This window comes from Bubalus kerabau, chromosome 20 (assembly GCF_029407905.1).
Source record: "Bubalus kerabau isolate K-KA32 ecotype Philippines breed swamp buffalo chromosome 20, PCC_UOA_SB_1v2, whole genome shotgun sequence".
Lineage (NCBI taxonomy): Eukaryota > Metazoa > Chordata > Mammalia > Artiodactyla > Bovidae > Bubalus > Bubalus kerabau.
This window is the reverse complement of record NC_073643.1, coordinates 32,536,542-32,608,630: the sequence shown is the minus strand read 5'-3', so window position 1 is coordinate 32,608,630 and position 72,089 is coordinate 32,536,542. Positions and strand designations below refer to the sequence as shown.

At 39.0% G+C, this 72,089-nt stretch overlaps 1 non-coding gene across 1 annotated transcript; it reads right to left on the bottom strand.

The window, feature by feature from the left end:
- Positions 1 to 45,932: 45,932 nt before the first annotated feature.
- On the bottom strand, positions 45,933 to 46,005 carry TRNAW-CCA (transfer RNA tryptophan (anticodon CCA)). Its single transcript has one exon. It is a non-coding gene; the product is annotated as a tRNA-Trp (tRNA).
- Positions 46,006 to 72,089: the final 26,084 nt, after the last annotated feature.

Below are 72,089 nucleotides of genomic sequence, written 5' to 3'. Positions count from 1 at the left end.
GCAATGCAGGAGACCTGAGTTTGATCCCTGGGTTGCAAAGATCCCCTGGAGAAGGAAATGGCAACCCACTCCAGTATTCATGCCTGGAGAATCCCATGGATGGAGGAGCCTGGTAGGCTATAGTCCATGGGGTTGCAAAAAGTCAGATACAGCTGAGCGACTTCACTTTCACTTTCACTTTCCTATAGAAATATAATATATTAGTGGTGGTTTAGTTGCTAAGCTGTGTCCAACTCTTGGACCCCATGGACTATAGCCCTCCAGGCTTCTCTGTACCTGGGATTTCCCAGGCAAGAATACCTTCTGTAGGGGATCTTCTCAACCCAGGGATTGAACCCATGTTCCCTGTATTGCAAGTAGATTCTTTACTGCTGAGCCAAATCCAGTATTTTCAAAACTTCAAGCAAGCCAAGGTCAAGATTTTTGTTATATTTGCACACTGCTTGTACTATCTTACTTTGTTTTTCTTTGAATCAGTCATTATTTAGGGGCTGGAAGGAAGCAAAACCTACCACCCAGCACCAACAGTAGAAATCTGAGCACTTTTGCCCACTGCATCTGGGTATCAGAGTCAGCAAGGAAAACGCCACATAGTTGAGCAAGGGATGGAACAGTGCTTGACTCACATAGACAAGAGACAGAGGAAGATCAGTTTCAGTCCTCGGCATTCATCTGTCAAGGCCAATGAGAGCCTGCTGGCAGCTGTCACAGGGCAGTCAGCCTTCACAAACCCCTCTCATGCCATTGCGTGAAGGACCCCATCCTCTTCCTGAAGGACCCCATCCTCTCCCTGAAGGAGATAGAGTGGTGAAGCTGGCCAGGTACCAAATGATGTACACACTTAAGCAGAACCAAGGAACACACACTGAGTGTGAAACAGATAACAGGGCTGGCACAGGCTGTGGGGACTCTGTCTTCTCAGTAAGGAATTATTCCAGACCCAAGGCCCATTCTAACATGGCTGTGTGGGGGTCAAAAGACTGCATTCACAAGGTTACCTTTTTCAGCAATTCCCGTTCAAAAACGCTTTTTAAAGTATTATTGTAAATATGAAACTGGCATCAATTGTCATAAACGGTAAGAAGAAATAAATACTATAAAGAATAAAAACGTACCAAATTCTCATCACCACCTGTCAAAGGATTGAGGCTTGTTTTTCCTCTCAAATTACAGGGAGTTGTCAAGTCATCCTAACACTAAACAAAGATGTTCTCTTTGACTTAATGAAAAGATTTGGATGAATTTTACAATGGGAACTTCATTTTCAGATTGAGATTCAAATTTATATCCAGCATTGTGGCCTGTCACCAAGTTACATTGTCTTGATTTTAATACCAGTGTTTTGCAAGCCTGTTGTTTGAGAATCACGGATTTTGTTGGCCGTCTTCTTTTAATGGTGGGGAGACAGATACCTGACAAGGAAAGGACCTTCTGAAGTTGTACCACTAACAATAGTTAATCTATATTGAGTTTCTGACGCTGAATGCTACCAAGTGCTTCGGACATGTCACTTGTTTAAACCCTCACAGTGGTTCCTGTAACATTGCCTCATCATTCTGCAGACAAGGCTCGGAGACATTAAAATTCTGGCCTAAGCACACACATTTAGTAAAGGATACCATTAGACCAACCAGAACTTCCAGAGTCAGCAACCAGTATATTTATATATGATGCCTACAGCCTCTAGCCTTTCATGTTCCTGGGCTTGACTAGACGTGAATGCTTTTCTTTCCAATGGTAAAGCTTTATATTAGGTTCCCTGTGTATTTTAGTGTGTATTTTTATCCACTCTTAGAAAAAAATCAAAATAATCACTGAGTTTGTATGTAGAAACATGGCTGATGAAATTTTAATCAGTACAATGTTAATTTGAATAAACATGTAGTAAACCTAAATGAACTGTATTTTTATTGTTATTTAGCTTACTCATTTTTAATCCTTTTTTAAAAAGGATATCTATTAATAAATCTGATCTAATATTATACTATAAGTAAAACGTTTACAAGTGTAATCTTTCTAAAATAGCAGTGAGTGGAAAAGCATGGGAGGACAGATAAATAAAAGCCATCTTTCTTCTGAGCAGAGAAACTTTGCTTTTCTTTCCACTCAGCTGCTTACTTCTGTATAGTAACAGACTGAAGAAGATCATGTTGCAAAATTTGGCATCTCCAGAGTTTATATTTTTCAGAATATTTAATAAAAGGCCACCAAATGTTAAAATAATTATCCATTTCCTGTATGTGTGCAAATTTTTCCTACTGCTAAAAATTCTTAATTAAAAAAAATTAATTAAACATGTTCTTCTGACTAAGAAGCAATTGTAGACCTTGCACCCAACAATGAAAAACTTTTATTTCCTTCCTGGTTGTCTTAATTGCCCTCCCATGAAGGGGAATTCTGGTAGATACATGAAGACCTTTCTCTCCTGCAATTGCTACCATGGATTCTTCTTTTTTTTTTTAACCCAATTTATTTTCTTACAATGGAATCATGTTAGTATACTAATATAGTGTAGTATCTTGTAAACACTTTATCCATTTAAATTTAAAAGATTTTGTTTCATAAATAGAGGAAGGTCAACAAGATGAAGCAAAGTATTAAACACAAAACAAAAAGTCAGGATTTTACTTACTGTCTGCTCTGTATGCGTCTATCCTAACATGAGTATTAGATGATAAACATGAATCTGTGGTTCCATTTGAGGCTTTCAGTTCTTGGGTGCTTTTTATAGGATCATCATCTCCCTACAATGAGGGTTATCATTTTATTATTTATATTTTAACAACATGTACTATATAAATGACTTGAGATTCTATTTCTTATGTAAGATAAGCTTCTTATGTAAGGCTTTCCAGGTGGCTCAGTGGGTAAAGAGTCTGCCTGCAGCGTAGGAGACACAGGAGATGTGGGTTTCATCCCAGGGTCGGAAAGATCCCCTGGCGGAGGGCATGGGAACCCACTCCAGTATTCTTGCCTGGAGAATCCCATGAACAGAGGAGCCTGGCAGGCTACATAGGGTTGCAAAGAGTCAGATGTAGCTAAAGCAACCGATTATTTTCCCATATAGATCATTTAGAGTACTGAGTAGTGTTTCCTGTGCTATACAATAGGTCCGTATTAGTTGTCTATCTTATATGAGTGATGGGTTTAGGTGCAAATATTTGAGTCCTAGGCCACATGGGGTACCCAAATAGATGTTCCCAGGAGGAAGTTTATTCACTTCTGTCTTCAAATGGCATTTTTCTTGTAGTTTGTCTGTGCTAGGCACTGTGCTAAGATGCTAGAAATACATAAATGAATAAAATGAAACCTATCTTTGAGGGGGTTACACTCTACTGCTAAGTCGCTTCAGTCGTGTCCGACTCTGTGCAACCCCATAGATGACAGCCCACCAGTCTCCCCTGTCCCTGGGATTCTCCAGGCAAGAACACTGGAGTGGGTTGCCATTTCCTTCTCCGATGCATGAAAGTGAAAAGTGAAAGTGAAGTCAACTCAGTCGTGCCTGACTCTTAGCAACCCCATATAGTGGGTAGCCTTGTAGGCTCCTCCATCCATGGGATTTTCCAGGCAAGAGTACTGGAGTGGGGTGCCATTGCCTTCTCCGTACACTCTACTAGGAGGATGTAAGTATTTAGTCTATTAGTCCTTCAAAGAACCACTGTGTTGATACTCTCTATCTTGCTTTGAGCTCACAGCAGTGAGAAAAAATAGTCAAGTTTCCTACTCTTATTGGATTAACAATCTAGTATGGAAAAATAGACAACAATTTAAAAATATAGTAGTCAAGATAGTGGCATTAAGAGAATAGTACAGAGTGACTTGAAGGGGAATTATTTTTCAGTTTTGAGATAGATAGGCCTCAGCTAAAGAGGTGACATAGAAGCTGAGATGTCCATAGCAAAGATCAGTCCTTTGGATGAATGAGAGCAAAAGCATTACAGACCAAGAGAAGTGTAAGTGGAAAGAGTGAAAGACAAGATGGAATTTGGTGTTTTTGAGGGACAGAGAGAAGCCCTCTCTGGGGGCAAAGTAGAATAAATGAAGGGGAGAGTGAGATGAGTGTGAGTCAGTGAGAACCAGAGTGGTCAGTTACCACTGACTGTGTTCCTCATTAAGCTGAGGTTAAATTATGCCCCATCTCAAAACACAAAGATGAGGTGAATTCATATAATAGCCTTGCAATGCTTAAAACAATGGTTCATGTCAGCGTTTCTCAAATTGTCTGTGAAGGAGGAAACTATTTTTTTAGTATTTTAGGCTTATGTGTTCATAAAGTACAGTAAACATGAAATCGAAATTGAAATGGTAGGACACACAAGCTCATTTTTATATGATGACATTCCAGTCATTGTCTGATTGCTAGAACTGCTTCTGCATTATGAGCCTCAATTTCTGTATTTATTTTGTTGTGGATTGACCGTGGACTGGCACCAGATCTTAGAATACAATCTGAGTAGCACTGGACTATGCAACTGATAAAGCTTGTATCTTAAAAACTGGTCATTATTTACAGACCCCACAGGCATGGTTTCCTTTCATGTTGTTTAATAATATTTGATTAGAAAAATTATGTAATTTAATCTCATATCCTGATGTTAATGGGGTGAGTGTGTGTGTACATGTGTGTCTGTGATCCTATCAAGAATTTATTAGGCCCTTGATTTCTTAAAAGTACAGTAGTATATGAGCCCAGTGTTCCCAATGTGCTTTTGGCATTATTTATGAAAAACAGTCTTTAATTACCAAGCTTAACACATTATCCTTGGTGGAGACTCAAATCTCTTTTCCAACTTTAAACTGAGCAAAAGCTTTCATCTGGCAAGGTACTGAAGCCCACTATGAAAATTTTGTGCATAGAATTATCACCAAGAGCTATTTGGCAGCTTCTCCATCTCAATGAAAAGGACTCTGTATTTTATCTTCGCACAAATAACTCTCACCACCATATAAATTATTTTCTCAATTATCTTTCAACCTTTTTGCAATAAGGTTTCCTGAATAAGAACTGGAAATATCTACATCACATTCCATGTCACATTTCTTGATCCAAATTCTTTTAATTAGTTACTTAGCCCAAATCTATTTCAAGCACAACAATTTCCTGTATATCTGGAAGAGTGGTGGGAAATTTTTACCTCATCTAACCCAATCACGGACCATAACCCCATATTAATCTGGGAGACAGCCAATGCTTTTCTCTGGAGTGGTATTACTTCTCATTTAGCCTGCAAAATATTTTTGCATTGAAAGTGAAATTTTGTAATTGTGTAAGAGATTCTTAGCACACTTTTTCCAGTTGATCCCAAGTGAAGCGTAAGCCATAGGAGTATCTGACGGCATCCCATCCAATCAGAGCACCGCCGCTTTCGTTTTTAAAGCGCAGATTTTATGCTCTTGGTAGGGAGCCAGGAGAAGTGCTGGATCAGCACACTCAATTCCAAAGGAGCATCTAATTTTATTGTCTCCCCCTCTGAATTTCAGAGAACAACGGGCTAGCCATAAGTCTAAAGCGTGGCTCAGAGTGTTAAGTCATTTTCAAATCAATTGCACTCTTGAACCAGCTTCTCTTTTCGCATTCTTGGTAGCAAGCATTCTCTGTGAAGCACTTGAAAACAACTGAGGGCTCTGCATGACCACCTGTACCAACAGATACCACTTAGACTTGGGCAGTCTCATGAGACATTGATTGTTGTTGACTGTGGTCTGGAGTTTTCATGCAAAAGCTTGTGTGAAAAAGGTGCATTGCTGAGCTTTGCTGGAGAGTCTTCCTTTGTCGCCCCAGCAGTAGCTTCAAATGGAACCATTTCTAATACACTACATGTGAGTTGGAATGAAAGGCTTAAAATGTAGTTATCTGAAAACCTAAGGAAACATTTGATTCTATCTGAAAGAATCATATGTTAACTGCTTATCAAACTATCGATTTTCACTTCACAAAATGACTGATACCTCTGTAATTCTGAGGAGAAACACTATAATTTATTTCAAGGGTAAATCTTTTTACTACGGTAGATACGGACAGTGGATATAGGCAGAATCCGCTCTCATTAATTGCTCACTAATTTTCTCAGGTGAAGTGTCATATTGTTTACATACAAAACACTTTCGTTCAGGGGATAAATGACCGCCTTTGTTTGCAAAATCTGCTCTTTGTTTTCATGAAAAACACAGACTTATTCATGGTTTAGAAAAAAAAAATCTGCTAAATGTGATTCCAAAACAAACTGGTACTACTGATGTGTCTCAAGTGACCCCCGCAAAAAAAAAAAAAAAAAATGTGCCTTGGATTAACACAAGCCAGTTTTGAATTTCTAGGAGTCCATGATCAGTTCTTCTCAAAGGTAACCTTTTGGGAGGGCCAGGGAGGTCTTGAAAAATACAACAAAAACACACTAAAAATCTTGACTGTGTTTAACAGAAACTCAAAGGGGAGAGAGAAATAGTAGCCTGAGGTAAAACAGAAGGGGGAAAAATTCTTTAAATTGCTAAGCAGGAACTTTCTCAGTCTTGGTTCCTTTTTCTTGTCCAGTGAAGCACAGCTGTATCAAGGAACAGCTTCCACATGTCTGATGGGCATGGATAAGCTACCTCTTGAGGTTTCTATAGGCAGCCAAGCAAACATCCTGGCCACAGCCAAGCAGGTACCACATGTTTAGAGATGCTGAAATCAGTCCACCCACCTTTACTGTTCTCTCCAATTTTAAAAGCAGTCATAAAAATGCAAGAGACTTTCTTCCTCCAGGCAGTCCCTTTCTGTGTTTCTTTTGTTGTTCTGGCTTTTCTGACTGATTCCTGTTCTCAATCAACATCCACTTCACTTTCAATGTACTTGAACAGCTGGGCTGTTTTTTTGTTGTTGTTGTTTTTTTTTTTTTTTCCTTCCTTTTCCTTCCTGCCTTCCCTTTGCATCCTTCTCTTGGCACAAAGACTTCCATTGCTGGCCTTCTTCTCCTCATGCTCAGGTCTTCCTAACAGACTCCTGGCTTCTTTCCCTCCCTACCTCTTTGCTCCATCAAGCCCTCTACCTGCTCAGTGCCAGCACCACGCGCCCTCATCCCGCATCCCCCTGCTGCTAGCTCCTTCTCCTCATCTGCTTCCTACGTGTCAAGCAGGCTCCACTCCACAATTTCATCAGGTGGCCTGGGGGTGAGGGTGAGCATGCTGTCACTTAAACTCCCTCCATCCCCGCCAGCCTGAAATGGAAAGTGTGATAAATGGAACCGTACCAGGCTCAATTTCGTCTGGAAATTTCAAACTTATGATGTTCAAATAGGTTCATAAATTCCCCCAGAACGCCTCTCTGCTCTCCCTAATACCCAATTGCAGGTTTCAACTGAGCAGGCCCCTCTACCTGCTTTTACAGCCCACGATACTCAGATCTTGGCATGCATCTCATGCCTTGGCTCTGGCGTGCTTTTAATCTAGTGCCCAGTCTGGGGATGCAGCCACCGCATATATATTCGCTGATTCTTTTCCAGGGGAGGAATGTTGACAGTGGACGACAACAGGTAGTCTTCAAAGGCATTTCACTTCAGGGCCGCTTTTATTTTTCTCTGTTTCTAAAAGCCAGCCATGGCTTTGTTGTTGGCAAATATGTTTCTACATGTCCCATCCTGGACAAAAATCGTCAAGTGGAGAATATTCAAAACGTGCTCTTGTTTTCTTGTGAAGAGAATAGCTTCCCCCTCCCCCCATTTTCTCTCTGATTTATGCCCCTTATCTTCAGGAAATAGGTCTTAAAATAATATGAGTATGCATATCCAAATGACAAGCAGAGAAAGATCAGCTGTGCCTTTCTATTAGGAGCAAAGACTAGTAATATGAGTTGTTTAATAAAATTTGAGCTACAGTTAAAATTTGAGTCCAGTTAAAAATGTAAAAGGCTAAACAGGAATTTAAATAACATTTTATTTTTTCATTAATGTGTAGTTACAGAATCAATACAAGAATTATTTCTGCATCTCCCTTGACTGTCTTTTCCAATTCATATACCTCACCAGATGTAACTATTGCTTTTTTCATACTATATTGATTTATTACATTTAGATCATATGTCTGTAGCGATATATAAGTTTCATGTTCTTTTTAAACGAATGGGATCATTTTGTATGTTTTGTTCTACAACTCAAAATGTATCTTACAGCTTTGTTCTTATTACAGACTATTGTCTTCATTTCATCTTAGTTCACATCTGTATCAAGTTTTAAAAAGTATTCCTCTAGTAACATTTAAATAGTACATTTTTTTCTATGTTTTTCACTATGACAAAATTTCAGTGAATATTTCTGAATAGATTCCCTAATGTACATAATTTGATTTATTTTTTTTTCTACAATAGATAGCAAGAAATAGAATTACTGGACCAAAGAAAATGTCCATTTTTAGTTTTCATGGTGCTGCTACTGCTAAGTCACTTCAGTCGTGTCCGACTCTGTGCGACCCCATAGACGGCAGCCCACCAGGCACCCCCGTCCCTGGGATTCTCCAGGCAAGAACACTGGAGTGGGTTGCCATTTCCTTCTCCAATGCATGAAAGTGAAAGTGAAGTCGCTCGGTCGTGTCTGACCCTCAGTGACCCCATGGACTGCAGCCTACCAGGCTCCTCCGTCCATGGGATTTTCCAGGCAAGAGTACTGGAGTGGGGTGCCCAAGTATTGCCAATTTGCCCTCAAAGTTGGCTTCAGCAAATGGGTATGCCTTCTTGTGGCTGTTTTTTTTCCTGTCATGCCATCTCTAACCCCTCCCAAACAGATAGTTAGCAGCCTAAAACCAGAAACAAATGAAAAAGAATTTTATAAATTTAACATTTTCTTCCCACTTTGACCAGGTTTATTACTTACGCTTTTCTGCCTATCTTAATTTCTATAATGTTAAAAGAGAACATGTTTTCTCAGTGCAAGTGCTTAATTTAGAATAAAAGAGAACAAAAGGACTAAGAATATTTTCCTATGCTAAGTTGTTGATGTAAAAGAAGTTTCAAAAGGTACACAAATTTTTTCATATTGAAAAGCATTTATTTAAAAAATATTCTTTCTAATTTGAAAACAAAAGCTAACTTTTAGTATGTTCTATTAATTACATGAATTTTATGTATAGCCCCTAATGTGGATGACATGCCCACCCAGACATTGTAACAGGGTAGTGATTTAAAATTAGTAGAAAAAGCAACTTATATTAAAAAATTCAGGTATTTGAGTTAAATCTGTGTGAATTTCAAAACTTGGTATTTCCAAGTTATTGACCACATTCAGTATTTTGCTTTGTGTGTAGTTGCAGTCTTCAGGTTTTTAATTTAGTCTTCAAATAAGTCCAGCCATATCTTTAAAAATATCATATTCTTTGGAGCAGGAGATTTATATCATTCTTTAAACACAAATGCTCTTGGTAAAGTAAGTTTGGGAAATGCAACACACCTCCACCTCTCTCTTAGATGTTCACAATCACGTGGGCAGGTCAGAGGCTCCGGAAGTCTTGTAATACCAAAACCTGTCCACCATTCATTCCCAAACCCTGTTTGGGGTTTATAATCTATTTTATATAATCTATATAATCTATAATCTATATAGATTATATAGATAGATTATATATAGAATATATATATAGAATATATATATATATAGAATATATATATATTCTATATATATAGAATAGAATATATAGAACTATACAATCTATAGAATATATAGAACTATATAGAATATATAGATAGATTATATAATCTATATAATCTATAATCTATATAATCTATAATCTATTTTTCACATAAAATTTTTAACATCCTCTGGAACTGCTCCTACAGGCAATGAACTTTGAGAAACACTGTGTAAGTGCAAATTGTAAGTAGAGTGAAAAATATGAAACCAATGAGCTTCAAAGGGAATGAAAGCAAGCTACATTAAGCTAAACAGGAAAGTGATTCTAGATCCTGAGGAAGGAAGCTGATGACAAAGGCATAGTATGGACTGGAGAAACCCGCAGCTAGGTGATATAACTGCATTCCACAAATATTTATGGAGTGCCTATTCATACCAGGCCCTGTTCTCTGTGTTGTGGATAAAGCAGTTATGAAAATAAATTTAAAAACCTCTACCTCTGGTAAAACGTTTCAAAGTGTTATTTACTGAGAAACTCAAGTTCCTAAAGTCAATAAATGGATATGTTAAATTAAGCATTTCTATATATCAAAAGAGAACATGAATAAAAAAGTTTTTAAGACGTACATGGGGAGAATATAAAGAACACCTACAAATCAATAAGAAAATAAAAAATAACCCAATTAAAAAATGGGCAAGAGACATCAATGGAGGAAGAAATCAAAATAGACAATAAATATGTATGATTCTCAACCTCATAAATAATTAATTAAATGCAAAATCATACCATGAATAGAAATGATTTCACAGCTAAAATAGCAAAAGTGAGAGTATAACAATATCCCATAGAAGCAAGAATGTGGGGTAGTTCCTCACATCTCTCATGGGAGACTAAATTGGTTGAACTACACTGGGAATTGTTTGGGCCAGCCGTGTCTAAAGAAAATAAAATATGAGCCACAAATATAAGCAGTGCTTTCTAGTGGCCACATTTTAAAATGGTAAATGAAAACAGGTCAAGTTAATTTTAATCATGTATTTTATTTAGACCAGTATATCCAGAATATTATCATTTCAGCATATAATCAATCTAAAATTCTATTAGTGATATTTTATGTTCTTTCTTTCATGCTGTTGCTGAAACCAGTGTGTTATTTTACACTTGTAGGACATCGCAACTCAGACTAGATACATTCCAAATGTTCAATAGCTACAAGGGCTCAATAAGCAGCTACCATATTAGCCAGTGAGCACAAGTCCACATCTAGTCAAATCCATATAGTATTTAAGAAAACCCCTGCAAATTTGTACCAAGAGTTTAAAGAATATTCATTGTAACCTTATTACAGTTTTTAAAATGGAAACAATGCATATGTCCATCAAAGAAAGAATGTGTTTCTGAATTGCAGTGCATTCATATCATACGCAATGACAGAGCATGAAAATAAACAGGGTAGAGCCATACTTCATGTAAAAGTATACTCTGCAATAAAGACAAACTGCAGAAAAATACTTGGAGTTTGTTACCATTGTGTAAAGTTCTCATACCTCCAAAACAATACAGCTTATTCCTTCAGTATACATCCATATATAATAATAGCTTAAAGGCATATAAGGAAACAATATAAACCCCGCATGATATTGTTTACCAAGGTGGGGGGGGGGAGGCGAAGATCTAAGAGTAGGACACCAAGAATTGAAACTATTAATGCTGTTTTATTTCCTAATTTAGGTGGTATATATGCTTGTATATGTCACATTGCTCTATATACTGTGTCTCTGAAGTATTTTAGAATGTTTGCCAAATGTGTCCAGTTTTCTAATTAGTGGGATTAAGAATAAGACTTATGTTCATGGAGATGTGGTTGATTTCCTGGTGTGTGTGTGTGTAGTGAGTAGACATTCACATTGTTTTCAGAAGGAATATGCACTCTGTCTCCACTTCTCCTACAGTCAGTGCCTCTTTGGCCATAAAGTTTGGTTCATGCCTGTTTAAATGAGAGATGAAGTTACTTAATAGCAGCAATGTCCAGCCCAAACCTAGATGCAAGAAAGAGAGCAGAGAGCACATGAACTGGAGTTCTCGCAAGGGGAGAGGCAACGTTGTGTTGCCGTGGGTGTGTGTGCAGATAGGACTTGTTGGTGGAAGACAAGCAAGATACTCAGGGCTGCTTGCCTCAGCTGATGTCTCTGAAAATGATTCTCTGACCAGAAATGGTTCTGTTCTGGTTCTTCTAGCTTGGCCTGAGCAGTGAGCACACGGATCTCTAACATCCTGTCAACGTAATTGCAGGGTCACAGCCATCAGATGGAAATGTACCCCAAAGCAGGGGTAAGTGGATGTTTCTTCGGTAGTCAGCATTTTGAGAAATGTGTACCACATTGACACCAAAACATGTTTTAAAAACTCACCAGATGTCAAACTGCCACCTTCGTTACTGCTCTGAAAAGTTTATAAAGCTTCAAAGACATGCCCACCAAAAGCCAGTTAAAAGGAAGCCATTATTCTTTTTTAAAGGTGGTTGTGGGTGGGGGTGGGGGGTTAGTTCTCTATGGTATGTATATTCTTTGAATAATATAAAGTTTTATTGTATTTGATGGATAACAAGCTATGATCTGTTATGCGCCTTACTAAAGAACACTACACTCCAAACGTAACATACTACTTGTAGAGTCTACATTTGAACTATATTTTGACAATTTACCTGATTATAAATTCACCTGGGATGATAGAGAACACTTTCCTTACCATCCCTTCCCAGTGCCTACAGAATTATAATCTCATTGGCCAGGTTCCATTCTTATGAGAGCAAGTCTCTAAGTGTGCTCCCAGCAGCATCAGCACCACCTAGGAACTGTTCAAAATGCAAATTAGCATATTCCACTCTAGACTTATTGAATCAGAAACCCTTGGACATGGAACTTGGCAATCTGTGTTTTGAAAAGCCCTTCAGGTGATTCTGAAATCAGTACGGTTTGAGAACCACTGGCCTTGAGCCTAGTCATTCAAAGTATTCTGGGAGGATCCCCAACAACGGCATCACTAGGGAGCTCATCAGGAGTGCAGAATCACAGGCCCCACTCTACTGGGACAGAGTCTGCAACTTGAACTGCATCTCCAGGGGATCTGTTTGCTCACTAAAGCTGGAGAACCACTGTTCTGTGAATAGGATTTGGCATCACCCTCTCTGGGTTTGAAGCCCAGCTCTCTTTCTCATCAGGCTTATGACTTTAGGCAAGGTATTTGATCTCTCTCATCTTCTGTGTTGTCTCCTGCCAAATGAGACTGATGATAATGGCTCTGGCAAACCCTAAAAGATGGTCCTGAAACTGACATGAGGCAATGCATATGAAGAGCTTAGCATGATGCCTGGCACATAGCAAATGCTCATTTAGTAATGGCTCTGATTATTGTCTACTCATCTTTTAAAAAGGATCTCCTTCTCTAACATTGAGCAGATCTCTACAAAGATCTATATGGTTTCACGATATATAACTAGACAATTTAAACCACAGACACAGGAGTCTGAAATACTGATATGCTTGAGATTAAAATTCTCAGCATAAATATTCTAGCTTTTGAAGCCTAAAACAAAATTAGAGAATGGCTAGAAGAAGAAGAAGAAAATTTAGAGAGTAGCACACCTATCATGAATGGGCTTTTCTCCATAAGTTAAGAGCCATAGGAGGCCTTGCTGGACTAAATGAAGGTGAATAACAATGAAGTACATAGAAAAATTTTGGTCTGAAACTTACTTTTTTAAATAGGAAGATAAGTGAAATTCTAGGTTTTTTCCAACCTTTAAATTTCCCTGACTGGGGTATGAAAATGATTTGTCTCTTACTTTAGTACTCTCTGTCCTTTTATGTTAAGCTTGCAGCTCTCATAGGGACAAAAACAATTAAGAGAATGAATGGAAAAATCAATTATTCCATTAATATGTTTTCTCACCAACTTCAATGGTTAGGAGAACTATTTTTTATAAATTTTTTATACATTAAAAAAACATCTGACCTGATATGTTGGGGGCATTCAGAGACATCTTTAGTTCTGAAATGGCTCTGCTGTGTTACCAAGCATCTTCTGCTTTCTGAGTTATTTGCAAGAAATGAAATCAGAATGACTTTCTGTTTAAAGGGAGCATGAAGTTGAGTTAATGACACATCTTGTTCTCGCTGCAGCTGCAGCAGCGCCCAGCAATGGCGTGGGACCTCTGAAATGGAATTTATGAATTAACTGCTACTGAGAATCCAACAGAGGGAGTACAGACCATTGTTGTGTGTGTGTGTGTGTGTGTGTGTGTGTGTGTGTGTGAAAGAGATAGACGAAGAGATGGGTATTAAACATAAACTCTCCTGGCATCATGGCATAAGATTTTTTAAAAACTAAACCCACAGAGCTAGATTTTACAAGTCACCAGGTTAAAGCTATTAAAAGGAGTCTCGTTTTCTTATTTACAGTTCTGTCAGAAACAGTCATGATTTAGGAAAATATTTTGATACTGGGGAGAAGTGAGCTGACCTGATGATTGTTCTTAGCTTCTCTCCTTGTACTTATGAAGTTATGTTAAGAGAAAAAATTCCCATCTCTCCTTCTGATGTCTTTTCTTGGTCATTCCTTCCTTACAGTCCATAATGAAGGGTAGCATATTTCCACATATGTGGGAGGAGAGCCGTTGTATATCCTTCTTCCTTAAAAATTTAGGTCTTCAATCTGAGATTTCTCTTTCTCCGTTGAAAGAATCTTACTTTTCTCATACACATAGCTTTCTGTTGTAGGAAACACTGAGAGACTTCTCAGTGATTTTGCCATAAGCATTTTCTATAATTTGGCTTCTTCTCAAATGAGAACTTCAAAGTAAATGTTCTTACATTTAATGTAGCTTGTCATGAGGCCACTGGTTTACCAGTTCACCTTGATTTTACAAAAAAAAAAATTTGATATTTGAGTGCATACGAATATCAGCACATGCTACCAACATATTAACAATTTTTGGATATTTGGTTACTTAAAATATGGACAACTCTCTGCATATCTCCCTTCCAGCAGTTATTCTACAAAGATACCTGTCAATAATGATTTTCCTCTCATAAAACACCTTTGCTTTTCTCGATGGAAATCTTTAGGTTTGAATACTTTTAAGACTGAGTACTAGAAATGTATTTGTGTGGATTAAATAATCATTGGTGAATATTGTAAGGAGTACAGAATTGTGCTACCACCAAAAAAAAGAAAAAAGGTTTAACACCCTGGCTTTATCTCTTTGTTACAGTTTTGATAGTATCAAGATTACTAGCTATTCAGATATAATTTAAACCAAACTGCCAGCTGCTGTAGTCATACAAAAAAACCCTGTACCTAACCAGCTGTACCTTATAAAGCAAATTGTTGCCTTTCCCTGACCACTATGTTTTAAAATTTTATCAGCAAGCTGTGGTTGGTTGTTTTTCCCCCATCCAAACATACCTGGCTACGTTGGAGTTTTATTTGTTGGGTAACTTCTAGATGAAATTTTATGTATGTCCTAACATAAAACATCAACTCCAGCAGCTTCCCCTCCTGCTTGGTTTGGGGGCATGAAGGGGCAAGGCATATTTTATAACATATAAAATTTTGTGAATGTTGCTATTAGAAGTTCCTCAGGAGGAATGCAACTATTTGGAATTAGGTTGCTGGGCTGCGCTAACAAAGATAACCTTTTAAACTGACTGGTCGGACACTACATCTTATTTTTTTTCTTACCATCTTCAATATAATCTTGTGTTTGACGCCCCCCCGCAACCCGCTATCAACATTAAAGCTACCCCCATACATATGGCCACCAGAATGCAACAAAGGGAAATGGTTAAGTGATTTAAATTCTTTACCCCTGAAAGCTTTCAGTTCATTGATGTTCAAAAATAAGTTGAAGAATCTAGCACAGACTGCTCAGAAACTAACAAATCAACGTGCCATTCACCAAACACACAAGGCCAATTTTCAGCTACACCACCTTCAGACTATTCATAGAGGGGTCCGTTTAACAGAAAACCAGCCTGGGGTCTCCTCTTCATGGTCTTCAGGTCCGCCATTCAATTAATGAAAAGAAGTGACAACAGAAGTTAATAACTATTCCTGATCATTGAAGCATTGGAAAGGGAGGGCTGGGAGGCAAAAGAGCTGGGAGATATTCAACCTGCTGGGTGGAGCCATATAAGCATCCTCTGTGCTCCCTTCCCATCCCCTTTCCACCAGGCAGCACCATGGCATCTGCTCCCAAACTGTTCCCATCCTGTTCAGAAACTGACCTGCATATATATTGGGCTTAATGACCAAATGTTTAAAAATTCATTGCACAAGAACAGCTGAAAGCAGTTGATTGGTTTGAACTTTATTGTATGCACCTTGCTTCCCAGACCGCAGTAAAGAGGAAGGTCAGCTGGTAAACATTTGGGCATTTAAAGAATGAGAGGCCCTGGATTCCCAGCGTCCCTGTCTGTCCTCCTTACTCACAGCATTAGGCCCTACTGAGCTGAGTGCTGACCTGGTGCTTTGTTTGGTTTCATCCGACCATCCTCATTCAGGTGGGTCAGGAAAGATCTGCCAAAGCGGTTACCTGCCAGCTCCCGTCAGACCTCTATCCTGAGAAATTATTTCTGGAAGCATTTTGCTCATTGACTGGGGTGCCATTTCAGTGACAGTAAAGCGGGTGGTTTTGTTTTTCCCTCAAGTATTGTTTGTAAGTGGTTGTCACCTAGAGAAAGATCTCCCCATTCCAGGCCACACTGCAATACCGTGTTCTAGGTAGGCTCGTCCCTGGCTTGGACTTCAGAAGTTTGCCCTCTGTGCAACGCATCCAAGCAAGCACAGACCTCCTGGAGATTTCACAGTTCATCCAGAAACTTAGTCTCAAACGGTGGCGTTCACTTGCAGTAATTTATTGGGAAGAGGGGTTATTTGTTACAGCAATGACTGCTTAGTGTGAGAAAGCGGCCTAATTAGTTGAAACCCCAGTTTACAGCGGGCCTCCTCAGTAGGTAAAGCCCTAACTCGGGACAAGCCAGTGCAACTTTTAAGTTCCATTCCTTATTAGCAACACTCTGCTCCATGCCTTCTCTTCCTTCTTGTCAGCTCTACTTAGCTCAGGTTTGAGCAGTCTAACTCTAGTCATTATTGATATGAACAAACTACAAAGAAAATAAGGCAGCGATGCATCTGTTAGAAGGAAGATGTTGGACAAATGCGTTTCTGCTTGGAGAAAGAGGGATTAAGGACCTGTGGAGGAGACGGTGTGCATTTTCTTCCCGCAGTTTGAAGCTGTTTCCTCTTGCGATCTCATGGTGTGGACCATGCTTTCCACCCCTGCCATAATTTCTGTGATAAAAATCACGTCCTTTTGTTTTAATGGGGGGGTTCTTGGGCATAGGAGCATATGTGTATTTTAAACTCACTCTCCTCTTTAACTGATTTATTTCTTTCTTCTTTATAAATTTCCCCTTCACAGTGTGTAGCCCTTTGTCATTAGAATGATAATCATAATAATAGCGGGAATGTAATTTCCCATAATGCTAATAGTAGCTGTGTGCTCATACACACCCAGTTTATTCTCAGATTCATTTACGCTCTGACTTCTTCATCTCATATTTAAATACAGCAGGTGTTTATCTTCATCAAGGCATGTTTGTTGAGCTCCTCCAGGGAGCATGGGGCTGTCCCTAGGTGCCATGGCTTATACAGGGCAGATTCAAAGATGTGGAAATGTTTACTTCCCCTAAGATCCAGGAGTGCACATTTTATTTCATTTCTTCAGATGTTGTAAGTGGAAGAACCTTTACAGTACTTCTGCTTACTTGAAATTCCCTCCGCTGCATGTGCAAGGACAGACAGACCAAAGCATATTATCTTGCGTCATTGAATGTGTCCTGCTTTTAATGTGGTACTCTGCCTCAAAAGTGTAATTGAGAGGAATTCTCTTTTTAAAGCCATTAGATGGAAAGAATAGATGGTGATTATATAAGTACTGTGGAGGTTTTTTTTCCCTGAAGCTCTTCAGCAGTCTAAGAACATGACAGTAATCTTCACAGCGCCTTTATGATACAGGTGGAATTCAGTTGTACAAGGAAGTTAAGTAGATTTCCTCAAAATGAATTATGTAGAGTAATCATAATAACATCCTATTTCTTAAATCATGATTTTGATTTTGAAAAGTGGTTCCTACTAGCCTTCTTTTTTTAGCGACATATTCTGATGTATTTAAGAAGAATGGAATAATGGGAAACTGTTGGTAATTTATTTAAAAGGATTCATCAAAAATAACAATGCAAATGTGCAAAATATATACGGTTGTTAAATCTCAAAAGAAGAAGAAAACAAAAGCAAAAAGCACTTTATCTTGTTGGGGCTTCACAAGAAACCTCGTGAAGTTACAACACAAACAGGGAGGCCCCTATTATGCAGACGAGGATAATGGGGATCATTCATGATCATATGGCTAACGGCTGATTTGGTCAGGACCTGAGTTTGAATTTCCCAATTCCATCTAGTGCTTTTTCTTTTTCTTTTTCCTATTCAATAGTAGGTTGCTCTCTGATAACTACTGTTAGACTCACAATTTAACATTGAAATTATGGACCTAATCGTCTAATATCTGAAATGACTTTCATATAGAATCTCTGAACTAATCAGACAAATTATGGTAAAACTTAAGCTATGTCCCCATTTTCCAACAAAAACTTAAAATATGTTAATGTTTTCTGTCTATTAAGTATCTTAAATTTGGTTGGATAACAGGGTGTTAAGGGCTGAACTTCTGGAGTAAGTCAGATGATCAGGGTGAGCCTGGGTAAGTTGTTTATACTCTCAAACCCCCAAGAGCCCATTGCCATAATGTAGGTAATAGAAACCTCTACCTCAGAAGGTTGTTGTATTAAATATTATGATACTGTATATAAAGTGCTCAGCACAGTGTCTGTTCTGGACTAAAAGCTCAGTAAATAATGTTGATTAAATACAGTTTTTAATGGTGGGCTACCAAATTTCTATTTTGAGTACCTTTAAAATTCACAATGGCTATGAACGTTTAATATTGCTACCTAAAAATGAAAATATTACAGAGAATTTAGGCTATATGGGAAATAGTTAAAATAGGTATACCTTGGTCACTTGGTGTATACAATTTGAGTACATCCACCATGACTCCAAATAGCAGGACCTAAAAGAAAATAGACTCAGGCTGTTCGCCTTATGTGGAGTCAATAGCAATGGGGATAAAACATGAAAATAACTGAAGATAGTGTGATACTAGTTTATTGGTATCCAAAAAAAAAAAAAAAAAGCCATGGTTTCAAGAAATGACTGGACAGTTCAAAAAGACCATATCTTTATCATCAGTAACTGTGAAAAAATGCTCCAGATCATGAGTGTTCAGAAGTAATAGTGAGATACTCTTACTACCTAACAGATGGTCAAAGACATTATTTAAAGTAATAGTGCAATCGCTTGTAAGGATGCACTGAAAATAGCAACCTCATACATTTTAGGTGGAAATGAAATTCTAATAACATTCATGAAAAATAAATTTTGTACATGGTTCAAACCAACAAACCCATATCTGGTGATCTGTCTTACCTATAAATACAAAGACATATATTTCAGTGTTATTTATAGAAGCCAAAAGCTAGAACCAAATAAGGGGTAATAATATTTATGGTAGGACTTTGCTGGTGGCTCAGATGGTAAAGCATCTGCCTACAGTGTGGGCGACCCGGGTTCGATCCCTGGGTCAGGAAGAGCCTCTGGAGAAGGAAATGGCAAGCTACTCCAGTACTCTTGCCTGGAAAATCCCACGGACGGAGGAGCATGGTAGGCTACAGTCTATGGGGTCGCACATCCACATCACGAAATGTGTCTTTATTAAAAATTGATTAGTCCTCTTCCAGTTGACTTGGAGTTTCCAAGAAAGCTTTGAGATGAAAGAATAAGATGCAGAGACAGGTGTGCCTTATGATCCCATTTTAGTAACGCTAACAACATACATAGAAGTTTGTATGTTTCACACTCAGATATATGAGCATTAAGGAAATTAAAGAAGAATGCACATGAGTGTCAAGGTAACTTATGATGTGCAAGGGGTAAGCAAAAAAAAAAAAAAAAAAAGTACACCAAAAAGAAAATATAGACACATTCACACACCACAGTGTGTATTACATATCCCTCTTATTTAAGACTATGGCATATGTGTACTGTGTATAGGTTTTTTATATGTATGAAGAAATTAGAGGAAAAAGAAATTCTATTTGACTCTATTAACTTATTGGATGTTAATAGAGTATAGAGTAAAACAAATCACAGTCTTTGTATGGTTTGATGGTATATATTTAAAGGCAAATTAACAGATTAAACATGTGTGTGTATGTGTGCACATAAATATTCAATCATAGGGCAGTAGGGTAGGCCTTTTAGGCCACATCCAAATGGTTGTCTACTTTTGTAAAGTTTGGAGGGATGCAGCCATGTCTCTTCAGGAGCTGTCTATAGCTGCTTTCTCATGACAAGGGCGAATTTGAGAAGTTGTTATAAAGACCATATTACCAGCAATGACTAAACTATCTATTCTGTAGAATTTTATAGAGAAACTTGTACCTCTAGTATGTATGACTGTATATATTCACATTAGCAAAAAGGAAGGTGAAGATGTACACCACACTATTGGTTATATCAGGGAGCAGGACTTCATGGGGATGGGAAAACAATAATTAGCTTTTGTTTCACTTCCTACCATAGGCATGTATTAGTTTTATAAGTTGAAAACCAGTCAAGAGTACCTGAAATTTAACAGTTTCAGTTCAGTTCAGTCGCTCAGTTGTGTCTGACTCTGTGACCCATGGACCGCAGCACACCAGGCCTCCCTGTCCATCACCACCTCCCAGAGTTTACTCAAACCCATGTCCATTGAGTCGGTGATGCCATCCAGCCATCTCATCCTCTGTTGTCCCCTTCTCCTCCTGCCTTCAATCTTTCCCAGCATCAGGGTCTTTTCACATGACTCAGTTCTTCGCATCAGGTGGCCAAAATATTGGCGCTTCAGCTTCAACATCAGTCCTTCCAATGAACACCCAGGACTGATCTCTTTTAGGATGGACTGGTTGGGTCTCCTTGCAGTCCAAGGGACTCTCAAGAGTCTTCTCCAACACCACAGTTCAAAAGCATCAATTCTTTGGCGGTCAGCTTTCTTTATAGTTTGATTCTTACATACATACATGACTACTGGAAAAACCATAGCCTTGAGTATCTGGACCTTTGTTGGCAAAGTAATGTCTCTGCTTTAACAATTTAAATAAAAACAAAGGAAAATAGCCTTAGAAAATTTATATATTATTTAGAGATAGAGATTATTTATACATCAAAAAAATGCTAATCCCTATGTGTTAAATACAAGGGATATATATGTGTGTGTGTGTGTGTACACACACACACACACACATATATATATGTAAGTAAGACAGCAGGAATTTGGGCCATGCAAGAGACCAATATAAGATAGTATAAGAATGCTATAATGAAGATACATAAAATGTGCAGAGCAGCAACCAGTTCATTGAGGGATTTGGGAAATGCTTCACGTGGGAGGCAGTGTTTGAACGGTGTCTCAAAAGACAAGTTTGTGTTTGTCAGGTGTGGAAGGGAGTTGCCCATGCAGAACTGAACAGGAAATACAGCAGCTCAATGGCAGAAATGAATGCGAGCCCCTGGCTCATCCATACAGCAAGTATATAGGCATGACCCAAGAGTAAGTGTGCAGGGAGATGGGAGGGAGTAAGCTTCAGGAGCCCACCGTAGGTTCAAAATTACAGGTTGGCCTCACCTTTGAGAAAGTGATGTAGGTTACTTCGGGCTATGTTGCATCAACAATGGGGAGTCACTTCAGTGCTTTAAAGAAATGAATATCGTGAGATTTACGCTTCAGAAAAATGTCTCTAGCATTTGTGTGTTTTATCAAGTGCTAGATGGGCACATGAGCAAAGCTACATGGAACTTTTCACATAGACAAAGCCTTTCAGTAAACAATAAACCAAAGTAATGATAGCAGCAAGCAATGAGTGACGATTATGTATCAGATGTTCTTTGAAGCACTCTACTTATATGAACTCATCCATTCCTCACATTTCATAGATCAGGGATCTATAAGCAGATCTATAAACAGAGAAACAGCGAGGTTAAGTAACCTGCCCACAGTCACAGAATAAGTGGGTGGCAGATCTGGGATTTGAACCCAGACAGTTGGGCACCAGCCAGCACTCCCAACTACTGTGGCCTTCCATTTGAGGCAAGTCAAGAGTAGTCTTATCTTTAAGACATTTCTTTACCTCCCACCAGGTTCCAGGTAGTGTGCAAAGTGCTAGGGGTACAGACCTGCTAAGAGCTTACTCCTAGTCTAATACCATGCTGGCAGATGGATTGATTGCAAGTGGTGCATTGAGAAAGACTATGACTTTCCATTCAGACTCCAGAGAGAGTTTGGTGGTTGATAGACATGTTCGCTGTGGCTGAGGGAAGTGGTATAGACTGCACAAGATAAGCTGACCTCATTATCACTTATGTGGATCCCGTAAGTGGCACAAGAGTCAGAGTAGGCTCATCCTGTTTAGAATGGTTGCCTGAGGGAATTTGGGTGACATGGGTGTATTTCCATGTGAACTTTTATCAGATTCTGCCCCTCCCCACAATACCCACCACCCACTGTACTCATCCAATTGCCCTGTTCATTAAGTCAATTCTGTAAGACTCTAGGTCACTGCTTAGAAATGCAGACTCCAGGATTTATTATTGCTGTCTCCCAGTGAATACATGAAATTCACTTTAGTTGAAACCACCCAAGCATGACAACTCTAATAATGATGTTTTAATAGTGTCTGCTGTGTTAAAGTTTTTTGAAATCTGATATCTTACATGAGCTAATATAAGCAATATCACAGGCTCCCATTTTTTTTTTAATAAAACAGTTCCTTAAATGAGGGACTCAGTTGTACTGTACTGATAAAACCTAATGATTTCTAAAATGACGTTTTACTCCAATATTTATAATTTCATTGTTAACCAAGATTGTATTGTGGTCTTTCAGAATATAAGCAATAATGTGCCTCAGTCCAAGTACATTGAATTCACCTCAGAAAATTTAGGTAACTAATTATCCAAAACTACTGAGGCGGCGACTGTTTGCTTCCTGTATGATTACAGTCTAATGTAGGGTTTTTTTCTGTAATGGAACAAAAATAATCCAAATTCTTTACTCAGTATGCTAACTGGCTACTCTAGAAATTGCTGTTAGGTTACTTGCAAATTTTTGTATAATGAGTATTCAGGTTCAGCTTAAAAAGGTTGACATTGTTTGTGGGGGGAGGGTAACAGATGTGTGCTGACATAGTTTTAAGTGAAACCAAGCCCCGAAGAAGCTCAATAAACAAAGGACAATGTTTGGAAAAGAAAGAAGCTTGTTTCCTTTGATAGGGTGCATGGAATTTAACCAACCTGTGTTTATAATTACTGTCTGGTTTAGTTAGTGTGAAAGAATCTACTTGTTACTCACTTATAAATAAACAAAATAGATCTACTTGCCCATTCTGCAGCTGACTTGTTGGAGTTTATTTTTCTTTTTCTTTCTCTTTTTTATTGACTACAGACCACTTACTTTATGTCCAGATTATGTTTTTCCATTCTAAACATTCTTCTGGTTTGGGGTTTTTCTCCCCCTTAAGTATTGGACTGACTTACAAAGATGCCACCTTCTCCCAAATTTCAAGTCTTTCCTCCTGCCTCCATCAAAATTGTAAATTACTACCTTTAGTAATTTACATGTAGCTTGTTCTGCTCATGTGCCCACATGTGGATATTAGGTTGTATACCAGAGGCAGTATTTTTTTCTGGCAAGCTCGCACAGAGAGCAAGTTGCTACTACCCAGTTAATTGTAAAACAACATCAAATGAAGGCTGTCAACTTGGGGCCAAGTTGACAAGAGAATGTTGTGTAGCATATGAAGTCAATCATTTGGTCCTTCTAAACAGGGATGTATTTTTAGATGAGAAATTAGATCTCACCTTTTAAATACACAAAAGTGAGGCTGTATAATTTTGTGAAGAACTGGAAAGCCAGTAACTCTTTTGAAATTTTCCCTTTGAGATCTTGGCTATTGGTAAATTTACTATGTTCTATAAGTCTATTGTTAGTTCATTAGAGTAGGTATATTCAGTTAAACTTTTGAGTTGGCTTTGCACACTGCTTCTTTTATTTTTCCCTCAACTTAAGAATTAATTGTGCCCACATAAAGATAGGTCATAAGGAGCAAGATATTGCATTTTTATTTCCATGTACTAATAGAAAAAATATATGAAATCTAGTTAACCAAATGCTTTCTCAAAATCATCTTGCTCCTTAAAATTAACATTGGACTATTATTTATTATTGAAATCATTTTTCAGTGTTAAGACAGGTTTTTACTAGGGTGTGGGTTTACCTTTTATGAAGATTGCATTAATCCATCATGAAAATTTTAAAACTCAATAAATTCATTTTACCATAAAAGATGTATAAAGCCATAAGCATTTTCCAGATGTGGCTGTGGATATAAGTAAAGAAAACTCGTCTGTTCTGAGAGAGGAAAAACTGTTGACATTTCTTTGAAGTGTAATCTCTTTTGTTTATTTGGTTTTTAATAGCTTCCAGCAGTTAGCCACATATTTTTTAAGTGATGCTGCTCACATACTTTTTTAAGTTGTGAGTGGCATTAACTTACTGCCATAAATTTCAAAGCATAACCTGTAAAGGGAGGAGTCCTTCACTGAGATGGATAATTGAGTAATGACCACAAAGTGTGAGGCACCATTTTCCTTAGTAACTGTTCTAAGTGGGAAGTGACGGGCAGCAAGGGGCAGGGGGATCAGTGTACTATTGTTTTGATCTTTACTATTTATTTATAAATGGCAATCTGTAGCTGTTGCCTATTTAAATAGCAAAACATTTTATCCTTCTGTCTGTGTCCATTATTTGGCCATTCAGTGTGAGCCAAAGAAAAGAATCCAGAATTTTTCAGATTACCATGATGTATATCACCCATACCCCAGGGTACAAAATGTGTGCGTGTATGTGCGTAGGCTTACACAAATGTGCTGTAAATGAGGGGAAATTTTTAGAGTGATAAAAAAAAAATCGTTAAAATGGACTGAGTGGCTGAAAAGTCTGTGACACTGAAAAATGGAAACTATTTGGAAAGTAAGTGAAAACTTAAAAAATAGATGTGTACAAGCTTTTGACATTTCATAATGATTTATATAACAGGCTGCATGAGAATTAATTTGAAATCAGAGGTAATGCTAGCTGTAACCTACTGCAGAGAGCATTCAAGGTTGAGGAATTTATATATATATGTGTGTGTGTGTGTATGTGTGTGTGTGTGTGTGTGTATATATATATATATATGTTAAGTTTGAGGACCATTTCTCATTCTGTCCAATCAATGTTTTTTAACTATTACTTATAATAATGTGATTCTACAAATCTTAGTAAAGTGGCCGTTGTATATATGAGTGTATTTGTACATACTATTTCTATTTGTAAAAATTCTAATGAACAGTTGTATGCATGCCATATTTAAATACTGAGGTTCTCTTTGATTGGAATGTATTTTTACATATCCAAGCCAAAAAGTAGTCCTGAGGTTTCAAGAAAATGCTATTAAAAAGATATACTTTTATTGGTATAAATAAATAGAAATATGCCCTGTAATTTTGAAGGAAATCATAGGCAAGATCAACTTGCTTCATGTTTTTAGTGCAATTCTAAACAATGTGCTGAAAACACTGGTAATAAAATTATTTTAAGGGATGCTCCTTGACCAGCAACTTCAGCTACATATTAAAATTTGCTCTGTTTTTCATGTGTTTTCCATCAAGGAAGTCTGTGGTTACCTTCCTGATTCTGCTGGACTGGAAAAACATAGCTAATATGGTGTGATCTGGAGAAAGCTTTGATGCAGGGACTTTGCAAATAAACCTCCAGATGCCATATGGTTTACATTCATCTCTCAATTTATTTCCTATAAATGTCTATTGAATATTCCATTGAACCAACACATGTGAAACTAGAGCTGAAAAAGAGAACAGTATACAGAATACTTTGTGGCAGCAAGTGATTATCATATTTCTTTCCCGATATTGCTACCAGCCTTAAATGCATGGTAAATTAGTCAAATGCCAAAGTTCTCAGACTCAGAGCGAAAATAAAGAAAAACTATTTCAAGAGTTATCAAAACAAACACTCCATTTTTCTATTTGGGGTAATGTAGTGCACGCGCTGGAGTAGGAGTTATTTGTGGCAGTTCTAAGTCCTGTGTTTAAGTTGCTGCCATTTAAAGAGTAAAGTTCTTTATGCCTCCAATGTAGAAATGCATGCGATTTGCAGCAGCAGAAAAAAAAAAAAAAAAATTAGAAGGAGAATTTTATATGAAGCGATTGGGACATTGACACATTTTATATCATTCTCTTTGGTTCCATTCTGTTCTAGAATCCAGGTACTAACCCCTCTTTTCTATACCAAGGAGATAGCAAATAATTCTAAGAATTATTAAGTTTGCTTCCTAAAGTTGTCTCACTTTCCAAGGCCAGAATTTCCAAAGATTGATCTCTTGGATGACTAGAGAATATCCTGGAATTTTAGAGAATCTTTTTTTTTTTTCCCCTCAATCCATCCACTAAATTTTTTTCAGTGAAGAATTCCTTTTTTTTTTTTTTTTTTTTGGTCCAAATCAACAGCCCTATGAAAATTAAGCATGGGGCCTGGCAACACACTCATATTACTTCCAGTGCCTCCTATTTGGCTTTTAAATGGTGATGCCCGTACAGGCGAAATAAGCACTGGATACAGGTAGGGAAAAGGGACGGAGGCCAGTATTTTGTTGCTTTTCAGATTTCAGTCTTCCAAGACTTTCATTTAATGCTTTGGTTTTAAGGGTTTGATAACTTAATAAAGCAAGTCAGAAAAGCCCAACGGATCAAAGTGTGGCAGTTAAGTCTACAAGCGAAGAACTACCGAGGCCTTGAAGACAGGAAAACAGAACAGTATTTCCTCAGACTGTAGCCAGCCCACAATTCGCCCCCTGGGACTTCGAAACTTTGAGTTTTCTACACCATCAACTCAACACAAGATTAGGTTTATTTCCTAAACAAAAACCCATGGCATCAAACTGAAAATCATCTTTCTTTGGCCAGTGTTTTATACACATTAGATCAAAATTACATTACAAATTTATACTGCCACTTGTACCCAATACCAGAGAGGGGGAAAAGGGTAATAAGAAGAGGGAGAAATTACTTAAGATGACCAAACTTTTCTTTTGTGTGTCATTTTTCTTTTTTTTAACAATACCAAAGCTGGAGTTGAGAAACCCTAAATTAAATTGTAGGCCTTTGAATTTAAAAATAAGCATCTCATTCGAATTTTTTTTTTTTTAATGCATGAATAGCAAGAGAGAAATCCCATGTTGTTTGTTAACTGTGAAAAATACTTGAGATGTTTTTCTGTACTTTTCCATTGTTATTATTAGTGTTGTACAATGGATACAGCCACAGTTTCCTTTGAAAATAAGGGCCTTTGAATGACTGAATGGAGCAGCATGACAGTGAACAGAGAGATTCAGATCACATGGGGATAGTTTATTTGTAAATAGAGTATATTTCCAATCAAAAAATAAAATGCTTTGACCAAAGAATTTTATTATTTACAAAGAAGAAAATTCTAATATGTTCATTTCCCATCTACATAAGTAGGTTTACTGTTTTCTAATTTTGCCAGTTTTTTCTTCGTCTTCAAAAATACTCTCAGGTTAAAATTTCTTGGAGACTCACTTTACTGATAGTCATTTTCTTTTTTTCTAGTTTAGCATTTTTGTTTATATAAGTAAAAATGCTTCCAAAAGAAAGCAAGCTGCTTGAAGATCGGTGCATTTTATCTTGGGGCTACAGTGTGGGAAGGAAAAACAGCTTCAGACGTAACATTTCCCAAGTGTAGCTTGCTCTTATCTCATTTTTGAATCAAAATTCCAAAGACAAATTATGTGTGCCTCTTAAAAATAAATTTCCCGAATCTAATTCCATCTTAAAAGCTCAGTCACAAGCAGTAAATCACATCATCAAAACTGCTGCTTGTGATTGTGGGTCTCTCTGATTCCATGTGAGCCTACATTCCACAAGTATGGAGGATGATTAAAGTTAAGAATTTCTACATCTCCTTCCCTCTGGTTTCACTGTGAGCATGACTTTAGATTTACTAAAAAAGGAAAAAAATTAATGTTTGACTCCTCTGTTCCCTAGGCTTCTGAGGATACCAGTGTCTCCTACAAGGTGTAACTAACTTCAGAATCCAAAAATTGCCTCTTGCTCACCTCTCTGGTCCCCAGCACACCAGAGGATTCCAGTCTCTGTTCTGTCTGGGATATATGCCTTCCATTAATAATCTCAGAGTTAACCCCATGTCCCCAGGGCCTTCATCCTTGCCAACTGGTGGTCCTCTGCTCAAGCTCTCGCCAACTGCTCCTGTGTATGCCCCTTGGACAGGCCTTCCATCTGAACTCCACAAACTTGGCACTTCTGTTAACTCCCCTTAGAATCCTACTGCCAATCTAGATGCAAGATTCTGGAAATAAAAATCACCCAAAGATATTAATTTTGGGGGACTGGCTTTTCAACAACAAATACACAGACTTTAAGTTACTATGGTCCAGAACGGATATATCTGCTAAGGCAGGAAGGGACAAGACACAAAACCTGAGGGGCATTGCAGTTTACCAATCATAGTGACTTATATTTGATTATCAAGGTAGTCTGGCAAATTAAATAGTGTTGCTTTCTCACTATTAAAGAGAAGGCGTTAAAAATCACTCTAAGACCAAAATTTCTCTTAAACTTATTTTCTTGTAATGGATATAGATAAACCCAGGTGTTTTTAGGGGGAAATTATGATCAAAGTATTGGAGTTTGAAAAAGCAAGAGAGAGATCTCCAAGTTGTTTCCTCTTGGAAAGTATGTGTTTGTGTCCACGTGCGTGTGTTTTCTAGGTAAGAATGTTACGACCAGGATTCTTGGCCTTCCCCAATCAATAGCAACTGATCAGAGGTCAGACAAGAAATTCAGGCAGATTTTTATTGGGGCCCCGCTACAGCAGGGGAGGGGAGAGAAAACAAGCAGTCGGTAACCTTACCCCCTCCCCAAGGAGGTGGGGGATGAGCCGGTTCCCTGTGTGGAATCCAAGTAGGGATGTGTCCAAGGATTGGGCCAAAGAGGTGGCTTAGGTGGTTTGCTGACCCTCCTGATGGTGGTACATGCAGAAGACATGCATAGTATCCTGCTTTTGCTCCCAACACCCTGTTTTTGGCTCTTCAGAAGTGACAGTTGGCATTTCGGGTCTTTTTGCATATCTTGTCCATTGCATACTGTTCTTTACAGTCCCTTATAGTTTCTGTGTATTTTGTTGCTCGAGGAGATGTTTGTCAAGTATAAACACTACAGCAAAGGGTCTCAAATCCCAGTCTGTCTCAGGAAGAGTGAAGAAAAGTCAAAAGTTCTAGAGTAGAGAGAGTCTCTCCTACTCCCTTCTGGTTCATCCGATTGGAAACTCTAATTGGAGAAAATCTCTAACAGGACTTAGGTATTTCAGTTTTCCTTAAAGGACATCATGATCCGTGAAAATAACAACAACCAAAAGATATCTCTCTTTCAAGCATTTCCCCCTCCTTGGGAGTCATTCAGCTTGGACTTTTCTGGGAGAGAGGCATCATTTCCACTTTCCTAACACTAGAAATTAGACCCAAAGTGTAAAATCACACAGTGATCAGAGAGATGACACAGTATAAATCTGAAGCACACCTAGATCTCAAATAAAGTATAATACAAGCAATTTTTGGTTGATGATGGTCAAAATATAAAAATCTGAGAGTAATGTAAGTGCATTGTTGAAGCAGAGCAGAGATGTCTTCCTTACATGGAATATATACTTCTCAATCCCTTTCTCTCCAATAGGCACGGGTAGGAAACAAGCTCCTCCCCTGGGAACTTCTAAACCTGAGCCAGTCTTCTCTCTGCAGAAACGATACATGCATGAGGGGCATTATTTGTTAAGATTCTTGCATTGCCACCAACAGAAACACACTCTAACTTAAGCAGAAAAGGAATAGACAAACGGTTACGATGTGTCTCTATGGAATTGAAAGAAAAAGAAGGAAATACAGGCTCAGAAGAGGCAGCTCCCAGTGCAGCTGTGGGGCTGGAGAGCAGTTCTGCCCGTGTTCATCCACTGCTGGATTAATGCTTCTGGTTCTCTTTTTGTCGTAACAGCCACTATCCTCTTCAATCCCATGGGTCAGGTTGAAAAGCAACCTGCACAAGTGAGCTTGCCATCAAATGAGGAAGCAAATACAAACATCCTTATAGATGACACGAAAGAATTAAATGGTAAAAATACCCAGAGCTGTTTGGGTCCAGCCTTACAGAGCTCAGATTACAAACAAATCAAGATTGCTGGAGAAATATCAATAACCTCAGAAATGCAGATGACACCACCCTTATGGCAGAAAGTGAAGAAGAACTAAAGAGCCACTTGATGAAAGTGAAAGAAGAGAGTGAAAAAGTTGGCTTAAAAGTTGGCTTAAACATTCAGAAAACTAAGATCATGGCATCCAGTCCCATCACTTCATGGCAAATGGATGGGGAAACAATGGAAACAGTGAGAGACTTTATTTTGGGGGGCTCCAAAATCACTGCATATGGTGAATGCAGCCATGAAGTTAAAAGACGCTTACTCTTTGGAAGAAAAGCTATGACCAACCTAGACAGCATATTAAAAAGTAGGGATATTACTTTGCCAACAAAGGTCTGTCTAGTCAAGGCTATAGTTTTTCCAATAGTCATGTATGTATGTGAGAGTTGGACTATAAAGAAAGCTGAGCGCCAAAGAATTGATGCTTTTGAACTGTGGTGTTGGAGAAGACTCTTGAGAGTCCCTTGGACTGCAAGGAAATCCATCCAGTCCATCCTAAAGGAAATCAGTCCTGAATACTCATTGGAAGGACTGATACTGAAGCTGAAATTCCAGTACTTTGGTCATCTGATGCGAAGAACTGACTCATTGGAAAAGACCCTGATGCTGGGAAAGATTGAAGGCAGGAGGAGAAAGGGATGACAGAAGATGGGATGGTTGGATGGCATCACTGACTCAATGGGCATGTGTTTGGGTAGACTCCAGGAGTTGGTGATGGACAGGGAGGCCTGGCGTGCATGGGGTCGCAGAGTCGGACACAACTGAGCGACTGAACTGAACTGAACTTCAGCATCTTTGGGCCTCCAGTCTTATCTATGAAATTAACTTAGACTCAGTGACTCTTAAATTCTTTGTGTACTCACACATTTGTGTTTTTAGAGTCTGATGTATTATGTTTTATATAGTAGCATTGAAATAGGTGGTGAGCTAGTGGTAAAGAACTAGCCTGCCAATGGGTAGGCTGGGTCAGGAAGATCCCCTGGAGAAGAGCATGGCAACCCACTCCAGTATTCTTGCCTAGAGAATCCCATGGACAGAGGAGCTTGGCATGCTACAGTCCATGGGGTCACACAGAGTCAGACAAGTGACTGACAGAAGGGTCAGAAGCATTTTAGCACACACACACACACACACACACACACATGCACTGAAATAGGAAAGGGTTGCACACCCACACAATTCCTGTCTATGTCTTTTCACAGGATTTGACATATAGCAGACACATTGACTCAAGTAAGTGTCATCGAGATTTCCCTGGATGCTTTAGAATTCAGAACCACAACATAGTTTGTAAAATCAAAGAAGACCTAAGTTTCTGGTCTAATTGCCGGTTGGTAGCAATGACTATAGAAATGTTGAACCTTTCCAGATGGTCTGTTGATTGAGGGTCCCTATATGCTTTGTAATACTCTTAGTATTAAAATACTGTTTAAAAATTCCTTTTTTCCATTAACTCAAACTACAGAAGCCAAGCATTTGTGGTCTGCATTTTATGCAAGGCAAGGATAGGCTTAGTTGGACCAATACTTTCCAAATATCATACTATTGAAGATATTCATCTTTATTTTTCTATACTCTTCCTCTATATCACTCAGTGAGTTCTCTGGAAATAAAGATAGATTTTCCATGTCAAAGAAAAAAAAACTTTCCATGTATAAATTTTTGTTTTATTGAATTTTCTTCCCCATTCCCTCTGAGTAGATGCCATTTTCCTGTGTCATCTCAAATAATATATGGGCCACTACCTGATGATAATTTACTAGGCAAGTGAATGGAAAATGCTTTCATTTACATGATTAACATTTAATTAACATTGTTAATTAACATTGATTTTTTTTTTTAACTTTTTCAGCTGAAGTGTAACACTTAACATTGACCTCAACTTTTAAAATAAAAGCTAGGTGTTAGGAAAGCCCAGGAAGTTGATGATTGATAACATGTATTATGATCTAGCTTCATGTGATCTGGGTGGAAGTTATGAAGTAATGTGCATTGTACCATATAAAATCCTAATGATGGTTAATGTTAGCTAATTAAGATGAACAACGAATGGAGCCAGCCTGGCTCATAAGGGTATTAACGTCCTATTAGAGTCTAACAAAATATTATTTTAATCAAATCCATAGATAGTGAATCATTTTAGATTCTCACTAAGAAATATGTTTGGAATCAAATTAGACATTAAAGCCATATTCTAATCATTGTTGCCAACAGAAATAATATTAAACTTATTCTTGAATTTAATGCTATACCATGTGAGTTTTCTGTTTCGTTTTGTTTTAATCTCAAACATAGGTGTATGCCATACTGTATATTATCACCTAAGAAATTATGAACATTTGCCACATCCGTTTTTTTTTTGAAATATCAGATATATTTCATGTTAACCCACTGAGTTTGTATAAGTACATGTAGGTAGTTCAAAACAGCCATTTCTACTGCCTACTATATCCATCTTCTATGTCCAAATACTGTCCATTAATTTTCTTTTTCCCCAGTGAAATATCTTTGGCATCCATTTAACTTGACATACCTGTGTGGTTTGAGAAAGGGACTTTCCCTCATTGGGCTACAATGTCCTTGTGCTTAAGATAAAGGTACCATAAGGTCACAATACCTATAGGTCCTAAACTGTAACTGTTTTATTTCCTGGAAATTTAGGGCATTTATTCAATATTTGAATGCCTACGCATGGCAGTAAGTGGTAGAGATAAATACACGAAGGAAGGTCTGATGAGAGAGGCAGAAATATTTCAATATCCACCATTTTGTTGGTTGACAGGCCTTAGAAAGGTTCCTCCAGTGGGGCAATACTCACTGTGCTTATCATGAACTAGTCCCCATATAAAATCCAAAAGGCCAATTTCTCAAAGGAAAGGCCAGTCTGTGTGTAGTGGGAGATACTTAACATCGTGCCTTCATACTACTTACTGGTCTATTGGATCATTGCTGTGCCCTCTAAGGGAGGAGACTGAGACTGGAGTGTTAGAAAAGCAGGGCTGGCATGCAGACCTACAGGAAGGAGCTGCGGGCGAGTCTGAGAACACAGGAATAGTCTGTGCTCAGGCGAGATGTCTCATGCCATTGAATCACTTGACTGAGTGAAATCGTCGAGGCTTTTAGCATACTGTCATCCAAAGATGTCCAGTCCAGCTTCTGAATGGAATGGGAAGGTCAGAAACCTTGGTCTCCTGAAACCCTCTTGTGTTTTCAGCCTGAGACCCTCAGACACTCTCCTCTGTGCTATGAGGGCTCTTGGTGGTCAAGGATGAAGAAGGCCGATTTGCAGTTCATTCCCAGTGCCCACCCCCACCCTCACCTGTTGTGGCAGATTGCACACATGGACACACATACACACACGTACACATTTTTGTCCATTCGCTGCTCTGTCCTCAGTGCTTAGAACAGCGTTTCCGCAGTGGGAGTTGAATGTTAATGGTGAACAAACAAACACACTTTTGCATGTGAAACAATTGGTGGTTGTACTTATTTCTAAATATATGGCACCTCCTCCCATTCCAAAGCCTCTGTGCTCAGTCGTGTCTGACTTTTTTTTTAATTTAATTGGAGACATTACTTTACAACATTGTGGTGGGTTTTGCCATTCATCAACATGAATCAGCCATGGGTACATGTGTCCCCCCATCCTGAGCCCCCCTCCCCTCCTTCCTCCCCACCGCATCCCTCTGGGTTGTCCCAGAGCACCGTCTTCGAGTGCCCTGCTTCATACATCAAACTTGCGCTGGTCATCTGTTTTACATATGGTGATATGCATGTTTCAATGCTATTCTCTCTTTGCAACCCTATGGACTGTAGTCCTTCAGACTCCTCTGTCCATGAGATTTTCCAGGCAAGAATACTGGAGTAGGTTGTCATTTCCTACTCCAGGCAACATCCTACTCCTCTAACATCAATGAAACAGGCCCTCTGAAGGAAGATACCATATCCGTCTTGGTTTTAATTAGTTTGCAATGTTGTACAGGGAGGAAGGAATTAAAATGGAATATTAAATTATATTCTGTTTAAATTTTAGTATACACTGTGTAAGACCAACTAGTTTCTATGGCAGGGTAACTATATGGTTAGACTGGTTGCCATGGGGGAGTGGAGTGAAGGAATAGGCTGGGGATGGAGCTATTCATTTTATTTTAGGTTGGAGTTGATGACTGTCAGTTCCTAGACCAAATCCAGCCTGCGGAGAGGATTTATTTGGTCAGTGTAATTTTTATGTTTGTTCAAATGAGTTGCTATCACTTAATATGAGAACATTTCTCAAAATATGAATTTCTCACAAACTCCCTGGTGGTCTAGTAGTGGACTCCAAGCTTTCAGTGCCTGGGGCACAGGTTCAGTCTCTGGCCAGGAAACTAAGATCTTGCAAGCCATGTGACATAGCCCCCACCCACCCCCTCCCTCCACCAAAAAAGTATGAATTTCCTACTAGTGACCAAAAAGGAGCCTAAATTCTTGTTGGGCCCCAGTAGAGGCTTCCTCTGTGTGACAGGACACCAACCCTGGTCTTTGTCATCAGTTAAATGTCAGTCCAATTGCTGTAGGCATTTGAGTTCTGAAATCTACTTTAAAGGATCTTACGTACTTGAACTCTTTTTTATTTTTTGTATGGAAGTGGCATCTACTATTTTTGTAATTTATATGCCTGAGGAATTTTAAAACTCTGAAGTTTAAGCCACAGGAAAAGAATTATTATTTCTCAAGCAAGCAATAAAACAATATGCACCACACAATTTGATTTTGAAATATATAGATATAAGCATGTATTATATATGTATCCAAATATAGAAAAAAGACTGAAAGGATGTATTTGAGAATATTAACAGGAGTCACCAAGGTTGTCTCTAAGTGATGAGATTTCAGACGGCTTTTATTTTGTTCTATTGTATTTTGTATTTTTCCATTTCCTTTTTTTTTTTTTTTTGCACCTTTATGTCTTTTCTTAATTTTATGCAATAAATGAGAGGTTGTTATCTTCTTTATATTAGGGCATATTTCCAGTTGGATTTCAAAATACTTGTGGTTATGATTTTGTTTCCACCATCTTTCTGAATCCTTTGTAAGGAGTCTCTTGTCTGCACCTCTTGGTATTATCTGCCATCTCTGTGTTTACCTGCGGGCAGCACCCAGCTCTGCGTGTTTGTTTTTCTCCTCTCTGTACATACTGGCCTTTCCACTGCTCACATCCTGGGGTGGCTCATGTTGGAGTGACTGACAGTGAATCAAAATTAAAAACACCAGTTGGCATTAAAGGTCACTGCTTTATTAGAATTATTCATTCAAATACAATTAACTTACCCCTGCTCTGGAGGAAAAGGAAAGGTTTACGCCAGGGAGAAAGAAGGATCTAAGGGGTTCTCCATTTATAGCCTCTCTCCCATTTGAATTTTTTCCCCAACAACTTTATTGATATGATAGGCAGCTGAAAACAAAGGAAGGGCGAAGACTGGGTGTTTCCTTTGATATGCACGAGGTAGGGGTAACTTCCTTATTTTGAACATAGAATAAGGCTTGAAACAAGTGGGTTCTTAGAAAACCTTGCTCAAATAATGATCAACAGAGCACAAGGCGTAAAGATCGCATCTACCTTTGCAATAGGATAGAAGCACATCGAGGGACCCATCTCACCAGTACTGTAGCATCTCTCAGCACTTACACAAGGGGGCACTCTCATTTTTGGATCCTGGCTGCCGTCCAAATTCTAATGAAATCTGTGGGCAAGGATATTGCAGCAGGAATGGATACTATGTGCACCTAAAACATTACGGACAAATCCATGAAGTCTCTTATGAGGTGTCATTAGAATCTTCTCTACCATTAAGAAACTATTCCAGATTAAGAATTCCTTTCCTTGTTACTCATTCTTTCATATGGGGTCAGACAACCTGGGCTTCAAATCTTGGCATGACCTTATGTGTATACATTAACCACTCTAAATCTATATATATCCTTATGTCTGAAGGGGATAAAAATAGTGCCTAGCCAATGACTGTTTTAGGGATTAGATTGAAATTTGTAATGCTCTTAATTGAATATGGATATGGAAATTCTGATAAATATTGCATGCTATTATTTATTATTCATGTTCTGGCAGTTGTAGTAACAGTTGGGAAGAAAAGGTTAAAAAATAAAATTCCTATCCATGCCTTCAAGGAGCTTAGAATCTTCTTAAGGAAAAGCACAGAGGAAGTAGCAAGGCACATCATGACATCTATAGAAACGGAAAGGTTAGTAGCAGTCTGAAAGTGGGTGGGAATGGGGAATGACAAGAAATGGGCACAAAGGTTCTTATTGGTGTGATGGGAATGTTCTCAAATTGGACTGTGATGAGAAATGCACGGCTCTGTAAACTTACTAACAGTCATCAAATTGTATATTTCAATGGTGAATGTATATGATGTAAAAATAGCTTGATAGTGCTTTTAAAAATATAGAAAAGCATGATAGTGTGGGTATAGGTATATGCTAAGGGCTGTGGTCATAGAGAAGAAAGAGTGACCCCATGGTACAGGAGGAAGCTTCACGGAGGAGGAGACCCTGAACAGAGTCCCAAATACTGTAAGTAATTTTTGACAGGGGGGATGGTAACATAGTCTAAGCAGAGAAAGCAATTATCAAGTTCCTCAGGCAAGTAAGGATCAAAGTAAATTTTCTGAATCAAAATAAATATGTTGATTATTTCTTACATCTAAGATATTGCCTATTTTAAAGCATAGTGTAGAATGCTTGTTTGGCAAGTATTACATCTCTCCTTCTCTACCCAATGATAAGGTATGCTTGACCCAAGAGGAAGTAAGGTAGACCTCAATTTGTAGATGTGATCCCATTCAAACCATTGGAGTGTAACTTTGAAATCTACTCATCCAGTTGTCCTAAGTTGAAGATGAGGAAACAGAGACTAGAGCAGAGACTCTCTATGTCCTTTGAGTATGTCCACTTAAACAATTAAAACAAGCAAACAAAAACCACAGCCCTGGTATCCACTCATCAGGACCCACTAGGATTTCTTCTGTGTTCACATGCGTGGAATGGAGCGAGGCTTTGTATTCCAGTATCTCAAAACCCTAGTCTTTGAGCTCCAGTGATAGCTTCATCACATGGTCATTGAAACTCATGAAAACCAGGCTTCAGTTTTGCTCACTGACTTAATAGTATGATGTAAGTTATTATAATGACCTACCTCAGAAAGAACTGACTCATTTGAAAAGACCCTGATGCTGGGAAAGATTGAAGGCAGGAGGAGAAGGGGACAACAGAGGATGAGATGGTTGGATGGTATCACTGACTCAATGGGCATGTGTTTGGGTAGACTCCAGGAGTTGGTGATGGACAGGGAGGCCTGGCATGCTGCAGTCCTTGGGGTCACAAAGAGTCAGACACGACTGAGTGACTGAACTGAAGAAAGAAACGACTGAATTTGCATGTCATTTATCCAAAAGAATCAAAGAAAATGTCAGCCCAGAAGAGCTTTGAATGATCTACTGTGAGTCATTGACTAGAAAAGCCAAGTGGCTGAGGTTAACTGCTCAGCAGGTATGTAGGAGAACCAGGGTTAGGACACAGTCTTGTGTCCCCCAGACCAGGCCAGTCAGCACTGTTATTGGATGAGCAGTTAATGCCCAAGGATACAAACATGTCTTTCCTAGGCAACCAAAGTGAGTGAAAGATAATTTTCAAACAGAATGGAAGGAGTTGACATTGGCTGTCAAAGAAAGAAAGAAGGCTTGGAAAATAGGTCAAGTATGTGTCTGCAAGAGTGCTGACCATCTGCCTTCATGAAGCCTAAAATGTGTCTGTTGGGTTTATGATTGTGTCTCAGAAACTGGGTGTTCAGGTTATTATTCCTGTGTATGTAATTTTATTCTTATGAACAAAGGGCTCTGAAAGAGTGCAATTCCTAGAGCTAAATGCACTGTATTACTCTTATACGCCAGTACTTCTGAAAACTCATCCTCCTGAAAACTTATAAAATAGAGTCCTCGCTGGTTCTATGCATGGCCTGACAGTAACACTTAACCACACTTACCCCATTTTCCTTGCAGGTTTTTTGTTTTCTTTAAAAAAAAAAAAAAAAAAAGCTTTTCCTGTTTCTTTCTAGTTCTAAGACCATAGCAACATTCACTGGAGAAATAGACTTCCTATATAATTACAAATAATCAAAAAGCAGTGTGTGTTTTACTTTCTCTTAGAATGCAGCACTGCAGGTCAGGAGTGGTGTCAAATAAACAACTTCACTGTTTTGGATTTTTTCAAGGCTGAGGCTCCAGATAAAACAACTGCCTCTTGCACACAATATGTCCTGTGATCACATGTCGTGATTGATGACCAGTCAAAACATACTTTGTTTGCTCAGCTCTAATGAGAAGTGGCCATCAGGGTTCTGTGTGGTTCTGAATGTTATTAGATAAATAAGGTCCATAAACACGGTAAAGGTAGCGGTCCGTTTTCCAAACAATGGAATGTTTCCTTTCTATACCTTTAGGGGTCAACTTCAAAGAGGAAATTCACGGCCAGTTTGCTCACTCAAAAGGCTCCAGTTTCTTCATTTGAAGCCTTTTCCAAGTAGTCACTAAGCTATACTTGCTTTATTTTATGTGGTCAGAGGCAGTTTCTCAACCTCAGAGCTATTGGCATTGGGGACTGAAAATTCTTTGTTGTGAGGTCTGTTCTGTGCATTATGGGATGTTTAGCAGCACCCTTTGGCTCTACACACTAGATAAGAGTTCCACGCGCCCCCCTCGGTTATGACCACCAGAAGTGTCTCCCGACAAGCATCCTTTGAGGAAAGAAATCACCCCCAGTTATGAGACATCGGTCTACAGTTGACTGCAAGAAAAGAAATTTGAGTGCCAAATTAAAGCAACCCAGAAAAATAATGTCATACATACTTTTAAAGAAAATTGCAGCAGGAAAGTAAATGTCTGCAACAATAATGACTGTCTTGAACAAATGAAATTTAAGTGATTTTTTTTTTTAAAGGACAGTCCTTAGTTGATTCTGCCATCAGTCTGGAAGTAAAATCCAGAATTTGTTTTTCTTTTCTATACATAGTCCTATGGTATACTAAAACAATTGTCTTTAATTTTTCTTGCAGGAAATATAGCACCAGCTCAATGGGAAAACGCAAAGTGAGGCCATTTTTTCCCCCTCACCTACCAGAACATTCCCCTGAGAAATTTTAGTCATTTCCTTATACTACTATAGTTTATCCTTGGCCTTTCCTTAAGCATATTTTAAGAAATTCTCCGCATATTCATCTTCATTGGCGCTTCTGGTGTTATAATGAGGCATTTGTTATAAACATTAGTGACCATAATCAGATTTTAGCTTGAAACCTTATATCGGCCAACTTATGTCGGAAAGAATAGAAGTGCCGACAGTGTTACTGAAGAAACAGTTAATACAATTTAAATAAAAAGGTTTATGGCTAATTTCAACTCATTTAGTGAATTGTAATTATATGATTACCTATAGAACCTCCATCATATGGTATTTGAAAGATCAAAGTTAGTGAAAAGTCAGCATGTAATTAGTTTCTGGCTTTGGAGCATTAGGTAGAATTACTGCAAAGAGGCAAAACTATCATTTTATAGAGACCCTTAGGAGATTTATAATGATGGTAGACAAATATATGCATACAATATCAGTTGGTGTGCTAAAATTTAATTTTCGTGAGGAAATGTGGTTGAAGATGATCACAATACATGGGGATGTTCTTATTTTAATATTGGTGGATGTTATTATTAGAGAATCATATCAAAAGATATGTCACCAGGGAGAAAATATCATTTATAAATCACTAATGAGTAGCAAACAGTGTTTAGCTTGGAGGTATGAGGCATCTCTTCACAATGTGCATTTATGATCAAACACAAAAGATCAAGTGGAGAAAGAATAGTAGATCTATGTTTTATTTCATTCTGCTAAGGAGTATTTTTTTTTTAATAGTTAGGGTTGCAGTGCCTACATTGCATTTCCTTCTCATCAGAAAAAAATGCTGCAATTAGTAGAAAGAGATTTTTATTGTGTCTAATTTGGAACTTAGCCATTGAGATAATGCATAATTGTACAGATTAAAAATTGTGTAGATTTTACTTATGTCCTCACAGTAATAATAGCTGTGCCACTAGTTTATCTAAGAGAACTCATCAGGAAATCTCATGGCTGACAGCAGACATCCTCTGGGGTCTTTGCTGAGATTTCTTATTTTTAAGTGGAGGGTGAATTCAAATGGTCCTCAAGGTCTAGAGTAGGGAACATTGACCCTTCCATTGCCCATTTTTTAGTACCTTAAGAGTACATTTGAAATTGTTTTGTGAGGAAAATCTTCATCATAGTCCCAAGCAAACCCAGGTTTCTGACTACTTGAGTGGCAGTTGAGTTGTCTTCAGGAAAAGTAGAAGAACTTAAGGGCCTCATTCTTTAATAAGAAGATATCAACTCTTCTTTATCAGTTCAACAGACTAGTGAAATGTATATCTCCAACCCTAGCTGGAAGCCCAGGCAAACCACCATCCAGGTCAATAATAATCTTGAATGGAGTTTAAATGCTGTGTATGTGATTCACTTGTTTTATTTATTCATTTTTTTTCTGGAACATCTCATGTTTAACACTGATGGTTAGAAATCTGTGACCTTAAGCCACACTATTCTTCAGTAGAGTACCATCTACTGAATACCATCTACTGAATCACTGAAGACAGTGATGCTCCACAACCTTCAGAAATGCTTTGTTACACCTGCTCTGTAGACCTTGTTATTCACATTACTAAGTACCTTATTTATGACAGCCCTTGGAGACTTTTGTTTCTTATTTTAGTATCAAGAAGAGTGCCTCTCCTAAAGAGCTGGTTTGCCTTTTTTTTTTTTTTAATCTTCTGGACAATAAACATTTCTGTAAGTTTTCATGTTCTCCTATTGATGTTAACTTCCAGAAATTTTAAGGTCAAATTTGTTATCCACAAAATGCAAAGGAATTAATGAAAAACATTTGTGGTTCATATTGCCTTTTTCTTTCCACTTAATATCACTCATTCTAACGTAACTTATCTTTCTGCATAGTATGTTTTTGTAAGTCATCTTAAATCTAGTAAATACAATACTTAAAATAAAATTAACCTACTCTACAGACCATGCATTCTGCTTTTTCCATATTGACTAATAAGCCAAGCAGGTCTTCAGGGAAATCAGATAGATTATCATGTTTTTATGATTTATTTGTGAATTGCTTGTAATTTCTTCAAAAGGTATCACACCACCAATTCAGTTGGCTCTTGAAGATGATAGGAAGCTTTTTGACTGGACCTGATGATAACAAGGCTCTTGATGGATGGGAAGGTGTTCTGACTGAAGTTTTTGCGATTAGACTCAAGACATGTTGTATGTCTGGCAAAGCGAAGAATGTTTTTAGGGCAAACCACCTCTGACGTAAGCATTTTAAAATTTATCAACTGTTGTAAAACTAATCTGTGCTTTTAGAGGTCAGACTAGAGATCTCCTTGGAATGGATTATAGTGGCTGGAGCTGGGAAGGCGGCTCCTGGGGTCATGAGAATGTTCTCTTCCTTAATCTGTGTGCTGATTATTAGGTGTTTCAGGTTTATGAAAATTCATAGTGCTGCACACTTATGATTTTTGTACTGTTCTATATGTATGTTGAAAGGAATCATATTTCTGTTCAAAAGCAGACAAGAAACTGAGTGAAGTAGCTTAATTAGTAATTATTGTTTTGTTGTTTTTGAACTAGTAAATAAATTTCCATTACACAAATGATTTAATTAAAAATAATTGCAAAGTTAAAAGAGAGAGTCTCTAAATGTGGTGAAATAGATACTGCAGGATTTGCATGACTACTCAAGATGGGAAAAAATGCAAAGGGACTAAAAAAAAGTTGTTACTTATAATTGAACCTTTGTGAAGAGTGAACCATGAGACCAGACTCTCTGGAATCACTCCAGTCTCCCTTCATGGCTAGATATCCCCATCTAGGTTCTATTTCAGAAACATGGTCAGGGAACAGATGGGTCCTTGTTGCAGATGGGCCCATCATCCACACCACTGCAATGTGCTTGAGGGGCCAACTTCTCACATCTTCAAGGAGAGCCAAGAAGGGACCTCAGCAAGCATAAATCCCACTCTCCTCCTAAAAGGGGTAAACTAAGGCCTTGATTTGTGTGGGCGTTGGCCCAGTGTCGCACACACTGTCTCACCTGGAACGTGCATCCAGGTTGTCGACCCCAAGTCCATCAGCGTGTGCGCAGCAAGCCTAGTTCTCTTAGATGTAAACTCATTTGCCAGAGAGAAAACTTTGTGCCCTGAACTACAGATACCCTTAAATACCATTCTGAATCATGATGATGAAAATACGAACACCTCAATCAGAATTCTGTCTTCCGGGTCTGTGGTCTACCAGAAGCTTCATGGATTTGTGCACTAGAAATACCTGGAGGCAGGATGAACTGAGACTGGGACTCCAATCTAGTTGGTGGAAGCTTTGGAGAAAACTGGGAGGAGGAAAAACAAATGTGGTCAAATCAGTAAGAAAATGAATTGTGCATATTACAGAAAGGCCAGGTGTTTTTGAAGTAACTTATAAAAATGGGGCTTCCCTGGTAGCTCAACTGGTAAAGAATCTGCCTGCAATGCAGGAGACCCTGGTTCAATTCCTGGGTCAGGAAAAGCCCCTGGAGAAGGGATAGGCTACCCACTCCAGTATTCTTGGACTTCCCTGGTGGCTCTGCTGGTAAAGAGTCTGCCTGCAATGCGGGAGACCTGGGTTCAATCCCTGGGTTGGGAAGATCCCCTGGAGAAGGGAAAGGCTACCCACTCCAGTATTCTGGCCTGGAGAATTCTGTGAACTGTATAGTTCACAGGGTCACAAAGAGTCAGACACGATTAAGTGACTTTCACTTTCACTTTTAGAAAAAGAGGACATGAGGCCCTCGGGGATAAACAGGCTTCATGTCTTGTGCCACCATTGATTGCTTGGTTCTGGTAACTGAAGGTCATTGTCAGGGGTTTTGAGGTTGCATGTAGTAGGTGGTAGAAAGAGTACCATGATAGATGAATGATTAATATAATTAACAATGTCTGCTGTTAACAATGGTCTCAGAGTGTTGCTGAACATGTATCATACCCCTCAGAATTCTCCTTTATTCATTTTACCAACTTTTGAGCACATATTCTTTCTCAGGGACTAATGGCATAGTAGTGTTTATGATAACTTGCTATCATATAGGGAATGCAGGCCATCAAAAAACTCTCGGAAATTTCAATTAGATCCTACAGTCAGTCTTCTGCAACTTATTTATGAGCTCTGTCTCTTTGAAAGTTAAAGCATAAGTCAGTTCCCTCATCAGTTTAATTCAACCAAACATATATTTATTGAAGAAAATTAGGGAGCATGGTGTGCCAAGCAGTCTGATCTATCAGTTGTCTCCAAGTCTACAAAAACCCCTTTCTGGAATAAAATGCATTTCCCTCCTTTGTCTCCAGTGGGTCCCCCTTCCTCCTGCATTCCCTACCATATAAACCTCAGGCTCTGCATCTCAGAGCAAGTTTTATCAGAAACTCCATATTTAAGGATTGTGGCATGTGGTTCCCTAAAATAGAAATCTTTGTGACCTTTTGCAAAATCCTCTCCGTTCCATATATCCTTCCCAGATACACAGCCCATTCTTTCTACTGAAGGGAAAAGTATAACGAATGCAGTGCCAGCAAGAGGCTTTGGAGCCCAGCATGTTCGTGGTGGATGCATGCATATACATGGGCTCAGGGGCAAACCGGATGGACTGACTCTCCCAGTGAGGGAAAGTCTTAAACCGAGATTAACCTTGAAGCTCAAATTAGATAAAAACAAATAGAAATTTCTCCACAGGAATAAGAGCTTAATATAAAGGAAAAGTATTTCATAGCCCACATAACTTTAATTAAGATGAAAGCGTTTCCAAGTATCTGCTTCCTCGACAGTCTTATGTTTAGAGATGTGTGTTGAGCTCAGCATGAAGGAACTAGTCTATGCAGCTCATTATTCACTTTTACAAGGGCCTACTTTGGGAGCTTTTTGTAGAACCCTGGTGTTCACTTCCAATTTCCTCTCCATGCTTGCCTTTCTTTAGCTCTTTGTTACATGCTTGGGGAATCTGTCGACCTCTTTATTGTAATGGTGGGTATACCTAACAGCCTAGAAACCCTCTTCCAGTTGCGACAAGGCATCAACAAGATCAGAGGTACCCACCTTCAGCAACCACCTGTTGGAGAGCAGGTGTGAGTGGTGGGTTGTATCATTTCTCCCACAGAATTTGTTAAGACAAGTTTTGTGCATTTTTTCCCTAATAGGCAAGATCTAGTAGGCAAAATTTACACACAAAGAAGATACAGAATCAGACACCCATTGAAAGACTACAAAACCGTTCAATAAGTTTGTTAAAAAGATTGATTGAAGTTTGTCTTAGGAATACAGTTCTGATTCTTTGGATAAGCATCCTTCTATTTTCTTTGTCCTTTTAAACCCTGGCTAAATAAGCAGTATTTATCGAAGAACTTTGTAAGGCCCAGATGCTCCAGGAGTATCTCTGGTGCATCCAGAAGAGCATTTAAACCTGTGGATATCAGCAGCATCCTTCAAGATGTGCATGGAGTTGGCCCCACACCTTACTGACTGTGTGATGATGCATCTTTTATGAGACTTCCCTCAACCTTAGCTTCTAATCTGTATAAGTGAGAATCTAAGTAGCATTTACTTCATAGTAGGAGAATTCCAGTAAATAATACATATAAAATCCTTAGGTGCTGGACTCATAATAAGCATTCAAATAAATGCTAGCTATTGATCATGAATGAGAATAGATGTCCAAAAACATTCATACTTAAAATACTTTCTGATGATTTAACTTCACTCCTTCTAGGTGGGATCTTGAGTAAATTATTTTATGTTTCAAAGCCTTGGTTTCCATAGAGGTAAAATGGGGATAATATTTATCTACCTGGAATTGGGACAGGGATTGCCGTAAAAATTGAGAGGTAAATGCGGTGAGTGTGAGCCTGGAACAGCATCTGGCAGGTAATAAGATCCTAATAAATGTGAGTTATTAGTGGTTATTACCTGAAGGCTGGTTAGCAAGTTTTCCATAAGAGCTGTCCTTGGGCATCCAGGATGTGAACGATACCTTTGTTCTGTTATTTTCATAGAGCCAGTTAAAGCTGACCTGTAAACATGTAGGGAATGTACTTGATGGTGCTTAGAAAACCAAACATTTGAGAGAATAGCACTAAAACATGTATATTATCACATGTGAAATAGATCACCAGTCCAAGTTCAATGCATGAGACAGGGTGCTCAGGGCGGGTGCACTGGGATGACCCAGAGGGATGGGATGGGGAGGGAGGTGGGAGTGGGGCTCAGCATAGGGAACACATGTACACCCATGGCTGATTCATGTCAATGTATGGCAAAACCACTACAATATAAAAAAAAAGGGCGGGGGGGAAACATTGTCATTGTTACCAACCAATCTTTTGTGAGTTTAAAAAAAATGGCCAGAGTGGTCTTTACCAGATAAAACAGGTTTGGAAAATAACACATGCCAGCTCCTTTCATTCCTCTGAGTCCCTAGTTCTTTAGAGATATGAAATGAAGTGAAGTGAAGTCGCTCAGTCGTGTCTGACTCTTTGCGACCCTGTGGACTGTAGCTTGCCAGGCTTCTCTGTCCATGGGATTCTCCAGGCAAGAATACTGGAGTGGGTTACCATTTCTTTCTCCAGGGGATCTTCCTGACCCAGGGATCGAACCTGGGTCTCCTGCATTGGAGGCAGATGCTTTAACCTCTGAGCCACCAGGGAAGCCCCCTTTAGAGATACACAATGCTTATTAAAAAGAAAAAGGCAAAGGCAATTCATAGTAAAGAAACCCATAGAACCTTATTTCATCTTGTGTTTTCTAGTCTTCCTTAACCATAAACCTATATTTTCTAGAATACCTATTACTGATAGAGATATTGAAACATATCCTGATATATAAGTATAATCAGAAATGAAATGCCATAATGCGTTCAGATTAGATTACTGTTTGTGATCCTGGCAGAATAGCCATTTCTCAGGTTTGTTTTTTGTTTTTGTTTTTTTTTAATTAACATTCCGTAGAAGTATTAGTCAAAGTATTGCTTGCATAGAGTTAAATAACAGAAATTAAGCTGACATCCAAACATGTCTTGCTCACTTCAACAAAGGAAAAAACACTAAATAGTCATCAATTTAGCAGAACCCCAGGATGGCTGAGTGGTCCAAGGCATAGGGCCCACTCTCTAGGGTAGACTGGTAAACTCATGTATCTAGAGTGGGCAGATAACATAAAGAGTCAATTGATGGGCAATTCCATAGCAAACATCTCAGAATAATCTATCCTTATTTAATTTTTTTTTCTCTCATCTTTTTAAAGCACCAAGTCTTCTGTTTTCTCACTTTTGATCAAGATACTTCTCTTTTAGGAAATACTGCAAAGTTGTAGCAATAAATTACAACTGACACCCGCAATGATTGACAGAAAGGCAAAAAGGACAGGGAAAAGACTGTAGCAACCTAGAGCACATACTCTGGCCAAATGAAGGTGCAGTCACTCAGAGACAGCCGGAGTGTGGACCCAGTATTGTCACACTTTGGACTTGAAAGGGAACCTGAAATTTCTTGGTGTGTATATTTGTGAGTCCAGATGATCACTTCTCAGGGCATGGGATTGTAGGAGGATATTCTGATGAAACTGCAAGGTATCAGTTACGCTGGGGAAATACCACCATGAGGAATCCAGCACTTCTTGCATTATAAGTCTCCTCAAATCTGGACAAGAACAAGTGTAGCTTTTCCAAAATGGTCTAATATTCAAGGAAGAAGGGACTGTGGGTCTGACTTGTGCTAGGAAGTATTGTGCCCTTGAGAACAACTAATTTGTTCATTCATTCTAGTAATATTTATGGAGTACCTGCTGTGTACCAAGCAGTGTTCTGGAATCTCGGCATGCATCAGGGAAAGAACAGACCAGTTCCTTCTCTCACAGAGCTTAAGTTCTGTTGGGAGGGAGAAAAAGTAACTCTGTTTTCCTCATTTATAAATGTCACAGTAACTACCTCAGGGAGGTAATTGGGAGGAGGATAAACATACAAATAAATATATGTTCAAGGCAGAGGATGCAGATAGAGGGGAATGGAAACTGGGGCAATGGTGGAATAGAGAGAAATCAGGCCTCTTCTGAGGGGGAAAAGAGGACAATGCACTGAAATTTAATCAAGGTGCAGAAAATACAGTATTATCAGCTCAGGTGGGGACCTAAAATATACCAGCTCTGACGATGTGCCAAGCCTGGTGCTATAAGCTTCATATGTATTGAGACCCATTTTATCTGCCCAGCTACCCTAGAGGGCAGAAGCTCAGATTGTCCCCTTTTACTAGAAGAGGAGATAGAGGCTCAGGGGTGCTGAGTCCTTGGACTCTATCACAGGGCTCATAAGTGATGCAGCTGGTGAGGATGGTTCCACCCAACCATCCTGAAGCCCGCATTTGGTTCTTCGGTCCACCTGCTTTTCCATTTCTTTCCTGAGATGTAGTGCAGATGATGAGGACTTGCTTTAGAAGAGAAGAGGCAGCCAAGAAAACCCATCCCATTATCTGACTATTTCAGCCCTGACACATCAATGCACATGCACAGAAGAAAAATATGAAAATGACTTGGGATCCTAAAGGGAATGTATGAATTCCAAAATATGAATGAAGAATAAAAGCATCTAGGTACTTCCATAATATTCCACATTGGACTTGATTTCACCCCAATTTTTTCCATATCCACTAAAATCCAATTCCTTGTATTGTTAATCACTGAATGAAGGAGTTCGAACTTGTCAAGAACTAAGTTACAAAAATAATTGATGAGAGGGTATAAAAGTTGAAAGCATTACGCATTTTGTGTTGGATTCTAGTCCTAATTGTCTCCCTCACGTCTTGTAGCTTGCACCCTTTTTTGGTATGCCCATTACTCAGCACAGAACCTCCTGGTGGGTACTTGATAAATGTTAACCTGAGCAGTTGAACCTGTAGTTCTATTTATTTGTCTCTCTATGTACTTGCATGAATATCTTCAAAATTCTTCAAGATCCTCAAACCAAAGTCATTCTCCAAGTCTGAGATGATATTATTTATGACACTCAACATGGGGAATGGTGTTGCAATCAAAAAGAGTTTTCCTGCAGGGCAAAGAGCAGAATGAACTTTTTATTCATTTTGTTCAAAAAAGCCAAAATTAACATCTTTTTGCTTTTGCATTTGGTATAGCATATTTAATTCAGGCCTGGGTTGGGAGTTTTTAGGATTTTTAAAAATGATTTGTTGAACTAAGGGCTTCACTGCTCCTGTGAAGTCCATCATTTCCTGGTATTAGATACAGCTTTTCATTTAATTAATTTTAATACAGTAATTTATTTTTATATTTTCCTCTAATCTTGTCAACCTAATGTGGATTTTGCTTTTAATAAAGTACTGGGTAAGCTACTTAAAGTGAACTAATTGGGCAAAGCCTGACTTGTCCATCTGATCAGAACGGACATTTGGAGGAAGGTGGGGCGGTGGGGGGACAGCCAGCGAAATAGAAGAAAACCCATGCTTGGAATCCATGGGGCGGCAGCAGCGAAGTGAATAGAACTTGCCAAGCATGCAGAGGGTGTGGTTGAAACTTGCCCAGGGCTCTAGGAGAGGGTTCAGAAAACTGATTTCCTTTATGACTTAAGCAGCAGCCACAGCTATTGTTAAGAGGGAGACAAAAAATTAGCCCAAGTTTTTGAAAGTGAATTGTAATTCATTATGAAGTCCTTGGGCTTCCCTTGTGGCTCAGCTGGTAAAGAATCTGCCTGCAATGCGGGAGACCTGGGTTCAATCCCTGGGTTGGGAAGATCCCCTGGAGAAGGGAAAGGCTACCCACTCCAGTATTCTGGCCTAGAGAATTCCATGGACTATACAGTCCTTGGGGTTGTAAAGAGTCCTATAGCTCTGCTCCCGGGTGAGCTTGCTTATATGCACACACTTTGGTCCTGGTTCCTGGCTCTAGAACTTTATTCTATACCCTGTGGGCACAACGACAGACCCGTTTTTAACGAATCCTGCCTTCCATTTCAATTCAGTGTCCGTCCTGACTGTGTTGTCAAGAGCCAAGCATGTGCTAGACACTGGGATTTAAAGAATGAAATGTAGTTCTTGCTCTGCAGGAAGTTACACTCTAATTGAAGTCAAAATCCCAAAGAAATCCTCTCACCCTGGCTAAGCGGGACCCAGGTTATTCCCTCTGGAAATTGTAAGTGATCTTCAAACTGATTCTGTACTCCATTAGACATAGGAGAAGCAGTGGTCAAAGGCATCAACTCTGGACCTGGGCTGCTTGGGTTGGAATCCTGAATCCATCATTGGCTAGTTATATGATCTTGGGATCACACAGTTTTCCCACTTATAATATGAGGGTGTAATAGCATCAGCCTCATGGGGTTCTTAGAGGATTAGGTGAGTTTATGTATAAAGGTTTGTCTGATGGGCACATAGTAAGCACTAGATAAGTGTCAGCTGATATTTATTATTAATATCTGTCAGACTGTTCTGAGTGCAAGTGACAGAAATCCCATACAAACTAGCTTAAGCGATAGGAAATCATTGACTTAAAAGTCACAAAGACACAGCTGAATCCAGGTGTACAAATACCTTCTTTAGATCTCTTTAGCTTTCTCTCTTTCCTGACTTTCTTTGTTTGCTTATCCCTCAGGCAAATTCCATCCTTGTTCCTCCTCTCTCCCACCCCCCATGGCCATAGGCATCCAGCTCTAATTCCAGTGATAAAGAGTCTCCTTTGCTAGAGCCCTGACCAGACTCCCAGGACTGGGTTTCATTGGATGAACTGAGTCACATGACCACCTCTGGGGTCTTCATTATTAGGATCATGGTACTCAAACCATGTCACATCTGCACAAGCAAGGAGGTAAAAACTCCTTGGACTGAAAGAAGGGGAGTGGTGATTCCCTAAATATGGGTCTGTTACCAAAGGAAGAGGGACAGGATGCTAGGCTGACAAATAATAAGCATGATAACCCGCCATATATGGTAAAATCATTTTCCTGCCTCAAATCTCCCATTACACTGGTTTCTGGTATGACATGCAGTAACAATGACCATTCATTACGGGGGCAAGCCCTGGTTTTTCCAAACGCTTTTTATTATGGAACATGTGTTTGTCTTATTTAAATGACTTTTTTTTTAAATATAGGTGTCTTTTTTTTTTTTTGGCCATGCCGTGAGGCATATGGGATCTTAGTTCTCCAAAGAAAGATCAAACCTGCATCCCCTGCAGTGGAAGCACAGAATCTTAACCATCAGACCACTGGGAAAGTCCCTAAATGGCTTACTAAATGATACATATACTTCTCAAAAAACTAACTGCTCACACAGTATCTGCCCCTGCCACTTTCTCTCTTTCTTTCTTCTTTAAGCATTTTAGCCTAAAGACCAATGCATTGCCCAGTGATAACTATTGCTTTACGGCTGTAGATACCTGTCGCTCTCTATGGGACTTTCCCCCTCTACTGGGATGCCCCCCTTGCCAACCTTTTTAACCTGGTCAGAACCATTGCTACAGCCTCCTCCCCTCTTGCTTCAGATATATAATTTCACATTGATTTTAACAAATACATCTCGTTCCCAGGGAAGTTCTCCAGTGTTATCCACACACACATAGTGTTGCTGACTAAAATCATAGCAGTTAGAGGAGGCTCACATTGGTGAAGTGGCTTCCCAGGTAACTCAGTAGTAAAGAATCTGCCTGCTAGATACAGGAATTCAGGTTTGATCCCAGGGGCTGGAATATCCCTTGAGAAGGAAATGGCAACCCGCTCCAGTATTCTTGCCTGGGAAATCCTATGGCCAGAGGAGCCTGGTGGGCTACAGTCCATGGGGTCACAAAGAGACATGACTGAGCGACTGAGCTCATACACACACACTTTAGTGAAGGGGAGGCAGAGATGTGAGGAGGACATGAGATCAAAGGCCAGGCATTGAAATAGCAGAGAGGAGGATCCCTGGCCTGGGACACCTCCATGAAGAGAAAATGGGACAGTGTGGGGAATGTGTCTACGATGTCCTGTGGAGGCTAAACCTTGGGGCACCATTTAAATGAGCATGTCCAACAGCCCCATGAGTTTCTGATGTAAAGGGGCTGGTGGACAACTTTCCACTCACAACATCAGCCTTGCTTACCTCCTTCAAATGACTGAGTAAAAGATCCTGACACTTTATCAAATTACTTTATCTCCCAAATTACCCTATGACAGGCTACCTTGTGTTCAGTGGACTAAGATGCTCATAATTGTGTACTATTACTACCAAGGTGAGTTATTGAGGACTGGTCATGGGGAAACCTCCCCACACCTACCACATGAATAGGTATTGTCATCAAACTGAAGATATTTCCTGCTTTCATTATTACTATCTCTGTCACTTCTTTTGAGCACTTTGTCTGAGTTCATAATCCCTAATCCTTTATGGATCCCCATCAAGCTTCCTGTGTTCTTCATGGGAAACACTTAGCTCCAGTATGATCATCTGTGCTGTAATCTTGCAGCTCCAGGATATGGACAATCCGGGAATGCTGTCACTGTCCATTCTTTCGTGGCTTTAACTGGGCATAGAGAATCAGACACTCCCTCACTGCCTACTAAGAATAAGAGCATTGAAATGTGGATTCAATAGCAGTGGGTTAAGATCCTATAGATATTTGTTCGGATAAAACAAAACAAAGGAAAATTTGTTTATAAACAGTAAGGCAAGCGTCAATCAAGGACAAAATTTCCCTGTCAGTGAAATAGAGATTCTATGACATGAGAGAGGAGCTCAGTTCAAGATTTTTCAACCCTTCATGGGTCTGAGCTACTTGTGGGAAAACTAGGTTGTTAACTAAGTTAGATAAATCATGATGGGAAAGTCTACTAACAATAGTAATAATCGTATTTTATCCTCTTGTTTAGCATTCTTCTGGTTGCTACATTGACAGAACACCTATGAAGGGGGCTTTGACTTGCAGTAGGAAAGAGTTGTGTTTTGGATTCTGCCATTAACATATAATTTGTGTAATGCTTTCCAGATGGTACACTAACTGTGTGATTTTTCTTCTTATAATAAATGTTTGCAGGATGGCTGCCAGGCAGTGTTCTAGGTCTTAGGGATTCAGAGGTGACTGAATGAGTTGGGGTAGGGGCAGAAAATAGATAAAAAGCAAATAGACAAATGAGAAGATACTGGATAAGTGATAAGAATGATGAAAATAAGGTGTTTTGTGGCAAATAACTGGGGGTTCTTTGAGATTGTGCTCTTAGGAAGACATCCTGTGGGATCTTTGGTGTCTGAATGAGCCACTGTGTGACAATGAACAAAGGATGTTCCAAATAAAGGGGACAGTGTGCAAAGGGAATGGGTAAAAACATGGCCATTCATTCATTCATGGGTCCATTCTAGAACTACTTATTGAGCCTTACTGTGTGCCAGGTTTTAGGCTTTAGAGTTCAACAGTGAACCAAACTAAGATCTCTCACTCACAATACCTACCTTCTAGACATAGAGTTGGAAAATAAACAGTAAGCATAGTAAATGTTATAATTCTATTAGAGATTAATAACTATTATAAGAAATCATACCTGGTAGAGGAAGATTGCGGAGAAGGCAATGGCACCCCACTCCAGTACTCTTGCCTGGAAAATCCCATGGACGGAGGAGCCTGGTAGGCTGCAGTCCATGGGGTTGCTAGGAGTCAGACACGACTGAGCAACTTCACTTTCACTTTTCACTTTCATGCATTGGAGAAGGAAATGGCAACCCACTCCAGTGTTCTTGTCTGGAGAATCCCAGGGACTAGGAAGCCTGGTGGGCTGCCGTCTATGGGGTGGCACAGAGTCGGACACGACTGAAGCGACTTAGCAGCGGCAGCAGAAGATTGAGAGAGCAGATGATAGTTAATGGTGAGATGGCCAGGGCAGATGACAGTACTTATTAGGATACTGAGGATAGACTCCAGTGAGAAGACTCTTCAGCAAATGATAAGGGGGAAATGAAGCAGTTATCTAGGGGAACTGAGATGCAGACATGGAAGACCCAGTGCAACCCCCTCTCTCCACCCCCCACCCCCACACGGCAGGGTTTGGCTCAAGCAGACTGAAGAAGGAGAAAGTCAAACAGTTGATGGGAAACCAGATTATATAGGAAAGTGAAAGTGAAGTCGCTCAGTTGTGCCCGACTCTTTGCGACCCCATGGATAGTAGCCTGCACCAAGCTCCTCTGTCCATGGGATTTTCAAGGCAAGAGTACTAGAGTGGATTGCCATTTCCTTCTCCAGGGAATCTTCCCAACCCAGGGATTGAACCCAGGTCTCTCACATTGTAGACAGACGCTTTACCATCTGAGCCACCAGGGAAGTCCAGATTATGTAGGAGCCTGTAGCCAAAGGCGGAATTTTAATGTTGCTGGGAGTGATAAATGGAGCTATTGCAAATTTTGAGCCTAGAAGTGACATGATCTGACTTACATTTCCAGGGAACACTGATTGCTGAAGTGAAAAGAGATTCAGAGCGAGGAAGTGTAGAAGCAGGGAGAATGGTTAGGAGGCTGTTGTATTAATCCAGGCAAGAGATGATGGTGGCTTGGACCAAAATTGTAGGGATGGGGGGGCGTGGCTCGATTCTGGATACATTTTGCAGGTAAAGCCAGCACAGCTTTTTTGGTGGTTACATATTGGATGCATGAGAAAAAGAAGTCAAGCATTACTGGCTGAGTAAGAAGAATGGAGTTGTCAGGGAAACACTTGAAGAAGGCTGAGGGCAAAAGAGCTTTGGCAATGGAGGGGTCGAGTGGTCTTGGAATAGAGTTTTGGTCATGTTCATTTAGATATGTATTTTTAGTTATCAAAGTGTAAATGTTAAATAGGCTGTTGGTTATAAGGCTCAAATGTTTAGGAGAGGAATCCAATATTTCATGCCATAGGAGAAAACAATATGGAAATACAAGCTTAGGCCAAGGGCTAAATTCTGGGGCAATCCAGTGTTAAGAGGTTGGGGAGAAACTAAAAAAGAGCGAAAAGGGCAATCGGTGGAGTTAAAATAAAAATCTAGAAAGTGAGGTGGCCCAAAGGTCGAACAGAAACGTAGCCTCAAAGGCAGCCATCAGCTATGTCAAATGCTTCCTGTAGGTTAATTAACAGGAGGGTTGAAGGATGACCACTGGATTTAACATCATGGCAGTGGGGTGGCAGGAGAGGGAGTCAGATTTAAGTTAGTTTAAAAGAAAATGAGGCTGTTCTGTACATCTGCATCTCCATTGCTGCTCAGCAAACAGATTTGTCAGTATCATCCTTCTAGATCCCATATATATGCATTAATATGCAACATTTGTTTTTCTTTTTCTGACTTACTTCACTCTTATAATAGGCTCTAGGTTCCTGGAGTGGGGGCGGGGGAGGAGAAGAAGAGAGAGCGGGGGAGATGAGGGAGAGACTGAGATGAATGGAGAGAGTAGCATGGATGCATATACACTAACATGTAAATAGATAGACAATGGGAATTTGCTGGATGGTTCAGGGAACTCAAACTGGGGCTCTGTAATAACCTAGTGGGAGGGAGATTCCAGAGGGAGGGGTTATATGAACACCTATGATTAATTCATGTGGATATATGACAGAAATCAAACCAGTATTGTAAAGCAATCATCAATCAATTAAAAATAAATATCTTTTTAAAAAGAGAGAGAATGAGGAGCTCCCCTGGCAGTCCAGTGGTTAAGACTCCATACTTCCAACTCAGAGGGCATTGGATTCCATCCCAGGTTGGGGAACTAAGATCCCACATACCATGCAACATGGCCAAAAATACATACATATATACATAAAAATAAACCTACTGCAAAATCAAAATTGCTAAAAGACAATGAACAGAAGAAAATCAGAGGACTCAAATACAGACAGCTCTTTAACGAGCTTTGTTTGGTGAGGGAGCTAAGACATAGGGCAGTAAATAGTAAGCACAGCAGACATGGTCCAAGGAAGAACTTTGTTTGTTTGTTTGCTTTAAATGAGAGAAGTAATCGCGTGTGTTTGCAACGTGGTTGACGCTGCTGTAGGAGGAGAGAAAATTGATGTTGTAGAGGAGGAAAGGGATCTGGTTGAAACACTGTCCTTGAGTAGGCAGAGAGGGACTAGAGCTGATGTCCTTGTGAAGGGGTGGCCTTAGAGAGGAACAGGAAAAACAGGCAAGCAGGCAGAGTGCAGAGTCGGGTAGGTGAGCACATGAGTTACTAGGTGTCTGTTAATTTCACTTCTTGTTGCTTCCATTTTTCTTAGTAGGAAGAAAGTCAGCAGAGTGAGGAGAGAGCAGAGAGGAAGTGCTGGGGCAGGAGAAGGTGTGATGGTGACCGAGTGTGTGGACAGCGAGGGTTTCTGGAATTGACGGCCAGCAGGAAGGACTCACCTGAGGCACCAGGTTTGTGGAGGCCAGTGTGCCTGAAACATAGTCCTGAATGGGAAGGGGAGTGTTGGGGTGGGGATGGCAGGGAGATAACAGACGCTAGGTCAGGCAGGGTTTGGTAAAACTGAGTAAAGAGTTTAGGTTTTATTCCAAATGAACCCTTAGGAAAATCCTTTAAACTCTGCACCTCTGTATTCCACTTCTGACAAAATAAGAATACATAACCTTTCACCTCTAAAATTCTTGATTCCACGTATGAAAGGGAGAATTAATTTTAAGTGTTCATCAAACTAACAGCTCAAATCTCCTGATTATGAAGCGTTTGTTTGAGAAGTAAAATTTCTCATCCATGCATTTTCCTTTTTTATTCTTTGAATAGCTTTCAGTTTTGCTTCAATATCTTGATCTTCAAATTACCGTCTTTCTGGAGCTTGTTTTATTGATTCAGCTCCAAATTTTTTCACGAAGAAAGCAAAGAGAAGTTAATCATTCAGTATGTATTTATTGAGCAGAGATGGTGATCCTGGCACTGTGAAGTTATTTTCAGCATTTTTTTTAACACTTTGCAGACATATGAAGGTTAAAAGATTAAATGTGAACTTACTAAAATTTGATGGGCAAGTCTGAAACCAGAAATAAATATTCCTTGGTGTTCTAGATTGTTATCAAGGCAGGGGCTTCTCTTGTGTAGACATTTTTCCCCCCTTCCTGTGAATATCTCTGGATAAAGCCCTTTTGCCCTCTTGTGGGGATACTGACCACACAATCATTTGCAGTAGAAAAATCACAAGCATCCTCTATTTGAAAAATCCTTGGAATCATAAAATAAATCATCCATGTGATGAAAAATCCACATTCATTTATAACTTCTCATTTTGAAGATTATTAAATAATAGGGAGGATTATTCATGATGTAAATGAAGAACATAGTAGAACAAAATATTTACTATTACTTGATTTACTATTACTATTACTTGATTTCTAAGTATATTCATCTTAAATTTATAACCTAGGATGTAATATAGCATAACATTTTTACAAAATAGTCACTCTCCCATGTAGTATGATTAGGGGTATTTTGATTTACTTATGAACATTTTGTATTTTTAAGTATATTTATAATGAACATGTATTTTTTAATGATGAACCTAATATTAAATTTACTAAGACACAATAATTTTTCTTGTGTCTAGGGAAAATTGATGATTGAAAAAAAAGGTTTTTTTCTCTTTTAATAGAGATGCTCCCCATTCCCCACCCATAGAACAGGCAAACTAAAGTCCACCCATATCAGAACTTATAGCTACTTGAGCCCCTCTGGAGGAGAAAAAATAATGTCCTAGATTTAAATGTATGTAAACATAATATTCAGGAAAAGAATAGTTTGGGGATAAAAGTATCCAGGGCACTATATACTATATACCAGGGCACTGATCTTATAAAATTGTAAATGCCTCTCTCATTCTTTTCTCTGTGTAATTTGCTATTCACCTGATGTGAAGAACTGACTTATTGGAAAAGACCCTGATTCTGGGAAGGATTGAAGGCAGGAGGAGAAGGGGACCACAGAGGATGAGATGGTTGGATGGAATCACCAACTCGATGAAGATGAGTTTGAGCAACCTCTGGAAGTTGGTGATGGACAGGGAGGCCTAGCGTGCTGCAGTCCATGGCATTACAGAGAGTCAGACACAACTGAACTGAACTGAATTTGTTAAGCAATCGTTTAACAAATATGTGAGGGTCTGTTGTTTAACAAATGCTTATAAGCATTTATAAGCGCTTCCCTGGTAGCTCAGATGGTAAAGAATCTGCCTTCAATGTAGAAGACCTGAATTCAGTCCCTGGGTTGGGAAGATCCCCCTGGAGAAGAGAATGGCTACTTATTCCAGTATTCTTGCCTGGGAACCCCCATGGACTGAGGAGCCTGCTGGGTTACAGTACACGGGGTTGCAAAGAGTTGGATACAGCTGAGTGACCAATACAACATTTATGAGCACTGACTATGCGCCAGCACAATTTCTAAGTGCTTTGTATGTAACTCATTTCAATCCTCAGAGCATCTTTGTGACATAGGTATCTCTGTTTTATGGATGAAATACTCAGACACAGGGATGTTACATAGTTGGCCTGAAGTCCCACAGCTGGCAAGTGACAAGGCTGAGATTCAAACCCTTGGCATCCGCAGACCATGTTCCTGCTCCAAAATGAATTTACCACCGCAGCAGTCTCTTGGTTTCACTTGTTACTAAACAACAAGATATTTTAAGTCCCTGATCTCAGGGAACCTACAGTCTCGTGGGAAGACAGACCCCTATCCAATAATCACATGAAACAAATCCTTTGTTAGATTACCAAAATCTAACAAACCTGTGAAGGAATATGTAGAAAGTGTATGTGTATGTATAAAATGAGACCTTTGAATGTTAGAAAATTGCAGGATACTTCCCTAGGTTCGTCTCTTTCCCTCATCACAGCCATTACATAGAATCATGGTATTGTTCGCTTAATAATGTACAGGAGAAGAAAAGGAAAATCTCACTACCCTCAAAGATTGTTACAGACCAAAACTAATGATCTTTCAGTAGATGGTCAGCCTGTGTATAGGTATATCGATTCATTTCTTCTTTCAAAAAGAGTCAGGAAGAAATCAAGTATTTGAACAGAAATGACTGTCACTCTTGGTTGCTCTGTAGTAAACTGCCAATATTGCCAACCAGTATAAACCCTCTAAAGTTTCTGACTGATATCCCCTTTGGATGAGCAAAAAATTAAATCACAACATAAGGAAAAAATATAATTTAAATTTTGGGTTAGTTTTTTATTGGTACAGGTGTATGAATTTTGGTAATGTGGTCCAGAGGTGTTTTGTTGTGGTGGTTTTTTTTTTTTTTAATTTCTCTTTTTTTAAACTTGTTTTCTATCAGAGAAGGGAAAGATTTCTCTAACTGGAAGCCTGGACTTGTATGGGTGGGGCAATGTAAACTATAAAATCCAAATCTTTTTTTTTTTTTTTTTTTGTATATGATTTTTATGGATACATTGTGTGAAATTTTTCCGTATGAAGTCTCCTTTGGGGTATCAGATTCAGCTTCAATTTCTGGAAGAAAGTCTGTTGATAGTCTTTAGAGAAATCGAGTGTCTAGAGTACAGTGTCTTCTCAGCTGGAGGGATACCAAGTTGTTGTCTCTAATCTGGGCAGAATTTAATCCCAGTACAAAGAGCATCAAAACCAGGGGTAAGGTGACCAGATTCCACCTTTTGAGAAAAACTAGGAAGTGCTTCACAGAGAAGGCAAGGGCACCCCACTCCAGTACTCTCGCCTGGAAAATCCCATGGATGGAGGAGCCTGGTAGGCTGCAGTCCATGGGGGTCGCTAAGAGTCGGACACGACTGAGCGACTTCACTTTCACTTTTCACTTTCATGCATTGGAGAAGGAGATGGCAACCCCCTCCAGTGTTCTTGCCTGGAGAATCCCAGGGACGGGGAGCCTGGTGGGCTGCCGTCTGTGGGGTCGCACAGAGTCGGACACAACTGAAGCGACTTAGCAGCAGCAGCAGCAGGAAGTACTTCAAGGACAAGTGTGCTAATCACTCAGTCTTGTCTGACTCTCTGCAACTCCATGGACTGTAGCCCTCCAGGCTCCTTTGTCCATGTGTTCTCTAGGCAAGAATACTAGAGTGGGTTGCCATTCTCTTCTCCAGGGGATCTTCCTGACTCAGGGATAGAACCTGGGTCTCCCACATTGCAGGTAGATTCTTTACCATCTGAGCCACCAGGGAAACCCTTTGGGAAGTGCTTCAGGCACCAGCAATTGTTTGGCTGAACATCTCAAGATGGCAGCCAAGTTAACCTTGATGCTCACAAGGCTCTGCGCTCATGTGTCAGCAGGACTATGACTCATCGCAGCCCTCCTACTCTGTTACGTGTATCATCTGTTCTTTCCTCGTTGTAGTGACAGGGAAACTTTTGATAGAGTAGCTACCAAACTCTCTGCAGATGCTGTTAACTGCCACCCTAATGTACCCCTCTGACTCTTATGATGAGTCCCTAATCTCTGAGCTGCAGTTGCCTGGACAACTAGACGGTAAGGAGTGGGAATTTGTACCAAATTTGCCTCCCATCAAATGCCTTTCCTAGGAGTTTAGAAGTGGGAAGACCAAGTTTATTTCTCCATTAGAAAGTAATTGTTATCTGTAAAATTGGGAGCTGTTGGGTATCATCTTCTGTGTTGTGGAGTAGATACAGCTGGTCTGATAGAGACATGAAATAGAATGAGCCAGTCACCCATGAGAGTGGGACTGAGTACTCCCTGGGCTCCAGGCTGACTTTCCGGTCTTGGGTCTAGTGCTTCTTGAAGCCCCACAGATTTCCTTCCCAGGAGTCCAGTGGACATTAGCATGCATTGTCCTGTCTTTGCTTTTCATATGGTTTGTTGGTTGGTTTTGCTTAAATCAAGCTTGATTGCTGTTAGCCAGAATGGAGGAGTCCTATAACTAAAGGAGTAGTTTTAATAGTTCAAGGAATATACTTACCATGTTGATGTACCCACCAACCTCCTTTAGCACTAACTGCATCAGGTCTCAGGCTCAAATACCTAGTTATAGACGTGTGCATGGATCACCCACTTTCATATTAAAGAAACAAAGACATCAAGCCTGAACAAGAAAAATGTAGAGAAGTTTTAGTTTGAGAACAAGTAGCAGGCATTTCCTAGAAATAGCTCTGACCCAAACCCAGCCAGAGCAGATTCAACCGGAGGGATATAAACAGAAATCACACCCAGACTGCTATAATTAAACTAAACTAGATTTTAGAGGAAATTCTTCTTTGTGAAAAGCGAAGAATCTATATGTATAGTGGTTCAATCTTAAGCACTTAAGAAAACAATTACCAAATTTGTGATTTGCAGACAGAAATCATTTTCAAAATGAATTGGTCAATGTAAAAATAAAAATGCATAAAATCCTTTTTATAAATGCTGAAATCATACCCATGCAAGGATCATGGTGGTTCACTAGTGTTAGACATTTCCTGTAGACTAAAATCTGCACACGACACGTCTTAGATGATCATCAAGTTCATTACAGCTGTTGCCTTTGTTTTTGTCTTACCTTTATATGTCAATAATTCCTTTATCCATGTTTTATCCTCCTACTTCATGTCTGATTGTACTATTCATATGTAGGGATGTAAGTCCCTGATAACTTTGAGGATAGATATAGAGGAAAATGGGCTTGATTAGTTTGGGTTTGTTTTATTAATATTGTACAGTTTGATTAGAATGAGAAAGTAGAGAGGGCATTATTTGCCAAGCAGAGTAAAAACAACATAAAATGAAATAAACTGAGCCTCAATGTATTATTGATAGAACACGGAGACATTTTTCACGGCATTATTGTAAGTACAAAGGTCCTTGTGTGAGACAATAAAGGAGAACAAAGACTGATTTTTTTTCCCCAGACTCTTTTTTAGTTTCTTTGCAGATGCCTTTAGTTATGTGAAGGGCATACTTTTTCTTTAAAAGGAATTTAGAGGGGAAGATACCAAAATATACCAGACAACTATATTGAAATATTTACCATTTGTTGATTTGGGACACAGAGTGAATGACAGATTTCAGCATAATATTTGCAGAGGGAAAAGGAGAATTTTCCATGAGCATCTAGAATGTTGTTTTGCTTGAGTTTATGCAGAAAATACATCTGAGAAAAATGAAAACTAATCTTGGAGGAGGGGAGAATTCCTCTGAGAATATAACCAAATAATGTCAACAGAACTTTTCAAGTGATTAGCAGTAAAGAAATAATGTTACCAAGAGTGGGATTTGGCTGCTCATCAGTCTGAAGCCAATAAAGAGGCAAGTTTGGTGGAAAAGGAAGTTAGCTTTATTTCAGCTTCTGGCAACCAGGGGCAGGGGCAGTGAGGAGTCAGGGGGTGATAGGTTGGACCCCTGTCCAAAGGCCAACTCCCTCTCACTGACATTCAACGGGCAGGAGCTTTTAAAGGGGGAGTTTTAGGGGCGTATAAGCAGAGAGAGGGGACTACATGCAGAAACAGCACAGTCAGCTCTGACATTCATACTGAAATTGGTCATGCAGTGGTCTGGCCAGTACCATCTGATTGAGTACACTTAGTCTTCAGCTTTGGGGTCAGTTTGTTTCCATTTCCTTGAGGCCAGTTCTCGGAATTGTGGCTGCTTATGGCTACGGTTTGGTCATCATGTAGTTAAATTCTTCCACCTGGGAAGTGTTTCTATCTACCAGACAGCTCACAGCATGTCTCAGAATATTATCTGTAGCCTTTGAGGAGGAACTAAATGTCCTTGAGTTTGTTTAATAAGTAAATTATTGTTATTTTGTCTTCTTTGTTTTCCTTTGCTTCTGCATTTTCTCGCTTCTCTGATTAAACTTACTCTTTGGCTGCAGTTTTTCCATAGACAAAAGGCAGACTGAGGACATGGAGGGCAGGGACCATAGAGTCCTGCTCCATTTCAATAAGACTTGATTTTTTTTTTTCAATCTCACTTCTGCAAAAATAAGCTGAGCTCTTTTGTAGAATGGCCACATGATAAATGGGTGTGGTTCCAGATAAGCCAATAAAATATATATGATCTTGTGTGCATGTTTGCATATATTTCTCTTCTACTCTCATCTTCCCTCTATGGCTTGATACATTCAGTAACTGGTTATAGATTTGGAAATGTTCCCTCTAAAAGCCATTTTGAATAAAGAAAGGCAAACACTATAATTATCAGCAGGCCAAAGAACAGTAAGTGAAAAAAGCTACTGGAAACCATTACAGATAGTGAGCCAATGCAGAAACTATTCGACCTGCTTAATAAGAGAAGCTCTCCTATTCAAGAGAACTATTCTTAAGAATGGAGGGATATACACTGCTGCTGCTGCTAAGTCGCTTCAGTCGTGTCCGACTCTGTGCGACCCCATAGATGGCAGCCTATCAGGCTCCTCCGTCCTGGGGATTCTCCAGGCAAGAATACTGGAGTGGGTTGCCATTTCCTTCTCCAATGCAGGAAAGTGAAAAGTGAAAGTGAAGTCGCTCAGTTGTGCCCGACTCTTAGCGACCTCATGGACTGCAGCCTACCGGGCTCCTCCATCCATGGGATTTTCCAGGCAAGAGTACTGGAGTGGGGTACCATTGCCTTCACACTACAGTATATAAAATAGGTAACTAATAAGGTCCTACTGTATAGCACAGGGAACGCTACTCAATACTCTGTAATGACCTATATGGGAAAATAATCTAAAAAAGAGTGGATATATATATAACTGATTCACTTTGCTGTACAACTGAAACTAACACAACATTGCAAATCAACTATACTCCAGTAAAAATTAAAAAAAAAAAAATGGAGCAAAGTGAAATAATACCTCAATTGGCTTAAAAAGTCTATTTATTTGACAGAAGTTCAGATAATATGAAACCCAGAAATACCTATTCTAAAGAGATCAGAACAAGGCATTCTAGACATGAAATCGCACCTCTTCTTCACAAGATTTTACCAGTTTTGTAGAATAATGGAAGAACTGTCGTGTAATCCATCAGCCCTGAATTTGAATCCTGACTCTGCCATTCATGACTACCGCGGCTTGGTAGGCAGGGAAGTCATGGACAGATGGGTCTCAGTTTTCACATCTGCAAAGTGGATATGAAAATATCTGTAAATTAAAAATGAAAGCCCCCCAGCACCCTGTCTGGCACAGAAATGCTGTCGGAAAGGAAGTTGGCATTTCCAAATTTTGTATCAGAAGAGCCGCTTTTATCAAGTGATAAAAGTCCTGGCTTCATTCTTGTAGAAGATGCAGAATTGGACTTTATATTTCCAGTAACTTGGAGGAGTCAGATCATTTTTTATCACCCTCTAATCAATTTGCCTGCCATGTACACCACCTTTTACTAATTAAATTGTATGTGCAAAACTCTGGGTCATACTATTAAATTCAGTTTGAGAATATATACAGATTGTTAGCCTAGCCTACTCTCCAAACATAAGAACAGCTTCTTTAGTGTAACTCTGCCAGATGCAACTGTGAAATGGGATAGACAAAAAAAAAAAAAAAAAAACCCTGCAATTTTTAATAATAAATTCCCTCATTCAATGATTTTTAAAATTTCTAAAATAGTAATAATTCATTTGTAAAATATTTCAAAAGTTAAAAAAGGTATACTTATATGCAAAGTACTATCTTTTATCAAGCATAGTAAATCATTTGCTGTATGTATGTTGATTTTTTGAGGAAATAAAACTTATCAAATTTATTGGAGCCTAATCCCGATGCCTTCCAGAGTCACCACTATTCTAGATTTTACATTTATCATTCTCAAGCAGTTATCTATCCACTACCGCATGGTTTTTAAGTTTTGAAGTTCTGTAGAAATAGTATGTTACTTGATATGATTTTTTTAAACATTTTTGAGATTTAACCATGTTGATACATATAATATCATTCATTTTCACCACTGTGGAAATTTCCATTGCATGAATCTGATGAAATTTAATTGGTCTAATCTTCTGTCAAGGGGTATTTAATTTATTCCAGCTTTTTACTGTACCAATGATGATATGAGCATTCTTTTTTTTTTTAATTTTATTTTATTTTATTTTTAAACTTTACATAATTGTATTAGTTTTGCCAAATATCAAAATGAATCCACCACAGGTATACATGTGTTCCCCATCCTGAACCCTCCTCCCTCCTCCCTCCTCCCTCCTCCCTCCCCATTCCATCCCTCTGGGTCGTCCCAGTGCACCAGCCCCAAGCATCCAGTATCGTGCATCGAACCTGGGCTGGCAACTCGTTTCATACATGATTTTTTACATGTTTCAATGCCATTCTCCCAAATCTTCCCACCCTCTCCCTCTCTCACAGAGTCCATAAGACTGTTCTATACATCAGTGTCTCTTTTGCTGTCTCGTACACAGGGTTATTGTTACCATCTTTCTAAATTCCATATATATGTGTTAGTATACTGTATTGGTGTTTTTCTTTCTGGCTTACTTCACTCTGTATAACAGGCTCCAGTTTCATCCACCTCATTAGAACTGATTCACATGTATTCTTTTTAATGGCTGAGTAATACTCCATTGTGTATATGTACCACTGCTTTCTTATCCATTCGTCTGTTGATGGACATCTAGATTGCTTCCATGTCCTGGCTATTATAAACAGTGCTGCGATGAACATTGGGGTACACGTGTCTCTTTCCCTTCTGGTTTCCTCAGTGTGTATGCCCAGCAGTGGGATTGCTGGATCATAAGGCAGTTCTATTTCCAGTTTTTTAAGGAATCTCCACACTGTTCTCCATAGTGGCTGTACTAGTTTGCATTCCCACCAACAGTGTAAGAGGGTTCCCTTTTCTCCACACCCTCTCCAGCATTTATTACTTGTAGACTTTTGGATCGCAGCCATTCTGACTGGTGTGAAATGGTACCTCATAGTGGTTTTGATTTGCATTTCTCTGATAATGAGTGATGTTGAGCATCTTTTCATGTGTTTGTTAGCCATCTGTATGTCTTCTTTGGAGAAATGTCTATTTAGTTCTTTGGCCCATTTTTTGATTGGGTCATTTATTTTTCTGGAGTTGAGCTGTAGGAGTTGCTTGTATATTCTCGAGATTAGTTGTTTGTCAGTTGCTTCATTTGCTATTATCTTCTCCCATTCTGAAGGCTGTCTTTTCACCTTGCTAGATATGAGCATTCTTATAGCTACCTCCTCCTGTGCACATACACAAGAATCCCTCTAATACATATTTCTAGAAGTGGAATTTATGGGGTGAAGGGAAAGCATAATACTCAGTTTTAACTATATTATACTAGAAAGTTGTTCTCCAAAATGTCTATTGCAGTTTGCCCTCCTACCAGCGATGAATGGAAATTCCTAATCTTCATCTGTCATTAACACTTGATATCATCAGGTTTCTGAACTGTTTGGAAATCTGGAAAGCATAAAATTAATTTTTTACTTTGTATAATACGACTAGCAGTCAGATCACCCCTCTTTAATACACTTATTGGGTAATTCACCTTTTCTTTCCTGAGAACTGCATGCTGCTTTCTATGCCTTTCTTCCTATATGCGTTTTTATTGTTCATTTGAGGAGTTCTTCATATATTGTGAATGATAATCATTTGCTTTATGTGTTGAAGATGTCTTTTTCTGGCCAGTATGTATTTTAATACTGTTCATGAAGGTTTTTTTAAATTATTATTTGAAAACTGAGTTTTTTTATTCGCATGTTTTATTTTTTAAATTCTTCTCTATTTGGAGGTCATAAAAAATCATTCATCCATGGTTTAGTAATTGATCAAACTGGAATGTGTCTGTGATGTTAGGTAAGGATTTGATTTTAATTATTTTTCTCATGAGTAACCATTTCCCCTAAGATAGTTTGAGTAGCACATCTTTCTTCTCATATTAATAAAGATGGCGTCTACTTATTTCTATTATTTTATGCCATAGCCCTGAATGAAAAACCTATTTGCAAGACCATATTATTTTATCTTTACAGTCATTCTAGATATTCAATATAGTATGCTCCTCCACCATTAATATTGTCTTCAAAATTGTTGATTTGTTCATCCAAATGAATGATAAATTCATATTGTTCAATTCTATACACAGTTATGGGACTTTTGCTTGAAATCCAATGATTTCATCATTTGGGGAGAATTGACAGGTTATCACTGGGGCACTATATCTGTGCTCTTGAATTGCTCTCCTCTTTTTCAGTTCTTGTTTTATATCCTTTGTAATCATATTAGTTGAGATGAGTTAAACTATATAAAACAGAAAAGTTACAAAACCAGAAGCTTAAACAAGAGAGTTTATTTTTCTCTTACATAAGTGAAGTCTGGAGGTAGGTAGGTGGCAACCACTGTTACCAGGAACCCAGGCTCCTCCTAACGCTCTGCCGGGTGATTCCAGCACATGACTTAATCTTCAGAATCACTTGGTCATCTATGTGGTTCCTGGAGCACCTGTCTCATCCACACTTGGACAGATAGAAGGGAATGTGACAAGGGTTTGGTCTATCTATCACCCTTGTAAGGAACCTTTCCAGAAGGCCCACCCAGTAACACCGTATATCTTACTAAGCCAGAACATAGTCTCATGTTCCTACTTAAGTGCAAGGGAGACTGGAAGATGTGGTCTTTTTACTAGATCCATTGTGGCCCCCAATCATAATGGGGGCTTTGTTAATAAGTAAAATAAACAGATATCAATAGTCTATCCCAAAATGCTCTGGATTCACATGGCCAGGGTTTGCTCATTTCTAGCTGTGTCCTTTTGTTGATTACTTCACCTGAGATCCAGTTTCCCCACCAGCAAAATGGAGATAACTATGATACCTCAAAGAGGATGGCATGAGATAACATCCTGTGACTTGAGCTTGCTGAGCAGTCATAGACTGTAACTGCCACTGTTGTGTTCCGCTATTTCAACTAGAATGAAAGACAGGCAGGAAAATGACCCTTGTGCCACACAGTCCTGGAATCTAGCTCCACACTGATCTTCCCACTCTCATGCTTCAGGTATTGTAAAACTTACTGCGTATGTAATTTAAGCAAAATTAAAGATGAAAAGACTGTGAGATAAATAGAGATTATTGTTTGTTTGCATTTATAAATGCTGATAATAAACGTTTTTTTTCATTGTTGCTAGATTGCCACTTTGATCTCAGTTCATTTTGAGTGATGGTCAGAAATATTTATTATGTTTGCTTATAGCTGATAGAAATAGTTGTTCCCTGATAGCTCAGTTGGTAAAGGATCCACCTGCTATGCAGGAGACCCTTGTTTGATTCCTGGGTCAGGAAGATTGACTGGAGAAGGGATAGGCTACCCACTCCAGTGTTCTTGGGCTTCCCTTGTAGCTCAGCTGGTAAAGAATCCTCCTGCAATGCGGGAGACCTGGGTTCAATCCCTAGGCTGGGAAAAAGCCCCTGGAGAAGGGAAAGGCTACGTACTCCAGTATTCTGGCCTGGAGAATTCCATGAACTGTATAGGCCATGGGGTCACAAAGACTCAGACGCGACTGAGTGACTTTCACTCTCACTTTATAGTTTTCTTTGATCCAAATTTTCAGTAGTACAATATCATCATTCATTAAACTGGTCTGTGTTTAGATGGTCCATTATATATTAACAAACTGTGAACAAATGAGTTTTTCTTCTTCCAAATGCACGTCTGATTCTGTCTGCAAGTTGGCTTTAAGTGATGTTTCATTTTATGTAAGCCCTTACCAAAAATGTTTTTGTGAGCCACTTAATTTTTTTAAAATTTTTTGGCTTTATTGCATAGGAAGTGATCTCTTTTGCCTCATCTTCGATGTGATTTATCTATTAAGTAAACTGTGATGAATTCTAACTGTTGTCCTATTGCATGACAAAGTCGAACTCTATAGACTGAGAGCTTACTTTGCATTTTTTAAAATTTACATTATTGAAATATTAGCTGGTTTACAATGTTGTATTAATTTCTGCTCTACAGTAAATTACTGACTCAGTTATGCATATATATAACTGAACTTTCTCATGTTCGTTTCCATTCCATTGTGGTTTATCACAAGATATTGAATAGAGTTCCCTGTGCTGTACACTGGTACCTTGATATTTATCCATTCTCTATATAATAGTTTGCATCTGCTAATCCCAAACTCCCAATCCACCCCCCCACACACACACCACCAGCCCTCCTCCTTGGAAACCACATATCTGTTCCCTATGTCTGGAGTCTGTTTCTGTTTCATAGATAAGTTTATTTGAGTCATAGTTTAGAATCCACACATGTGATATCATATGGTATTTGTCTTTCTCTTTCTGACTTAGTATGATTATCTCTAGGTCCATCCATGTTGCTGCAAATGGCATTATTTTATTCTTTCTTATGAATGAATAGCATTCCATTGTATATCTGTACCATGTCTCCTTTAGCCATTCATCTACTGATGTACATTTATGCAGCTATCACATCTCAGCTATTGTAAATCCTGCTGCAGTGAAGAGTGGGGTGCATGTATCTCTTAGAAGTATGGTTTTCTCTGGAAATATGCCCAGGAGTGGGATTGCCAGATCATATGGCAGCTAATACTTGGAGTTTTCTAAGGAACCTCCATACTGTTCTCCATAGTGGTTGAACCAATGTACATTCCCACTGATAGTGTAGGAGGGTTCCCTTTTCTCTACATCCTCCCTCCAGCATTGCTATTTGTGGACTTTTTAATGATAGCCATTCTGACTGCTGTGAGATGTCACTTTGTATTTATGGTTTGACATTTAGTGATGTGTGCAGCAGTGAAGCACAAGATGGAAAGTGGCAGTATTAAACTAAATGAGGTAATGTGTTAAAACCACACTTTCATACTTGAAGATGGCAACAAAGCTGAAGTCTACAGGTACAGTAACTTATTTCCCAGGAATTTATACTTATTGAAAAGAGTATGTGCCAGTCACTGATAGGACTGTTTGATACAACCCTAGAGCAAAACTGATCTGTGAACAAACACTCCTCTACAGTTTCGTTGTTTAACAGAATCTGTTTGGGTTAAAGGACTATAGTTTAGAAGGTAACTCATAATGAGTAGAAATTTATAACTTCTTCTTGTCTCAGTTTGGTAAAGGAGCAGTATTGCCTTAAAGAGATAATCTTTTAAAAGAACTTGATTTAATATATGCTAAGACTAAAAGCAGATGACACCACCCTTATGGCAGAAAGTGAAGAGGAACTAAAGAGCCTCTTGAAAATGAAAGAGGAAAGTGAAAAAGTTGGCTTAAAGCTCAACATTCAGAAAACGAAGATCATGGCATCTGGTCCCATCACTTCATGGGAAATAGATGGGGAAACAGTGGAAACAGTGTCAGACTTTATTTTTTGGGGCTCCCAAATCACTGCAGATGGTGACTGCAGCCATGAAATTAAAAGACACTTACTCCTTGGAAGGAAAGTTATGACCAACCTAGATAGCACATTCAAAAGCAGAGACATTACTTTGCCAACAAAGGTCCATCTAGTCAAGGCTATGGTTTTTCCAGTGGTCATGTATGGATGTGAGATTTGGACTGTGAAGAAAGCTGAGTGCTGAAGAATTGATGCTTTTGAACTGTGGTGTTGGAGAAGACTCTTGAGAGTCCCTTGGACTGCAAGGAGATCCAACCAGTCCATTCTGAAGGAGATCAGCCCTGGGATTTCTTTGGAAGGAATGATACTTAGCTGAAACTCCAGTACTTTGGTCACCTCATGCAAAGAGTTGACTCATTGGAAAAGACTCTGATGCTGGGAGGGATTGGGGGCAGGAGGAGAAGGGGACGACAGAGGATGAGATGGCTGGATGGCATCACTGACTCAATGGACGTGAGTCTGAGTGAACTCTGGGAGTTGGTGATGGACAGGGGAGGCCTGGCGTGCTGCGATTCACGGGGTCGCAAAGAGTTGGATGCAACTGAGCAACTGGACTGAACTGAAGACTAAAAGACAAATATAAACCTTTTCTTCTTCCTCATTTGAATTTTACCTTTATCCATCAAGTTCCTATATTCATTCATGCAGTCATACATTTAGGAAAACCATTTTAGATTCTACTTTGTGCCAGACAAAATATTACTGGTGTTATTGGTGCAACAGTGCACAAAACAGACATGGCATGGATCTGTATTCATAGAATTTATAATCCAGTTTTTAAAAGGGTTTCAAAGTCTGCATGAAAAGACACCAGGTAGTGCTGTGCTGTCCAGTGCAGACACATGCAGTTATTTAAATTACAAATGATTAAAATTCAATAAATTCAAACTTTCCATTCTGCAGTACATGAGCATTTGGAGTGCTCAAGAGCCTCCTGTAGGTGGGGACCACCATACTGGACAATGTAGATGTGGAACATTTCCACCATCATGAAGGTTTTGTTGGAAAGTACTGCTCTGAAGTTTGAGATGCAGAATTAGCCAAGCAGATGGGTGAGAAAGGTCAGTCCTGGAGGCCTCTCCAGAAAGCTGCTGAAACAGGCAAAAACCAGGAGTAGCAGAAAAAACTTAAAGAGCGTCTCCTGAGGTGAAAGATAAAGGCTTGGCTGAAAACGGAAAGAAGCCGCTAGTGTCTTGCTCGGCTGTTGGATGAGAGACGCTCAGTGCTATTCTGTGGCAGACGAGGGAGCTCCAGGAAATTTCCAAAAAGGAATGATTTGGCCGGGAACATCTCCAACAGAGAAAAGTTCAATAATTGTGTGAAATCACTTGATGCTGACTTGGCCAAATTTCTGTGGTAATTTTGATCCTCACAAAATGTCAGTTATTTCACACACACACACAAATATTTATCATGCATAATTTCAGCTACTCTGAACAATTTGCCAGCATTTCCCGTATTTTACCTTTGAATTTTGTAAAATTTGAAGATATTTTGTGGTTACATCCAAGAGAAATTTTAGGTTATTTTCTTCTTTTTATTTTAAACCATAAGGCTCTCATGAATTTGCAGTCTTCCATTTGCTTCTTGAAACTGAGATACCAAATCCATCAACTCTCCTATCAAACAAATAATTGGCCCACATGTAATTATATTATTAATAAAAATAAGAACAACCCATTTCTGTTCACATTTAGTAACAGTTGAAATGGTACATAGAAATAATAAACTTTCAAATGAATCAGCAGAGAGAATCAAAATAAAATTCCTAAAACACAGTACATCTCCTAGACCTCACTAATACAAGTTATCCTTCTGATAGATTTGGTCATGATGATCAACAAGTAGTAAATATTACATTTACTCAAAAAAAAAATCTCTAATATTATCATTTAAGAACACTTTAAGTTAGGAATTTGGGACTAACAGATACACATCACTACATTTAAAATAAATTAAAAAAAACAAAGACCTATTGTATAGCATACAACTATATTCAATATCTTATAATAACTGATAATGGAAAGGAATCTGGAAAAGAATATATATATATATATACACACATACATATATATGTATAACTGAATCACTTTGCTATACACCTGAAGCCCAGTAAATCAACTAGGCTTCGATTTTTTAAAAAAATTTAAAAGAATACTTTATACACAGAAAAACAAAATCCTCAATATCTATAACTGTGGTCTCTCAATAGAAATGTTAGCAAACCTGTTTTTGCACCAAGAGATCTAAAGTTTGGGCATCTATTGAATTATAAAATCAGTCCTATCTTTCCTCCATCAAAGTGTCCAGCCTAAAAAAGAAAAGAAAATGAGCAAACTTCTCAGTCATCCATCTGGGCCATGAGAGATCCATACCAGGAGCTACAAGATTTAAAAGTAAATTTAAAGATTTACTTAATGTTATAAGGAGAAATAGAAATTTACCTTAAGTTTCTTCATCTGTTACTTGCCTCATTCACTAGACTCAAT